The 72,089-nt window shown below is 42.9% G+C and overlaps 2 protein-coding genes across 4 annotated transcripts in view; both read right to left on the bottom strand.

The window, feature by feature from the left end:
* Positions 1–10,484, bottom strand: part of zc2hc1a (zinc finger, C2HC-type containing 1A) — a 14,563-nt gene extending 4,079 nt beyond the window's left edge. Inside the window, exons 1-6 of the mRNA XM_083778139.1 lie at positions 10,368–10,484; positions 6,988–7,064; positions 6,248–6,367; positions 2,849–2,960; positions 1,222–1,367; positions 656–761 (exon numbers count right to left, since the gene is read on the bottom strand). Of these exons, the coding sequence (XP_083634265.1) occupies positions 656–761; positions 1,222–1,367; positions 2,849–2,960; positions 6,248–6,367; positions 6,988–7,064; positions 10,368–10,389 (583 nt within the window). The 5' untranslated portion in view covers positions 10,390–10,484. The remainder of the gene's footprint in view (positions 1–655; positions 762–1,221; positions 1,368–2,848; positions 2,961–6,247; positions 6,368–6,987; positions 7,065–10,367) is intronic.
* Positions 10,485–15,482: 4,998 nt separating this feature from the next.
* On the bottom strand, positions 15,483–25,824 carry pkia (cAMP-dependent protein kinase inhibitor alpha). Of its 3 annotated transcripts, XM_083778142.1 has the most exons (4): positions 25,687–25,824; positions 19,659–19,857; positions 18,007–18,087; positions 15,483–17,443 (listed from the first exon to the last, which is right to left on the bottom strand). In XM_083778142.1, exons 2-3 carry the CDS (start codon positions 19,825–19,827, stop codon positions 18,014–18,016), a joined length of 243 nt encoding a protein of 80 aa, XP_083634268.1. In that variant the 5' UTR covers positions 19,828–19,857; positions 25,687–25,824; the 3' UTR covers positions 15,483–17,443; positions 18,007–18,013. The 3 variants fall into 3 exon arrangements, with proteins under 3 accessions (XP_083634268.1, XP_083634266.1, XP_083634267.1); XM_083778140.1 differs by lacking the exon at positions 18,007–18,087; XM_083778141.1 differs by lacking the exon at positions 18,007–18,087 and having other exon boundaries at positions 19,659–19,854; positions 25,687–25,818.
* Between the last annotated feature and the right edge of the window lie 46,265 nt (positions 25,825–72,089).

Raw genomic sequence — 72,089 nt, 5'->3', positions numbered from 1 at the left:
TTGCTTTGGACATGTGGAAAACGTAGTTAAACGAGTTAAGCGATCGTGACAAAATAGCCTACAGGTGGTTGCTGCTGCTGCACATGAGCGGTAAAGATACTAAAGGATTGGACAGTTATGCTACGCAACATGGAAGTAACACAGACTCGAAGCCGTAAATCACAGTCAGTGAAGGACTGTGAACGGACGCCTCAAGTTTTCACCGCCGTTTGATGTGTCGTCCACATCAACAAAAAACAGACGATCTACTACAAGCATAAGACGATCTACTACAAGCATGACGATAATTGTGTTACGCTTATGACTCAATGATAATTGTGTTGCGACTTTAAAAATAGACGCCTCATTGGCCGCTGCATTTCTTTGGAGCCATGTGTGTCGACGGGAGGGTGGAACAATTTACACTCTGGGGCGGAAGTGCGCAAAAAGGCACGCTACGTGAGTGGCACGCTGCCACTCAAGTGACTACTGGCCAATCACAGCGCATCTCTTTCCGGAACTTGTCAGACCCGAACATCCGCTCTTGTGACGCACGCGGGAGCTTCCGTGAAGCACCAACGCGGAAGCTTGCCCTCTCTTGAGAGCATTCGCCACCAGAGCCGGAAGAATGTCTATGGCTATAATAAGTATGGCAGAGAAAGAGCTGAAGTCTCACCGGTGGACTGTCCGGGGCCCGCCCTCTGAGGTAAACGAGAGGAGGACGAGAGGGACGTGGACACAGCAGGGGAGTTGACCTTCCTGACTGGACCAGGACCTTTGACCTGCAGAGAGAGAGAGAGAGAGAGAGAGAGATTGAGAGCGGAAGAGAGTGAGAAAGTGTTCATAAGTTGCCACAGTTTGATTTGAAAGGTAGGTGGCATCTCCTAGTAAGCCAAGGGATCAATATAAGGCCTGCTTTGCAAAGACCAAAGATATATCTTTATAATCATAATCAAGGCAAAAGTTGGACATAATTGTGATCAAATCAGGCCTAGTGTAAAGGAAAGGAAAGGTACTATGTTTACCCAGGGTAACTGGACTAAGCTCAAGAACTTGTTTACATCCAGGCCCTGCTCATAGAACATTTCATGGTAGGGGTTCAATGCCTTGTCCAAGGGCACTTCAGCGGTGTTCATTTTAACGTGCCGGTCCGGGGATACGAACTAGTGACCTTCCGATATCAAGACCGCTCCGCAAACCGTTCGGCCACCGCTGTGTGTGTGTGTTCATGTGTGCGTGTACCGGTGTGCGTGCAGGGGGAGGCTTCTTGGCGACGTCACCAGCCTTGCCCTTGGGCATGCGAGCAGACTGCTCCTTGCAGAACTTGATGTGTCTGTCGGCGGCGCTCTGGTTGAACCTCCTCTCGCAAAACTGACACTGAACATAATCTAAAACAGAGAAAGGTATAAGAATGTAATTGTGAAGAGTTTTCATGCAATTAGTTCATGGTTATTAGTGGATAAACTTTGAAGGACCGCTCTGTTGTTATGGGGAGAGAGCTGAAGGATGTCTGCGCCAGAATCTAAAGGCAGGTAATCCAACCAATTTTGATCATCTGTTTTGGGGCGAGCCCTTATAGGCATACATTTATACAATTATCTTTCAATTATCTTTCATATAGCATCTACAAACTTGCAACACATTGTAAGATCTATCTGGACAAAGATACAGAACCTTGCCATGGAAAAAGGGTGCGTTTCAATAGGAGTTTTGTGCCCTCAGCCATCGCAGCATTAAACAAAACTGCCCCGCCGATAGGATGGTTCTGTATACAACGTACATGTATGATGGGATGGTTCTGTATGAAGTGGGAACCTCATGTTTTTGTATCGTCTTGGTGTTATGTGCTATGTGTTGTTTTTGATGTGGGTGTTTGAACAGACTGCAAAGACAAATATCCTTCGGGACAATAAAGATTATTATTATTATTATTATTATTATTATGGCAACTTTTTTGCATGACACTGTTGACTGTTGCGTGGCTAAGAAAAATATAACGCTTAACTGGTTCAGACCGTACGACGTGTGGGCACGTCATGAGCAATCCAACCGACGGATCCAAAGGATGTGTAAACGCGTCCTAGCCATAGACTGTAAAAAATATGGACAAAGCGTTCCCCGGGTCTAACATGAACGTAAAATGAAGCCTGAAATCCCTTGCATTCTAATGCACTGTAAATCGCCATCTTTCTAGATCCGTTTTGGACCAGCTGGCCATTGGCTGGCTCCGTTTGGGTCCAGCTGGCCATTGGCTGCCCAGACAACGAGGCGGGACTTCCCCCCTTCTTCTCCGTTGGTTTTTATTTTGACTCGAGTGGGAGGAGAAGACTCTTGAGTGGGAGGGGAATCCCGATCATAGACGGTAACGGTAGCCACGCCCCTCAGAACATACGCGACTTTATGGTCATTATTTTAATTAATGGGACCATAATTTTCCAAAAAGAATATTATGACATTAGAAATGAGACTTTAAACTAGTGACTGGAAGAAGAAAGTATTCATGACCATGTTTATTAAGGTAATACAGTCTAGGTGAAGTTGGGCCAAAATACATGGGCCTCTATGGAGCTATGGGGCTTTTTGGGTTCAGTCCAGCGCCACAACAGGCCATTATATGAACTACCGATTTCAAATGAGGCTTCACGAAATATCTGGCTGACTGCCCCCCTGGTCCTAGCGCATCTTCAACGATATCGATATATAAAACGACAATATATTGTCGTTTTGAATGCAAATCGTCTCTTCTGGGGGTCCCTGTGATATAATACTCAGATGGGGGTCTGTGTACAAATATATATATCAATTCGGGGGTCATTAAAAAGATATACAATCTCTTTATCATCATGGGGGGGGGGGGGTTCTGTGTTACCTGGGTCGAGACTGGGGGGAGGCGCCGGGGCGCCATCCTTGGCTGCACGGATGGTGGCGATGAAATCTTCATGTTTCTTGCGCCAGTTGGATTGCTTCTTGGGGGGTTCTTGCTAATGGAAGGGAAAGGGGTTGGTGGGTGGGAGGGGGGAGATGGCGGAAAAAAACACAAGACACATGCTTATTTAAAAACAAAAACACACAGACAGCCACACACCTGGAAGGGGCAAACCCCCGAAATTTGTTCTACTGTAGATCTTCCTGAGCCAGGTACAGTATGACCAATTGTGTCATTCCACAAGTTTCAGTTAGACAAGACATGACGCATGGATTAACCCATTTAGGCCTGACGTCGAAAAAATAAATAAAATCCTGACAGTTTTCTGAAATACCTATGTTTCTATATCAGTGGTGCTCAACCTTTTTCATGTCAAGGACCCCCAGAATTATCTCTATTGGGCCACGGACCCCCATCTCAAAATATGTAGTTCCAGGGACCCCTAGAAGCCAATTTTAGTTTTAGTTAATTTTTAGTTAAAAATGTTCGCTCTGAAATATATATATTCAATGATGTGCGCCACTTTTCAAAAATAGCAGACCTACAAGCGGCACTATGAGCTATGAGCTTGTAGATCTGCTATCAATAGCTAAAGTAGAACATAATGCTTAAAACACCAAGGCCCTCATTTATCAATTGAGCGTAAAATCTGCCCCAAATTCGAGCGTCGGTTTTGTAGTACACTCTTGTCGCCACGGCATTTATAAAGTGATCGCAAACAGCTGATCCTTCCTTAATTTCATTCCTAGCAGTGATAAATGTGACAGCTGAAATCAATCTGGCACGCGGCCCTATGGAATCAAGCTCGCCCTCGTTTTTGCGACATGATTGTGATAAAGACATGTCCTCTTGAGCCACACATGTGTAATTGTTAATGCTGTCAAAGTTAACGCGTTATTAATGCATTAACGCAACACCTTATTAACGGCACTATTTTCTTTATCGCATTAACGCCAAAAAAAAGAAATCACAGCGATTGGCAGGCAGGATGTTGAGGAATACTGGTTCCTGCATTGCACTCCCTTCCCAGTCCCGTTGTTAGGATGTTTTAAGTGGAGTAACAGCCTTCCATTTACATTTCACAAAGGTTTTGCTCGTGTCGTACGTTCCAGTCCAAAAAAGCTTGAGAAACCTGTGCAATTCATCCATCCAGACCCAAAGCAAAACCCCCGCTGTTAATTTTGCATCGCATTGTAAACAGCTGTGCCTCGTTATAGCCACACACGTTTCTAACTTGCGGTCACACCGTCACAGTCGCGATACTTTTCAGTTGTGTGGTACTTTTATATTGATTTAACTGTAACAGAAAGATCTATCCACTAGTATCCAGACTATCGACAGTCCCATCTCCCAGTCACGGAGCAGGGACTGACAGTAAAAATCGCGTCGTAAAAATGCGCCACAAATCTTTGAATATATATTCTTTCAGAGCGAACGTTTTATTTTATTTCTACGCATCAGTAATTATAGAGCACCGAAGTCCTGACGTAACTCGCTCATCCCGACGATTCCCCTGGTTCGCGGAAGTAATTTCTCTATGGAGAATAACATGGGTGATCTTAATATCGTCTACTATAAGCGTTGTGGTCCAAAAATAAACAAGCTGTCTCGGCGTTATTGTTAGGGAGGTGTCTCTGTATCGTTTGCAACAGTCAGTCACTCATATACAAGTAAGACGCGCAAACGCGGGAAGCGAACGCAGCTCGTGTGTGTGTGGTTGTGTGTGTGTGTGTGTGTGTGTGTGTGTGTGTGTGTGTGCTACAGCTGCGCCCTGTGTGTGTGTGTGTGTGTGTGTGTGTGTGTGTGTGTGTGTGTGTGTGTGTGTGTGTGTGTGCTACAGCTGCGCCCTCTGGTGGCGGGCGGGTGGTGTAACAGCGTGACACACACACACACACACACACACACACACAGACATTCAGCCCTTGCTGTCATAGTAAGTGGCTCACTGCGTTCGCAATGATACAGTCTGCTTCTAGCAAAAATGTAACTAATTCAGCAGCAGTAACAATAGCGTTTTCTCTCAGTCAGTTGATTCTTCATATCCATATGAGTGAAACGGCCGGGGTGACAAAAAATAATCACTATTATGGGTCCATAAAACATTTTTTCAGCTCTTTTGAATGCATTAATTGCATACACTATTCGGCCGAAACCGAATAGGCATTTTTAGCCATTTTCTACCGAATACTTTCTGCTGTGACATGATCGTCCCCGATTTCCGATCGGATGGTCAGGGGCTGATGAGGTCATTTTGTGCCGTGTGAAAAGGCTAGTAAAGGCTAGTGACACGCTGCAGGCCGATGACTTGTGACAGAAGTAGTCCACTGTCATGTGAGTGTGTTTTGCAGCAGCAACGTGATCGCCCTGCTCAGTTCCTTCCCACTTTATAGGCTCCTATTTGGTTTCAGTCCGCAGTCTCCCACATTGTCACATTGGTCTGACAAATGCATGGTGAAGCTCCATCGTTTAACCCATTTAGACCTGAGGACGATTCTACAAATGCCTTCTGAATACTGACAGTTTTCTGAAACACCCATGTTTCTTCTTTTTTTTATAATTGTTATCCCACGCTTTTGTAACCCATTTTTCAACCCTGTGTCAATTATCAAATGTGATCCTGGGCTCTACACACACCCTCCGCCAACCTAGTCCCCATATATGGGGGACATGGGGAGAGCAACGGACTTGAACTCATGCTTCCTTCATGCCTGAGTGTCCAAGTTGCTCCTTTACACCCGACAGGGGGGAGTTTCCCTGGTTGGACGTAGCGCGTGGAAGGAACACGTTATTCGGAATAACGTGTTCCTTGACATGACACGCGCCTGATGGAGGTGCCTGATGGAGGGGAAAGGAACTGGTTGGAATAACTTATTCCAACCAGTTCCTATCCCCTCCATCAGGCGCCCCGGCTGGCCAGGGGGAGGCAGTTTAGTGACCAGCATTACTGCATGTTTTTTGTGAGGGTACCTAGGGGACACGGGAGAACATGCAAACTCCACACAGAAAGGCCCTTTTGCCCCATGTTTCTATATCAGTGGTTCTCAAACTATTTTATGTCAAGGACCCCCAAAAATATGTGTAATTGGGTGCTTAATCTGAAAATGTGTAGTTCCAGGGATGAACCTGAACAAAGTTATACATATGCCATCCATTCAAACCAAGATATGCAACGCACATCCTCCATTCTTGGTGCTGAGCCAAACTGTTAAAACAGACAACAACGTGGGGGGGGGGGGGGCAGGCCTGCTGTGTCGCTGAATAAAAATTTGGAGCATCATAAAGTGAGTTGCGAGCCCCTGCTTTTTTCCTATATATTCCATCCATGACATTTTTCAATCTGACCTTCTTTGCTTTGATGGGTTTGAGGGTGGAGATCTCTGTGCCCTCAGCTCTCTGTCGACTGGAGTCAAACACTTTCCTCTTCTTGGCTGCTGCCTTCTGACAGATGGGAATGTGCTTTTTCTGCAGGCCGGGGAAGAGGACAATGGCTTCATTAGTTTAACGACGTGCAACATTGATTTCACCACTCAACAGTAAACAAACCGACATACAGTGCAAGTCTATACATTCTCAAAGTTACAATTGAATGACCTTTAAGACCTTTTAATACCAAATTGGCCAAATATTACACAAGAAAGAGGCAAACATTGTGAAAATAGACAATCTACAAGTTTAGATATTTTCACAATATCCGTTTGTGGTGTCCTGAAAAGTTGTATTAGATTATGAGATACAGTATATGTCGTGTTCAAAGTTGACATTTAATAAAAGTTGACATTTTTGTGGCTTTCGCCTTTATTTTATAATTTTTAAGGAGGGACAGAGAGTAGGCTGACAGGAAATGGGGAGAGGGTGACATGCAGTAAAGGCCGTCGGGATCGGGAGTCGAACCCGCGGCACACTGTCAGACTGGATTAACAGCCAAGGCGGTAGGGATGGGTCAGATTAATCGATTAATCGTTAATATTGAATTATACAAATCGATTTTCATTTTGGACACATTTACACATCCCTACAAGGCGGCTGGACCGCTGAGCCACGGCCCAGGCCTAAAGTTGACATTTAGTTGCTCGTATAATTACCAGGACTTTGGGGAAGAAGTTCCTTCCGCAGATTTGACATGGAGCCAGTTCCTCGGTGGGAGGAGCAGCATCGCCATCTGTAATGAAGTTCCATGTTAAATGACTTAATATAGCGTCACAGTCAGTGTAATCACTGTGAACCAATATGCATCACGTATTTGAAAATAGAGGGCCTGCCCTACAAGCTCACAACGGCCCACCGTGCGTGCCGTGCACCGTGTTTTGGGCTTGTAACTCGGCTATCTTCAACACATTCTTCTATGGTGGGGGTCCATGGCACAAAATGTTTTCCGTTGTTGGGGGACCTTGAAATGAAAACCACTTCTCTTCTATAATGGACCAGAGTTCCAGCTGGAATAAATGGAAGGCATGTGAGCCTGACGGAAAGATCTGACATTTTTGGAAAATCTCATGGTGGATATCAGCTAGCCGCAATTTGCAACAATAATGCAGTATTTTAGCCATGACGTGAGCGCCCCCTCCTGAGATACTTCCGGGTCCCACTTTTTTGTCGCTTTTGTGTCCCCCACTCTCCATAGTTATACTGTGACGCTCCGTCAGACTAAATCTGAGACGAAAACAACCACGAAAGTCTAATTTTACCGCTTTCCTCGCAACAACAAAGCTGATGCTCTCCCAAATCTGGCTTTGACAGGCCGTCTGCCCCACACGGAATACTATCGCCATTTTATTTAATTGTGTCAACTAAATCCTCATTAATTGCAAACTAGATTCAACATACTCAAGCCTGCACACATTCTAAATATGCCCCCGAAATATTGTACTGAGCAAATGGACTGTTACCACCTTCAATAATAATGATAATAATAGTCTTTATTGTCTCCGCATCATATATTTTCTTTGTCATGGACACTTGTACAAAACATAAATAATTCTACTCGAGTTGGAAGCATTAAGACCTTTTAACCCTCAATGGCTTCCTTTCTGAAAAATAACATCATTGTAAAAAGATTCACACGTTTAGATATTCTATGGGAGCTGGTGCCACTTGGACCCGGACGTAACGTAGCACTACAAAATGACGTCAAACCTAAATACTGAATTGGATGAATCTAGACTAGAGTTGCAATACCCTCCATTGGAAGCCCATTGATCCGAGTTTGGAAGCACTCGTTTTCATGAACACATCGTGCTGCTGCCTCCTGCATTATGTGCAAATTCGAAACAGGTGGTATACGCACTTCGCTTCCAAACTCCAATACTTCACAATCACCTGCACAGAATTCCTTGACAGAAAGTAGCTCATCATATGGTGGATTTTTATGAAACAAACGCTTTGCAGATTTAAAGAGGATAATTCAAGCTTGCCCTGCAGCTGCAATGTTGGCGAGTTTAACATATTGTTTAATACAAGCAGATCAGATCTATTTGGATCAATGGGCTGTCAATGGATTCATCCCATTATGAAAAAATGGGAAATTGTGGCTAGAAGACAGAAAGACCTGGCATGAAAAAGCTCATCGCCCATGATATCAGGCAGCTACTGTACCACAAACACGAGAAGTAATGAACTAGTTAGCTACAGTTCAGTTCATTTGAGTGATTCACAAACATCCACAACAGCTGTGACAGCCAGGCGCTAACCATTAAAGTGGGCAACTCAATGTTAGATTGGCTAAATGTAAAAATCACCCTAAATAATAACTTTAAACTGTATGCTTTGGGAAATGGTCTGAGGTAAAGTATAAATGATTTGAACATGCTTGAATATTTGTTATATAAAAAGGCCTAATGTTTCAACAATTGCTACAAGAAATAATTGCAACAAAACCTGTACCAGTCATTATCGGCATCAAGAAGAGGGCCCCCTGGGTCAGCTCATTCTATCGTGCCGACCCATGGGGTCCCTGTTCGGAAGTTTGTTTTCTTATGCAAATGATAGAACGCAGACATAAATACCGCCGGAAACGTCATATCTGCAGCGTTTGAGTGATTCTGATCGTTTGGGTGATTCTGAGAGCTTTAGGATACAACAGAAACCGCTGAGAATTTTCCTATGCCGCAGAAGCCGTTAAGTATTTTTAATCTGTGTTTCACCGATTTGGTAGCTTTGATTCCTCTCTTCCTACAATGGGATGTCAATAAACAAGGAAGGAAGAGAGGAATCAAAGCTACCAAATCGTTCAAACACAGATTTAAAATACTTAACGGCTTCTGCGCCAAAGGAAAATTCGCAGCCGTTTCCGTTGTCTCGTATAGCTCTTATATGCTTATTTTGGACCATCGGACCCGCGTGAGGAAACCGCAACAAAGACGTTTCCTAAGTTATTTATGTTTGTGTATTTGTTTGTGTGTTTGTGTAACACTTTACTACCATTGGGTTCTGACTCGCAGGCCTAGGTTGAAGGGTACATTTTTTGGTCTGATAGCTGGCTAGCTGGCTAGTGAGAATAAAGTAAAAATTGAGATTGACATTTGAGAAAGAAGCATGCAGCACTATCTGATAGTGATGCAACTGTGTAAAATGTATGCTTTGGAAAATGGCATTAAATAATATACTTTTATTTTGCCCACATTGTGTAGGTAGGTACTATAGGTGCCCCCTATAGCCCTGGTCCAGTTCTTACAGCGAGCAGCGAGTCTCTCTCTGTAAGCACTGGGCCAGGGCTAGGTGCCCCCTAGTAGTCTGTCTTGACAGACTGATTTATCACCTCCAGCTGATAGATAGCAATGTAATGTTAGCCATTGTTAAGCTCCCATCCCATAGCAACACAATCACAAAGGCCCCATAGATTTATTTTGGAAAGCTTCCTATTATTATGCTGCTAATAAGTAATAATGGCATCTTGTCTAATGTCTGGGGTGATACATCATGTGCATGTTTACCATGGTAATCTATACAAGGAAGCTAACCTGATGGATATAGGCTACGTCAAGAAGATACAAAAAATAAAGACATTTACAATATAGCTAAAACAAAGTGATGTATTAAGAAGCTAGCATGATGCTAACAACAACACGGGCTAGCTGCTGCAATAAAGGGGGTGATGAGAGAGAGGAGCAGATCTGATGATCACACCCAGTCGAGCAGCATTATAAAGTTGCGCACCCGGCGGTGTCACGCTGCACCGAAAATGGCAGATCTACAAGCTCACAGCGCGCGGCGCGCAGTGAACGCGTTGTGAGCTTGTAGATAGAGCTATATTCGCTGGGGCGGCGCCGCCGCGACGCAACCAAGTCAAAACCCCGAGGCTTCTTCTTGTGACTTGTGACAGCACATAAAACAAAGAGAGGTCGCTGAAGAAAACCATATAGGAGCTGCATATAATGCTGCAGCGTGGAAAATGATTCAGCATTATTCTGATTATCTATTGAGAGGCGCAAGGTGTGTGTTATTGTTATTAAAATAAATGGCTTACCTTCTACAAACTGGTCCATCATCTTCCTCTCCGGGTCTATCTATTCTGCGCTTAGACTTAGAGTATGATTCTGTGTTGTAGAGGCAGGAGGATGGGTGCCACTGGCAACTGGAAGCCACGCCCAACCTACCAGTATCCGAGAACTTCATTGGCTGTGTGTGTGTGTGTGTGTGTGTGTGTGTGTGTGTGTGTGTGTGTGTGTGTGTGTGTGTGTGTGTGTGTGTGTGTGTGTGTGTGTGTGTGTGTGTGTGTGTGTGTGCGTGCGCGCGCGCGCGTGCGTGCACAATGGAGAGGGCCACTGCTATATTTCCGCACTCACTCCAGAGGGCCACATATTGCATATTACGCAGTAGGCTAATTTTTTTGCTATTTTTTAATTGGAAAACATTTTATTAAATGTCAAATGTATTTATAGCCTACTTATGTTAACTCAAATAATAATACAAAAAAGACAATACAATTTGAATACTATATAGGCCAGTGGTTCCCAAACTGTGGTTCGTGCACCCCTTGTGGTGCGCCTTCTAGGGGGTGCGCGACATGAAACGGCTAATGGTGGTGCTATGGTTTTATTTTAAATATGTTAACATATTTTGCCAATATATGGCAAGTATATGCAGAATATATAGCCTACGCTGTATATATTCCATATTCAGGCTCATATGTGGATATATAGGGAATATATGTCTCTATATAGTTTATGCAATTTATATTTCCATGTGGGGGGTGCATCAGCTATAGGTCTGGAGGTATACAGGGGTGCATGGCCAAAAAGGTTTGGGAACCGCTGCTATAGGCATTACGCTATACTAAATCAATAATATTTAAGCTGAAATCAATACTATATATAGGCCTATATCAATTTGGATATTAACCTGCAGGCCACAAGGTGTGGGCCGCATGTGGACCCCGCCGGGCCGCCAGTTTCCCATGTATGCTCAGTCTACTCTACTGTATGCTGGTCATTGGTTGCCTAACAACAACTATCCCTCTGGCTCTTAAACTAGCTCCACACCACTTGCCCTACACACTTCCACTCGGTTTGAGCATACTGTAGATATACAACTATTATCTATATGCTCAAACCGAGTGGCAGTGTTTATGGCGAGTGGTGAGGACTGAGGAGCTAGTTTCAGATAGGGCCCCAGACGCTATTGCTGATAAATGCATTGTTTGTTTTGAACAGCAGGGGGGGTGTAGGAGGCAACCACTATTTCTCCATGAAGTTCCAGAATACTGTTACACTATGCATACTTTAGGCGTGAGAAATATCTTTAACATTATTGTGATTATAATCTAAATCGTTTCAGTGCTATACCAGAAGCCTGAATAGGGGTCTGTGTCTGCTTTATTTGGGATATGTTTTATGTACAGTGAAACACTTCATTTTAAAAGCTGATATTGCAGGCTATATAGCCCAGACACTGGAAACCACTGTCTCTCCCCATGAGTGTTGTTAGTTCAAACAGACTGCATGGGCCAGAGAACACATACTTGGCCATACTGAACACACATGTGTGAACTTGAATAGAGTGATTCACAGCCAGACGCTTGTCGTCGGCTCACATAAAAGATGCGTTAGTTAGTTGGATGGATGCTTGGATGGCCATATGCCGTCACCACTCACCACAACAAGATCCCTGTTTGACAGACTGGACCCCCCCCACCTCTCTCTCTCTCTCTCTCTCTCTCTCTCTCTCTCTCTCTCCCTCTAGCTCACACAATGATGGCTCTGTCTGTGCTGCCTTATAGCTTTCATTATAATTTGGCTGATTGCCGGGGCTCTCATCTTCATAGGACCGTTACTGTACGTGGCTGGAATCAACAGCTGGTTAAATGTAGACTATTATATTATAACTTGAGCTAATTGTGCATTTCTGCAGAAATATTATACTGTCTGTAGCTGAGAGCTGGCTGTGTGTCCCAAACATCAGTTTAGAACTGCTACACTAGACCCCGAAATAATGGACCACGTTCACGTGTTTTGTCCAAACCTCTTTGCCCAAAAGAGCAGATCTACAAGCTCACAATTAACGCCTCGCAGCTCGTGGCATTGTGTGCTTGTAGATCTGCTATTGTTTTTGCAAAACGCATGACTTGAAATGCAATTTTTTTTATGAAAGCTATAACGTTTCTGCAGAAATGTCATACTGTAGCTATAGGAGCTGACTGTCCCAATTTTAGAACCGCTACTACACTAGACCCAAAATAAAGGACCTAAACTTCCTAAAATCTATTCTGAATGAACCACTTCAAAAAATTCAGGGAGCAGTTAAGGGTTAAAATGCCTTGCTCAAGGACACATGGGTAGACTGGGCGCCACCCCATGGATATAAGATTACGGCGATTACGTCTACAGGTGGGTGGCTTTGTGGTCTGAGCACGAAAACAGCATGGTGGTTTTTCACCACCTGTGCGCAACCTAACACACACACAAACACACACGCACATAATTGACTGTATATATGGTGATGTCGGGTGTGCCAGTACAGTACAGTACAGTACAGTACAGTACAGTACAGTACAGTACAGTACAGTACAGTACAGTACAGTACAGTACAGTACAGTACAGTACAGTACAGTACAGTACAGTACAGTACAGTACGGTAACTCTGTCATTTCTCAACCATTTCGGACGCGGGACAGCTCGCCAGAATCGAGACGGCACCCTGGGTGCGTTCATGTGGGTCTGGAACTTCCGAATGAATCTGAATGGAGGCTATCAATTCCACTTCAAACACACGTTTTAGAGAAATCTCTTATACGTGTTCTAATGTTGGTTTATTTTGTTTCCACAGAGACCTTTAGGCCGGGCCATAGGCCTATACCGTTACACATGTTATGCTGTATATGATGTCATTCAGGAAGAGGACTGACTCAGCCTCACAAGTGTAATCATGCTGATCCCCAGTATTTGATTCAAAGTAAAGATACTTTTTGGTATTTAGGACGATTTTAAAATGCTTGTTTTTCTGAAAAACCTCATGTTTCTATGTCAGTGGTGCTCAACCTATTTCATGTCAAGGAGCCCTAGAATTATATGTAATTTGCCGCTGACCCCATCTCAAAATATGGTGTTCCAGGGACCCCCCCAGAAGCAAAGATTTGAGTTAAAAACGTTCGCTCTGAAATAATATATGTTCAAAGATTTGTGCCACATTTTCACGATTTTTCCGCGCTATGAGCTTGTAGATCTGCTATATCTTTCCAGTCAACAGCTAAAGCATAACATAATGCTTTAAACACCAAAAGGGGTTGTGCACTCGAGTTAAAGTTCTGTAGTAAAAAACTAACAAAAAAAGTCAAAAGTATGCTTTTAGAACTACTACTAATTTTAGAAGTTATAACTAATAATAGGCAATTTTCCACAGGTTGAATTTAATTGCGCAATAAAGCTGACAAGCTGACAATCATCAACAAATTCAAATATGTTCATCAATAAAGAACTATACCAGATGGAAGGGCTTGTGAGGGAGTCATAGAAAAATGAAAACACATATGAAACAGTATATAAAACAGTGATTCTCAACCTGCGAGCCAGGCCCCACTGCTGGGCCGTGGAGTGGGCCCCCAAATAAGACGTTAATGATAATGTAACATTAATATAACAAAAATGTATAGGATGAAAATATCATGGTATGTTTTTCTTTAAAGGAAAATTAGTTTTTATTGTCGATTGACAACTAAAAGTGGGCCCTGATCCAGTGTGGGTCAGGGCAGGGGATTGCGGACCAGACAGTGGCCTTGTGGTTTTATTAGAGTGCTTGCCCTGAAACTGGGAGGTCAGGGTTCGATCCCCGGCCGGGTCATACCAAAGACTGTAGAAATAGGACTTGGCACTCCAGCATCAATGGGTTGGAATGGGGAGTCAAATCAAATCAAATGTCCTAACACAAACATAAAATGCCATTGACAATGAATTTACGTCATAATAATAATAATAATAATAATAATATCTCAAACTTATATAGCGCTTTTCTGAGTACCCAAAGACGCTTTACATGGGGGGGCTTTACAGAGGTAACAACACAAATTAAAACCACTTTATTAGAAAAAATCACACCCATGTGAACCGACTCACCGAGTGGTGCAACTCCTCTCTCTCTCCCCCCCCCCCCCCCCCCCCCTCTCTCTCTCTCTCTCTCTCTCTCTCTCTCTCATATTAGCAAGCAACAGCAGCACTGTCTCTCTCTCTCTGTTTATGGCGCCCCTACTGGCCCCTACTGGTACTCATACTGGTGCTCACACATAGGTGAACGTCACATACATGAACGTCACGGACATTGCTGGTTGTAGGAGTGGTTGCACCACTCAAAAAGAAATAAACACTAAAAGCTAGAATACATTAAAAGACAGTGAAAAGGGTTAGCTAGGGAAGGCAATGTTGAAGAGGTGGGTCTTGAGGGTGGTTTTGAAAGTTTGGAGGGTGGGGGCATCTCTGAGTGCCACAGGGTTGGGGCAGCAAAGGCAAAAGCTCTGTCACCCCATGTCCGGAGTTTGGTCTTGGGGACGTTGAGGTTTGCATCACCAGAGCCGAGCACGTAAACAGCGCTTGGTTGGTTTTCACAACCAAATGTCACTGTTGCGCAGCCTAACACACACACACACACACGCACACACACACACACACACGCACACACACACACATATTAACTGTATATATGATGATTTGGGGTGTTACAGTACAGTACAGTACAGTACAGTACAGTACAGTACAGTACAGTACAGTACAGTACAGTAGAGGGACCCCCACACGGTAAGGGCCGATGCCCCCCCCCCCGTCCTAAAGTCGGATCTTCGGTGCTACTGAAAATGTATGACTAAATGCCATTTATGCTTCTGTTTAAAAATAAAAATAATTTGAAAAGAAAGTGCATGGGCCCCTGATCCAGAATAGGTTGAGAACAACTGGTATAAAACACAGCACTATCAAGGACATTCTAATCTAGGCCATTTACAGTGCATGACAGCTGCTCATCAAATCACAAACAATGGGGAAACTAGTACTAGTTCTTGTCCATTAAATACAACAGACAATTGGACATCTTGCCATTCTTCCAGCCTTGTCTTCAAATGATTTGTATTCCCCCCAGTTTTAAGAAGAAGAAAAAATAAAAAATAAAACAGATTTCAATATTTAATACACTAGAGCAGGGGTTCCCAAAGATTTTCAGCTCAAGACCCAACAGAGAAATGTGGTGTCTCCCCGGGACATCAAAGTTATACAAAAATACATTATGGATTTTCATAACATGCACATTTGGCAGTGGGCAGCATTTTCTACTTACAAATAGGCTATACGCTGTGTTTCTGTAAATGTATTTCCTGATAAATATTCCAATTCAAGCCTACCATGTAGGCCTATGCTTTGCTTTTAAATGTATATGCTCTTTTTCGACTGTGCAATTGCACTAGAAATCAAAATTTCCCCATAATATGAACAGGGTCCTGGTATAAAACAAGTTTGTGAACACATGTTATGCACATGGGTCGGTATCTACTATTATGCATTCATTAGAGCAGCGGTTCCCAAACATTTTTGGCCATGTTACCTCCTGACATAAGCTGACGCACCCCAAGGAGTGCACACACCACAGCTTGGGAACCACTGTATTAGTGGGGTCTGGGGACCCCCAGGAGTCCTCCAGAGGGTAGTGAGGACTAGGAGCCAAATGGACCTTTACAGATATGTAACTCTGAGATTTACATTTGTACACTTTTTGTACACATTTGTGGAGTTATGGGGGGTCCTTTTGTCCCAATGCGTACCATGTTTGGGGTCCTTGAAATTTTAAAAAAAAGTGTGAGAACCACTGGTTTAGAACAAGGCAGTGTGTTGATGTTATAGTGGTGTTGTTTCAGTAGATTATTCTCTCTGAGGGATGTAGTGAAGGGTTTACTTTCAGGAGAATTCAGAAGTGGAATAAAAACATTACTAGGTGTAATTTCACACAAGCCATATACATCACATCCAATTCAATACATAATTATGAATATACATCTCTGTGTATTTCAATGCAAGCACTATTGACATCTTTCTGTCTGAGCAATGAAATGCAGACTGTTTGCTCAACGGCCATATATTGTAAACTATACATTAGTTTACCAAAATATTGGTATAAGAGCATGCATCATACTCATAGTACGCACACTTTTACGTTTAGAAATGTCAACATCTATCCTGACGAATACAATTACTGCTTCAGCTATTTATTTATCGTTATGTGTCATACCAAGTACTATTTTGGGCTAAAATGGTCAAGAAAATGCCCTTTATTGAACCCTGGGATTATCACAAAAACAAGAATCAGACAGCACAGACAAAGTATCTCTTTTGGCAACAAGGTGTGTCACAAAACTATTGTGGAGACTGGAGAATTGGCTCTTGTGGAGTTCATCCACTGAGACCTTGGTGTTAAACTGTCAACCATCAATCGACAAAGGGTAAGCACAACTGTCAGTGACTAAATGCAGCTTACTCCAACTGACCATGAGCTTTGTTTGGCTTCGGTAGGTCAAAGAGAAGAAAGAAAGCTCATAAGATCTTACAACGCGCTCACATCGCATCGTGATGCGACATGTTGTGAGCTTGTAAATCTGCTATATTCAAAAGGTCTTTTCAAAAGATGTTTGAAAAGTTCACTGGTTCTGTGGAAGCCCTTGAGCTCGCTCCACAAAACCTTGAAAAGCCTCCGTCCCATCTTTCCATTCCTCCGCGGACCAGTGACAGGTGGAAAGGCGGCTTGATGCCATGTCGCCGCTCTCGCCTATATAGCAAGCTTTCACACTCAATCTCATGTCAATAGCCGTGAAGGAAAGGTGCCAAGGAGGAGGAGGCTTTTTAAGGGAATTGGAACACGCCCGAGTAGCATGAGCATGATGAGGCCATGACGATGCCGGGTCACACTCGGCCGACGGAAATAGAGGATTGTGTTCATTCATGCCGTTGGCAGAGACGCTTAGTTAGATGAGATGGGAGTAACGTCATCCAGGATCCAGTTAGTGGTCCTCAGCTTGACTCTCCTGTTCTTTGGCTGAAGAATCCTGGATCTTCTCCGATCCTTCTCCCTCATTGCCTGATAGAGAGGGACGAATGGATAGAATGATGGATACAGGGTTATCTATTTCTAAAGTGACAATTTAGGGACTTTTAAAGGTATATTCAGTGATTTCACTCAAAAAAACCTTAGGTTTCGTTTTTGGCTGTGGGACCCAGCCTTTCGTCCAATCAGGATGGAGAGTCAAAAACGAAACCTAAGGTTTTTTGACCCCCAGGGGTTAACTGGGGACAGGGAGGAACTCCTTATATGGCCAGCACACTCTATAGTAGGGAGGATTATCACAACAAAACAAAAGAATAAGTGATATTTGAATTAAGTGAAATCACTGAATATACCTTTAATTATATTTTTAACTCCTTGAATGAATTAATAATAGTATTTTTGTATTTTGGCCCAAATCCTCCACGCACGCACACGCAGTCTTTAGTGGTTTTATGGCTCCGAATGGAATAAAGTACGATGTTGGGAGCTTTCATTCATTCTTTTCATTCATTCGAGCCTCCCGCTAACCATATCAATGGTTTCTATCGCTAGAACACGGCACGCTAGAACCTGGCACGAAAATGCACGATTCTTACTTCCGGGTCATGCGGCCAGGAAACGGATCTTCTTCTCTGGATTTTTCATGTAGTCTACTGGCACTGGCCACTGATCGCCCCCTATGGTAACGGGTATTCAAGGAGTTAATAAATTTTTCATTGTGCATCAGTAAGTCAGTCAGTCAGTCATAGGTTGTTCTAGTGGACCAGGGTCAGTGTAGTCAATCTACACTGGATCTATAGTCAATCTTTTGGATCGTCATACTTGTACACCAGATAGGCTCCTATACCCTATGGCCACATATGGCTCTGGAAGGCGAATCTTCACTGCGTGACACTGTCGTATACTATAGAGCGTTGCAGTCCCGCCCCTGAAAAGAATCTTTCATTCATTTTTCCCATAGACGTTTCAGAAAGTATTTATTTAAAGACCTGTAAGCCTCAGACAAAGCCAACTCGGATGGTGAAAACTCATGATAATAAACACAATTTCTTTGGGGCCGAACAAATAATTAGAACGAAGAAAAAAAGGGCAGGGTACAGCACCTTTTTTTGTTGTTTTTCTTCTAATTATTTGCTCGGCCCAAATAATTGTGTTTATTGTCATGATTTGACACCATCCGAGTTGGCTTTGGCTATGGGGAAAAAATAATAGGAAATACTCTTCCGGGCCACTCGTTGTCATGAAAGGGGTGGGACTGCGACGCTCTACTACGCCATAGGCCTGTCTCACAGCCATTCCCCGCCCCCTTTCCACGCCCCTTTTCCAGACCTAGTGGTGTTGACGTGACGTCACTCCATAGACATTACATGTTAAAAGACCTACATTCAGAAGCCATAAACAACGCTTTTTCTGAAGGTAAACTTTATTCTATTTGGTTTAGCGGTCTTAACATCTTGTTTTCTTCATAATAATATTGTTCTTTTACATTTTAACATTTGGAAACGGCCTTAAATGGTGCAGAGAAAGCAGGTAGGGATGTAGCTCTGGTCCATAGCCTTACTCATGGACCAGAGCTACATCGGCGGGGAATGGCTGTGAGACAGGCCTATTGCCGGAGATTGATTGAAACCTTTATTTCAGGGGAATCCAATTGAGACCAGGGTCTCTTTTTCAATGTCGCCATGTATACAAATAAGAACATTTACAGCAATGATTGTACATACATGACATGGACACACAGTACAACAAATATAATACACAAGCACATACACACAGAAACAAAACCTTATAACCAAATATTTAAAAAAGCAGGTGCATATGCCTTCCTCTAGTGTGAGGTCAGTTAAGAGTCTTTTAAAAGTAGTAAATGAAACAAGGACATTCAACTTCAATTTGTTTTGACAATTATTCCATACATGTGGAGCATACACCCTGAAGGCAGTATCTCCCAATTTAGTAGTAGTTTTTGGTACCTTCAATAAAAGCATATCTTGTGATCTGGTACCATAAGCTGATGTATTGAGATCTAGCAATTTTGTTATATCCACACTTTTCCTGGGCTGTGTGTGCTCCAGTTCCTGTTGATTTCATTGGATATCATTGGTCATCTGACCATTGGATCAAATCGACAGGAACTGGAGCACACACAGCCCAGGAAAAGTGTGGATACAGAGGTAGTTTACCTATTAGTGCTTTATACGTGATTGCGTCAATGCGTTTTGTCACCCTCCTCCTCCTCCTTTCTCACCTGACTTGTTGATGTTGAGCTGAGCCAGGCCCTGTGCCAGGTCGCCAGCGGGCCCCAGCTGTTCTCCGCCGGGGGGGTCCGCGGCGGCGGGCATGTCGTGGACGGCGTTCCTGCGACCGGTCCGCCGCGAGCCGATGAAGCCCTCATAGGTCGCCTCCACATCCGTCATCGCTGACCCACGTCACCATAGCAGGGCCTGCTGGGACACACAGCATTGCACACGCACACATGCACGCGTGTACGCACGCATGCACGCACACACACACACACATTATGCCGATAAAAAAAAAGCTAAATAATGACACTTATATCAGCCACAGCGATATATGGGTCAGCCTGTGCTACGAATCCCTCTCTCCTTTCATTTTTACAAAGTAATCACAGATTTTTTTTGTTGTTGTTAATCTCAGTCTAGGGTACCAGCTTATAGCTACACATTGGTACAGGGAGGATGACGGAAAATAAATCACACATAGGTGAACACATGGGTGAACACATAGGTGAACACATAGGTGTACACATAGGTGAACACATAGGTGAACACATAGGTGTACACATAGGTGAACACAGGTGAACACATAGGTGTACACATAGGTGAACACATAGGTGAACACAGGTGAACACATAGGTGTACACATAGGTGAACACATAGGTGAACACATAGGTGAACACATAGGTGAACACATATGTACACATAGGTGAACACATAGGTGAACACATAGGTGAACACATAGGTGAACACATATGTACACATAGGTGAACACATAGGTGAACACATACTGTAGGTGAACACATAGGTGAACACATAGGTGTACACATATAGGTGAACACATAGGTGAACACATAGGTGTACACATAGGTGAACACATAGGTGTACACATAGGTGAACACATAGGTGAACACATAGGTGAACACATAGGTTTATACACATAGGTGAACACATAGGTGAACACATAGGTGTACACATAGGTGAACACATAGGTGAACACATAGGTGTACACATAGGTGAACACATAGGTGAACACATAGGTGTACACATAGGTGAACACATAGGTGAACACATAGGTGAACACATAGGTGAACACATAGGTGTACACAGACATTGCTGTTCCTTGGAGTGGTTGCACCACTCAAAAAAACACATACTAGTCTGTAGCAATACATTGCATCACGTTTCCGGAACTGATTTTTATCACACTGTCAAAGTTGATAATGTGGACTTCACTTCACGTCTGCTATATACAATTACAATACGACTAAAAGTGCCATGCCCACCACCACCGGTGTGAGTTTGAAGATACGCCGTGGTGTCCATCCATCTAGCATCTATATACCAACACGATTGGCCCATGTTCTGGGGAGGGAAGCCCGCCCAGTGGGGAGGGAGTACGACAGACGAAAAACAGTCTAAGTCCAAATTTCATTCTGGCCGCCTCGTTGTCCTGACCCCTTATCTATCATTTATACATAATTAAATAGTGTGGACTTAGACATTCATTGTCACTGCTGGTACTCCTACGGAGCTGGAGGTGGCACCGTGGCACCTGTCAGCAGGGAGTGTTGGGCGGGAGGAGTAGGACGAAGGCCTTACGTTCTCCACACTGATACAGTCGCTAGTATAGGACAGTGGTTCTCAAAGTGGGCTCCGGGCCCTTGAGGGAGTTCCAGGGGGTCCCCAGCTAGATAGTTTGGAACCAAATGGGCCCGTATTGGATCCATTTGTACACTCTCAGAGTTAAATTAACATTGAGTTTACTATATAAATTGCGGTCTCAGAGATAGAACTGACTAATGGGACTAATATGCATGTCAAACGGGGTCCTTGAAAATAAACGGCTTGAGAATCACTGCTAGAGCCATACGTATACAGTAGAAATCTTCTCTTATGGGGTCATGAAAATGTTTGGGAACCACTGCGATACAACGGCAGTGACAACACACAGATGTGTGTTCGAAGGAATCAATCAGCATAACGGCTAAATGACTCTGATAGTGTACAAATGGGTCCATTTGGTTCCACTTCATTTGTACACTCTATATATTTTTGAGTGGTGCAACCACTCCAAGGAACAGCAATGTCCGTGTCAAACCGTGTGTTCATGTGTTCATGTTTGTTTGTTTGTCTGTGTGTGACTATGAGCACCAGTACCAATGAGTACCAAAAGTGGCGCTGTTGTGCCAGAAACAGAGAGAGAGAGAAAGAGAGAGAGAGAGAGAGATAGTGCTGCACTGTTGCCTGCTAATGAGAGAGAGAGGGGGGGGGGGGGGGGGGATTTGCACCACTCAGTTCACACGGGTGTGATTTTTTTATATAGAGTGTAAAACTGTGTACACTCTATGCAGTAAAGGCCGTCGGGACAGGGAGTTGAACCCGCGGCACACTGCCAGACTGGATTACCAGCCAATGTGCCTGGACGCCCAGGCCCACTTTATTTGTAGCCTACACTCTTTAGAGTTCCAGGCCTGTAAGCGTCAATTTGGAACTCCCGGCCTCAAGTACCCCAGAGGGTCCTTCCTTGTACCTCACTTTTAGAACCACTACAATAATATGCATGCAATAGCAATACACATTTTAATAAACTCCCAGAGTTCAAAGATTGTGTACACTGTCACTCTCTATAGTTCCAGGCTTTTAAAGGGTCCATTTGAAACTCCCCAGACGCTCGCTTTGAGAACCTCTACAATAATGTGTAATACTGTACAGTATAGGCTATGATTGAAATGCCAGTGTGTTAAGGAATCGGACCGTTAAGAGGGAATCGTTAAAATCCTAAATAAAGTGATCCCAACCCTGGTTGTGTGCTTGTAAGCTATTCTCGGCGTGCGTCAGTGTCACACGTATACAGCATACGAATGAATAATGCTTACGGCTGCCCTTGAACAGTTACAGGGATTCAGTCTCCCTGCATGCTCACCGTTTGAAAATGTTTGTCCAGAGGCCAGCACATTATGACTATATATATAACTTGGGAACTTATATTCCCAAAACTGCGCCAGAACAAATCAGACCACAGTGTATAGCCTGGCCTGCCCTGTACTGTAGCTTGTGACAGTGTTGATTTTGTCGACTATGACGAAAAATGTCCGTCGACTACCTTTTTTCACTGACAAAAACTAAATGAAAACTAAATGAAAACTAAGCTATGATGACTAAAACTACAACTAAATATATTGACAATTTCGTCAACAAATAAAAACAAAATACAATGTTAGAAAGTAGACAAGAGATCCAGTAAGCCTATAGACGAATCCAGGAGCAGGTCTCATGGTCGTAGCTTACGTATTTCCTGTAGGCGGACTCGACGTAGCTGCGGGGTAAACCTACATTGAACGGTAGAGTGACTGATGTTAGTCTGCTCAAACATTACTCCTTTACCTGCTTTTTACTAACACTAACATTACATTACAGTATGTTGCCACTACTGTTGGAGCAGCCATAAACTACACAGGTTCATCCCGATATTCTGGGCATCTGTTAGTGTTAGTAAAAAGCAGGTAAAAGAGTATGTTTGAGGCAGATTAACATCAGTCACTCTGCCGTTCACTATAGTAGAAGAGGTGCCCCTGCAGCTACGTCGAGTCCACCTACAGGAAATATGTAAGCTGCGACCATGAGACCCGCTCCTGGATTCGTCTATAAGTAAAAGACACAAGTCATTTCATTGGTTGCGTGCTGAAAAACAATCTTGTAGATCGGCTATTTTCAGAAAGTTACGCAAAGCAGCCATTACGACGGCATCAAGGCCAGACAAAATTAATTTTAGTCGACTAAATCAACTGTCAACTGTCAAATGTCTGTCATATATAGGGCTCTGTTTAATACTCTAAAGAAGTGGCATCCGCAGTCCGCAAACTATAGCTAGCTAGTGCTCCAATATAAAGTGAAATCAGGTATCCAACATTTCGGCCATATACAATAATTAACCAGCCTGGCTGCAATGCATCCTGGTGAAACTTTTACTTGTAGAATAGTATTTGACCAGGAATATCTATATAGGTTACTTTGACCTGTGTAGCCTATATACTGGGGTTGTCCACCACTGCAAAAACACAAGGAAGTGTGTGTGTGTGTGTGTGTGTGTGTGTGTGTGTGTGTGTGTGTGTGTGTGTGTGTGTGTGTGTGTGTGTGTGTGTGTGTGTGTGTGTGTGTGTGTGTGTGTGTGTGTGTGTGTGTGTGCGTGCGTGCGTGCGTGCGTGCGTGTTCACACCATGCAATCCTGTTATGCACACAGGTCAATGTACACATGCATAATGTGTGTGCCTCAGCGCATATATAGGCTACTACATAATTATATGTCGCCCATGTGCAGTGTCATCGGCGACTCGCTGAATCTGGTCCTCCTGGCTTTACTGCCAAGTGCACAGTTGGCCTGTCCTTAAAATAGCATATAAACAAATGCATAATAGAACAAGCCAATGTGCTATGCCCTCATTTTCACTGGTGGGTGGGTGGAAGTAATATTTGAACAAATCCCCGAAAACAAATCTAATTAAAAACTGAGAAATTCTCAAAAATATAGTAGACAGTATAGCAGCTATTTTCACTAATATAGGCTGTAGTTCATCCATAATATATCTCTGATTCTCTGCTGTCGGGAGGAAACCTCATAACTCCAAAATGTTAATTTTGCAATAAATTAAAAATATATTATTTTCAGGAAATTAAGAAAACCTTATATTTTTAAAACAAAGCAATACTGCCTCATCAAAGTTGGTGTTGTAACTTTAGATATTGTCAATTACTTCCATGAGAGGGCCGGGGGAGAGGTGGTGGAGTTGTTTTAGCAGACAGTTTGAGGGTCCAAAGTCCAAAGCACTTTTTACTACTTTCCATTGGTAGGCCTACAATATTTTCGAAACAACACACATTGGTGTTCAATAGCACTGATTTATGGCAAAAAAATCTAAAACCTCAAAAATGGTTAGGCTATGAGGTTTCCTCCCTAGCAACGAAATATGTTTTAAGTATATGGAGCTTTCCTAGAAATGTAGTGGAGTCGAAAGCCTATATAGGCTACAATAATTGTCTTACATGCATTGCAATTGACACACGCAGACAGACAGACAGACAGACACGCGGAGACGTGGCGCATTTATCTCTCTCACGCACGCACGCACGCACACGCACGGCGCGCGCATACACACACAAACACACACGAGGCTTTATAGACCAATCTCTGGATTTGAGATTGATTTTTGTGACTCCTCAAATGGTCAAATCTGATTAAGGCACAACAATATAATATTTCTAATTTCTTTCATAATATGGTGGATTGATGATCCACTTGAACAATTAGCCCAATATACTTTCTCCCCATGCATGCGGCTTCAAGTTAATTTCTTAAACCAAATTGACTTGATATTCAACTGGCTCGCAAAAGAAAAATAATAATATGATAGGCTGAGGAGGAGGCTGATTCGCACGGGAGAGCAGTGATTTTAAATGTCAGCAGCCGGCCAGTTTGGCCACTGTATTCGTCTATAGCCTACGCATTTTGTTATTTTAATTTTAAACCGGTGTAGTGCCATATGAGGCTGTAACGTTAAGGGTCGATGCATCGTCTATCTACGATGTCCAACAGGCTGACTGTAAAAGCAAGCATCGGACAGACAGACACTGGCCTGAAGGCTGAAAGACAATTAACCTCGCAGAAGATAGAACACGATTCCAGTCATAAATGCACACAGCTATATAGCCTATAAGCATACGGCTACAACCATGTCTTCCATATTAGCAGCCTGCCTGTGTTGACAAAGACCATGCACTCGAAGCTCCGCGCCTGTAAGGCAGACGTAAATGTAGGCTATAGGCTATAAAGGTCTCCCACCGGGCGCGATTTCGGATTTTTAAGCGGCGTTTCTCCATCGGTTTTCCGAAAAACGCGGCCGGTGTGCATTCGAGAGAAGGGAGCTATATTATAGTCTAGGTCAGATGCAATATATTATATTATCTCTATCATATCAACAAAATGAAAATGTCTCTCCCTTCTCTATTTTCCAAGAATGCATGATGATGCCTCTCTCCTACCTGTTGGGGACTGTGATGGCTTCCTCCAGGTATTTGCGAGGTCACATCACATCATCATCAATCATCAAAGGGATTTCGGTTATGTGCCGTTTTCTTGTCGGAGGCAAGGCAAGGCAAAATGACCATGCACGGGAGACGGGACGCAGCCACCGCAATGAGTGCAATTTTCCTAGCCATATATGTGCGTAGGCTACTGCACCATCTGCGTATTCCCAGGGGGTTTATCAAGGCTGAGGTCATGCTTAACTTTTTTTTTTTTGCTTCATAAGCTTTGCTTCAGCTTCTCCACCAAGCAAAATCCCCACTGTATCTATAGACTATACTACAGTCTTACAAATATGGTCATTGGTGGGATTTCAGACGAAAGTTAGGCTTCCATCCGCTCCCGACCGGATCATAAACCCGAAATGGAATGCTGCCCATGAGGCTATAGTCGATCCTGACGAATACCAAACGACTCGCCCATTTACCAACTCGCCCCCGCGAAGTTAATTTAGGACCTTCCTTCTAGCAGTTCATTTCATTTTTATTAAACACATTTCTTCCATGTAGCCCATGTTTTGTAATGGCATCATCATGCTAATATGCCCGGATATGAATACCGGACATCTCACCCCGGTGAGTTGTCTTCACTTTCTGAGACAGCGGGGTGAGTTGTCTGAACTTTCCGGGGTGAGTTCTCTGAGACAACTCACCCTGGAAAGTGAAGACATCTCACCCTGAAAGTCCAGACAACTCACCCCGGTCTTCACTTTCTGAGACAGTGGGGTGAGTTGTCTGAACTTTTCGCTGAGATTATTTATTTATTTAACAGTAAAATCCGGTGAAACACTGTTGTAAGGAGAAGAGCGTCTCTCTCTCTCACTCGCGGTTCCCAAAGTGGGCTAGGGGTACGCGACGCATAGCCAGGGGGTACCCAAAATAATTCCCAGATTAGTGTTTTTTATTTCTCATAAATTCACGCCTTTTTTCCATTACTGGATACATTTTTTATTTAGTTCTTTATATGATGATTTCCTGTGTTCATTTCATAGAAGTGTATATCTTTACGTCTAAATTGTAACCGAAAGACCCTAATGTAACAAGTCTTATAGTGATTTTTGGTCTGCTTTCTTTTTAAATGTACCCTAGTGTGAAATAACATGATCAATCAATCACAGTGGGGTGAGTGGGGTGAGTTGTCCGGACAACTCACCAAAAAGGGTAAAACGGGTGAGTTGTCTTGTTACCGTGGAGTAACTTCAGCGCCACACGGTAACTCTGTCATTTCTCAACCGTTTCGGACACGGGGCAGCATGCCGGAACCGGTCCGGTTGAAAAAAACCCCCCCTTTTGTTCTCCTCATGTTGTGAATTTAGTTGTATCATTTCTGGGTATAAATATGGATCACATTGTCGTCCATGTTCTTTGTTATATTTGTTGTGTTGTTTTACTATAAAGTGGATGATATCTATGTGAACATTAAGTTCATGGTTTACACACACACAGGACACATGCCGTTACACGCACACACACACACACACACACACACACACACACACACACACACACACACACACACACACACACACACACACACACACACACAGAGTATATGTACAGTAGGCCTACTGTATGACTCACTATACCTCAACATTTTACGTCTGAGAGCCCAAAGCAATTCCATTTTCATCCATAGGGGGCGCCGCAAATGCGGAATTTTTAAACGTTTGTTGTAAACATGTTTTTTGGGGGATAAATCCCATCCTAATTACTTACACATGATCACAGCTGGGGTGACTTGACATTGTAATTGGCTAGCTAAATCAGTGGGAGGGGCCTACGGACTTCACGCCCCCAAATGAGACAGTGGCCCAACTTCTGGTCCGTTTCAACTTTTGTTTTACAGTCTATGGTTTCAACGGTGTAGGCCTACTGCAGCTGCCAATGCAATCCCTATCCCCGTTTCCAGACCTAAGCGAAAACAGTTTTGCGCTGCCGACAGAAGAAGCTGTCCGAAGCTTCTTTTCCGAGTTTTTAGACAGCTGGTGGACGGAAGTGGAGCTTCTTTTCCATCCACCAGCTGTCTAAAAACCCGGAAAAAGAAGCTGCGGACAGCCGAGGACGTCCGCGGCTCTTTAGATAGTGTGGCAGTACCCTATGAGAGGAATCATAAAATACCCTAATTTCACTAGTCCATTACTGAGGCTGACGTTAAGACCTGATTTTCATGTTTTAGGGTGCAAAAAAAGTGGTAGGCCTACATTAAATGTGAAATAGGCCTACATCCTCTATTGAGAAAACAACAATATATGTTGACAAAGACACTTCATACTTGGAAATATATTTTTATTCAAATCAATATAGTCTTCAGTTCATTTTGGATTAAAAGTAGGCTAACTACAGTAGAATAAAATACATTACATTACATTTGACTGTACATTTGACTCTTGTGTTATATTCTTGTGAAATATTCAGTAAAGTACTGTATTCTGGTGAAATATTCATATATAAAAAAGCTCAAAGGGTACATATTCAGTCAGACAACTCCCCCCGAAAGTGAAGACAACTAACCTATACATGTATACAGTATTTGAACGGGACTAGTTATTTTTTGAGCAGTGCCATTAATCGCGTATCAATTGGTCAATGGTTTCTTTGACTATGCATCCACCTCTTGGTACCACAGCACCTCAAAGGCCCTTAAAACAAGGCTCCAGACCTCCCAAAACAAACTGGTCAGGCTCGTACTTGGCCTCACCCCCCGAACCCACCTCACCCCTGCCCACTTTGACAGGCTGGGATGGCTTAGGGTCGACGACAGAGTACAGCATCTTGCAATGGGTCTGGTCCACAAGATTCGATACACCACCAAGATACCCATGTACCTAAATACTTCCTTAATGTAAACGAAGTCCACACCCACAACACCAGAGGGAGTGCAACAAACCATGTACAACCCAGATTCGGCACAAACAAGGGACTAAATTATTTTCGCTCCTATGCCACCAAAATGTGGAACGCCCTACCAACAGTCATTAAGACATGTGAATCCCTTGACTCCTTCAAAACCGCTCTCAAAGGGCACCTACGGATGGCTGCAATTCGAAACTGGCCTCTGTAAAATCTGAATCCCCCCCCCCCCACGCCATTTCCCCTCACTGTATATGTATCTTTTCCCTTTTTGCTTCCTATATGATGAATTCCTGTTCTGTTCTTTAGCTACATAGAAGTGTCTATTTGTATGTCTCTAAATGTTTTGATGAATTGAACAATGTGGACCCTGTTGTAAACAAGTGTAATGCTTAATTGGGTCGTCCACTCACAGTTAACAGTCTTTGTATTGAGTTTGTGCTTAAAATGTACTGTAAATTCTACAAACTGTTAATAAATATTTCAATCAATCAATCAAGAGGGATTTGATATATAGAAGAGATTTCAGGTCCAAGATTTGGGTCAGAAGGTGGCGGTAAAGAACTGGTTGCTATATGGTTGCCATCTGCCGTAAAGCAGAAGCTGCTGCTATTGCGCATGCGTGAACCACGTTGTTTCCCCTGCGTGTTATTTTTGGCTCCGTCTTATGAGCTAATTTAGAACTTCCTGTCTGAGAGCTAGCAAATTTAAGACATCCGGTTGCCTTCAGAATAAAATAAGGTTATTTAATTTGTTAATTAAATAATTATTACATTACATTATTAGTATTATTATTACATTACAGTTATTGTAAAGACACACATTATGTTTCTGTGTAAAAATAAGTAATTAAATAACATAAAAAAGTTATCTAAATGGATAAATGCTATTCACTGGAGTGCATGGACTTTATAAAGTGGACACTGGACAAAAGACGGCTCCGCGAGGCAACTATCTGGACATACCCACACGTTCAGGGAGATGTCCTCTACCACACCCTACTCTCCGCTAAGCGGGAGACGTGTAAAATCACAGCAGCAGACCTTCTACTGGGGTCAACGGTCAAAAAAGTGCCGTTTCCAGACCCAGAGTGGACACTGGACAAAAGAGGCCTCCGCGAGGCAACTATCTGGACATACCCACATGTTCAGGGAGATGTCCTCTACCAGACCCCACTCTCCGCTAAGCGGGAGAGGTGTAAAATTCACAGCAGCAGACCTTCTACTGGGGTCAACGGTCAAAAAAGTACCGTTTCCAGACCAACACGAGTTCACTCAAAAACCCTATATGACTTTGATTGTAAAAACTAAACACGTTTATGTGTTTAAAAAGTGTTACTGGCGATTAAACATGTTCTTCTGTTTATAATCTAAACACTGTGACACGTTTAAAAAGTGTTACAAATAAGTGTGTATAACTTAAACGCTTAGTGTGTACATTTTAATACAGCAATACGATGTACTTATTTGACCAAAGAGTGTCTATAATTTGAGTGACCCAAGTACGAGTTACACTTGTGAGGATGAGTCACTACACCTCTGAATTACATAATTAATAAGTAGGCCTACAATTATGGCCCCTATGGCCTCCAGCCTGCCCTAAACGAAAGGTCTCTGTGGAAACCATTGATGAATTACATTTATATAGCGCTTTTCCAAGTGCTCAAAGTGCTTTACAATGGTTCATACATTGGGAGGTGAACATGGCGAGAGCTTCTCTAAATATTACTTTAAAGTGGCATTAATGTAGGTTATTTTTCTAATAACTTTGGCCCCCATTCAGTTATGTCTGACAATAACAGGCAGATCCATCATATCCTATACATATCCTTTCAACACAAGTTACATTTTAGGTAAAAAATTGTATTTGTAATGATAGCGATTCTGTGTCAATAAAACAACAGTCATTCTGTTTTGAAAACCTTAAGGTAGCCTATACATTTCAGCACACAAGGTGGTAAACAGCACCTGTAGCACCACAACACAAATAAATAGTACATTGATTATAATAAAACAAAACAAAACATTCAGGATAATTGTTCACCTTTTGCTGGAAATAATTTGAAATGGTTTTTAAGTTTGGTCTGCTATTTGTTTTTAATAGTGAAAATGTGGCACACATCATTGAAAATTATATGTATTTTTTCAGAGCGAATGTTTTTAACTCAAATCGTTGCTTCTGGGGGATCCCTAGAACAACATATTTTCAGATGGGGGTCGGCGGTGGCTGGCTATGGAATGTCAGGAGACTGAGAACAGGGGGGAGGAATTAAAAGTAGAGGAGACGTGACTGAAAGAGGACTAAACAGGTTGAAGAGCTCCACTCAGTGGAGAGAGAATGTTCAGCAACCATAGGTAGCCTACATGGTGAGGAGGGTACTACAGTAGCTTGCAGAGGTTGCCCTCTGGTGGACAAAGGAATGAGTGGTCACCAGTGTTGTTGACAGATTAGTTTTAGTAGTCCTTTGAATCATTTTCATTTAGTTTTAGTCACCTGACATTTTAGTCTCCTGAAATGTTCTGGTTAGTCCAGTTTTAGTCGACTAAATGTCATAAGATTTTAGTCGACTAAATCTACAGTTGATTTAATCGACTAAAATGTGTTTTGACAGGCCTTGATATCGTTGTAATGGCATGTTTTACACTTTAGTTGCATGCTGAAAATAGCAGATCGCGAGCACGGTCCCGTGAATTTGTTGCACGCGTGCTCGTTACATGCACACGTTCACAACTCACGAGACCTGGATTCAGTTTAGCTTTTTTTTACGCTTGCGTTGTTGCGCCCCTCTTTAACAGACCTGGATGAGACCTGTGTTGATCCCCCCCCCCCAAAAAAAAACAAACAAACAAAAACTATTCCAAGTGTCTGATATCAATATCATAGATGGTCAGGTCTTTCATAAACTGCAGATGTTTGTGGGTCACATAGTGAAAAACAAGAATGACAACTTCATATCACACCAGCATGCGTGCCAAGCTAAAACCTCTTGAAAGTATTGGCATGACTCTTGCAAAACAAAAATGTGCTTTAATTAGATACCGTAAGTAACATGATCAGCATGGACATTTTGGTAACAAATTCACAGGGTGTCTGCTGTCCATATCAAGCTTAAAAAAAAAAAAGAAAAAAAACGCTGGCACGATTTTAGTATGCGCATGCATAAAGTAAGTGCAAAATAGAGTGGCAATGTGAATTTAACTTGATCTGCCTGTTTGGAAACGTTGGATGTATGGAATGTCTGTCAAGGCCAGAAAGTAGGAGTTTGTTACACAGTAGGCATTCCCGCAGAACTTCCAGGTATGATGATGTCATGCGCATACCCTATATTTGGAAAACAACTTAAGTGTTTTTAGAACATTATGAATGCAGGGTTATGCAGGGTTCACTAGTACAGACCACGCATTCAATCGAACATCGTTTAACATGGTTTAGCATTTATTTAGAAAAGAGGTGGAACATGAGAAGGAATGATGCATAGGAATGAGATGCATTGAATGAATGATGCATTGGAATGATGCATTGGATGGCCTTGACCGTTCGTGTGGGATGTGTCCCGTGTGGGCCATGTACCAGGAGCCGGATGAATGAGTGAAAGGAGTGGGTGGGGAGGGGGAGTGAGGATGAGGGGATGAGTTGGAGCTACAGAGGGGATCTTGAGGGAGTGAAGGGATGAGGGATGATAGTGAAGGCTAGGCCCCTGGGGGAAGTGGAGGATGATAGGGCGTGGCCCTGTGGGGGGAGGGGGGTCGAAGGTCTGGTGCCGGGGGGGGGGGGGGGGGGGGGGGGGTATTGGACCCTGAGTATTTGGCATGGGGTCCGAAGGGAGGCGTCCGTCTTGGCTGAGATCTGAGACGGCCCGAATAGAGAGGCGTCCGTCTTGGCTGACGTCTGAGACGGCCCGAATAGAGAGGTGTCCGTCTTGGCTGACGTCTGAGACGGCCCGAATAGAGAGGCGTCCGTCATGGCTGACGTCTGACACGGTGCACTCCGTCATTTCAGGACCCCCATCTGGAACCTGAAAGTAAGGATGTGGTGTGATTAAATTGATTAAAGTGTGGAACAGAACAAGTTGTCTCAATGCACTCTTGTGGAGACCAGACGTTGTCCTATCCTGTGTAGGCAATTGCAACGGAGCGCAAGCAATTTCTTAACTTGGTGACAAAAACTTCCCCTTGGTGGTGGAAGAAAAGTCAGAAAGTGGTGACAAAAACTTCCCCTTGGCGGCGGAAGAAAAGTCAGAAAGTGGTGGCAAAAACTTCCTCTTGGCGGCGGAAGAAAAGTCGGACTGACCAGACTCTAGGTCTGGAAAAGGGAGGGAGTTTCATTTATTGTCCACGTGTGGAAATTCGTCTTCGGTCTCAAACAGTAAAAAACAAACGGTTACAACAACAGCAACAACACTTAACACAATTATTTTCTCATGGCAAAAAGTGCAGGACAACAGTGGCAGATACATTGGAAAACAAACTAATCTAGCGAGACATGGTATCATTTAGTGCCTTAATGGCATTTGGTATGAAAGAATTTTTAAAAATGTTACGGTTAGCTCTTGGTACTTTGTACCGTCTACCAGAGGGAAGTAGTTGGAACTCGCTGCAGAGTGGATGAGAGGGGTCGTTTGCTATCTTGATAGCTTTTTTACGAAGTACCTCCTTGTAGATACAGCCTAATTGTTGCTGTCTCTTCCCAATTATTTTTGAGGCTAGATTTACTATTCGCTGCAGCTTGCTTCTTCCTTTGACATTTAGATTGCCAAACCACATTGCCATGTTAAAAGTCAAGATTCCCTCTATCAGGTTTTTATAGACTGTTTCCATGATATGCTTGCTCACTCTAAAGGAGTTTAGCTTGCGTAGTAGGTGGAGGCGTTGGTTACAAGTTTTGAAAATCTGGTCAGTATTTTCACTGAAATTGAGTTTGCTGTCAATATATGTGCCTAAGTATTTAAAAGTGTCTACTACCTCCACTATTTGTCCACCAATTGTAATGGACTGCACAGGTTCCTTTTCATGAATGACAAGTTATTTTGTTTTTGTCACATTGATCCCTAAGGAGCTTTTATCGCACCAGTTCTGAAGAGATAACACATGTGCTCTGTATGCTTCCTCCCCCACTGTGTCCCCCTTCTTCAGTAAGGCAACCAGGGCCATATCATCCGCATATTTGAACAAATGAAACATATCCTGGTCTAACTGGAATTCATTTGTATATAAGGAGAAAAGTAAGGGGGATAAAATAGTCCCCTGTGGAGCACCGGTGTTAAGCACAGTGATGTCGGACAGAGTATCATTAACACGGACCTGTTGAGGACGGTCAGAGAGGAAGTCTCTGACAAGATGGACAATACCTCCATTTACCCCTATGTCAATGAGTCTCTGCAGAAGGGTGTGTATCTGCATGCTGTTGAAAGCAGAGGTAAAATCAATAAAAAGGACCCTGGCAAAGTGGGAGGGGACTTGGAGATGCTTTGACAGGGGGTTAAGCAGGCTGATAGTTGCATCATCAGTTCCTCTCTGACTTTTATAAGCAAATTGGAGATGATCTAAGCTGTTAGAAACCATCGCTGTGATTTGTCTGCTTATAACTCTTTCAAAACATTTTCCCAAAATGGAAGTAAGAGCAATGGGCCTGAAGTCTTTTAGTTCAGTGGCTCCAGGCTTCTTGGGGAGAGGCACAATACATGACATTTTCCATAAATTGGGCATTGTTAGAGAGTCAAGCAAATACTGGAATAGCATCAACAGAATACCTTTAAGTTCATGAACATTTTCTTTCAACACTCTGCCTCTAAGGCCATCTGGCCCAGGGGCCGAGTTGGGCTTAATACAGGAAAGGCTAGCTACAATTTCATTTTCACTGAGTGTGATGGGGACATACTCTGGAATGGACATACACACACTATCACGCTCAGCACTGAAGTCATTCTTATCAAAACTGCTGAAAAAGATATTTAGATCATTAGCAAAAGATGGAGAGGGGTGCAACAGGGGGGTACGCTTTTGCTTAGTTTCCCTGCCCATCATCACATTTAAACCTTCCCATGCTTTCTTGGCATTCCCTGAAAAGTATTGATACTCAACTTTATCTTTGTAATCTATTTTTGCTTGTCTCAGTTTAGATCTTAATTCACATCTTTTTTCTCTGACTAACTCAACATCACCATTTTTAAAAGCATGTTTTTTCTCACGAATGCAACCCTTCAGATCACTAGACATCCATAAATTGTCATTAGGGAATATTTTGACAGATTTAGTTCGCATGATTTTACTTTCATTAAACAACAGATAGGATGTAAACGTGTCAATCAGTTCGTGAGGGGTGTCACATGAGTTAAGAAATAGCCAGTCAGTCGTTTCCAACTCGCATCTCATTTCCTCCTTACAGTCCTCTGTCCAGGTCACTATTTCCTTGGTCACTGTTTTTTCCCCGTCTCAGTTTAGCCCTGTAGCGTGGGAGTAGGTGTATGACATTATGGTCAGACTTCCCCAGGGCAGGCCTGCAGGTGGATTTGTAGGCGTCTGGTATGTTGCCATAACACTTGTCCAGGGTGCGTGCCAGGCGGGTCGGACAGTCCACGTACTGGTGTAGAGTGGGCAGGTGATCGGACAGTTCACAAGAGTTAAAGTCCCCTAGCAGCAGAACGGGTTGGTTAACTGCGCGGGACAGAGCGTTGTTGTAGCACTCTGCTATACTGGCCGCAGCCCCCACAAAATCCGGCCCAGGTACATAGGCCAGTATAATTGTAATCTGGCCAAACTCTCTTGGGAGGTAGAATGGACGAAATGAGACCACCAGGATTTCATAGTCATGTGTGCATACGCGTTCCCGGACCGTATACTGGGTAGCCCAACGTGTGTCAAAATAGACACACAAGCCACCACCAATGGATTTACGTGACGTATTTGTGTCTCTGTCAGCCCGTATTATTGTGTAACCTGGCAGATTTGGATCGGACATCTCCTCCTTCAACCAACTCTCTGTAAAGCAGATGAGGTTGCTCTGTCTGAATTCGTTGTCGTATTTAGCTTTAACGACCAGTTCATTCATTTTGTTACTCAAAGAGCGTACATTTGAAAAAGTTATTACCGGCAGAGGATGTCTGCTGCCGCGCCTCCTTAATCTGGCTCTCACTCCTCTTGATCCTCGTTTCTTATCTTTATTCCATTTCCGCGTCCCGGTATTTTTAAGTTGTGGATACTTGTCCAGTGAATCCAAAACAGCGTCTCCTGGTTTGTCTGGGTGCCTGAGCGATAACAGCTGATCGCGAGTATAGGCGAGGACGCCGACTTTTCCGTGTAAACTCCATACTTCACTGATTAAACAACTGAGAAGGCACACAGCCAGGCACAGTATCATGCCGACGTTAAACTTCATTTTGCCACAAAGATAATTGGGGTGCGATTGCTTAAAACGACATAAAATACATAAAATAACAGCAGACGAGACAGACAGATGAGACACTGGGTCAGCAGCAGAACCGCGCCCCGCGCCCCGCGAGGGAGGAATACGAAGAACAAAGCACGAAATGGCAGGTGGACGTGCAGGTATAAATACGTGGAGAAGGGGAGGGGTTTGGGTGGAATGCTATCAGTTACCATGGTAGATAGTCGATGGGGGGGTAATGGATTGGTTACCATGGTGATGTTAGTTAACGATTTATCATAGAAGGCGCGGTCTTCCTCCTGAACATGTGTTGTACCAACTTCAATAGACTTACCCATTGTTCTGGCCTTTTTAACAGCTTTAGTGACATCCCGTAATTTTTCTGCACATAGGCCTGTAAAATAAAATCTAAAAATCAAATGCTTAACCCGACAACCTACTTCCATCTTTTGTTTATTACACTGCAATATGTTGTCTAAAAGGTCTGTACTTGAGACTATAGCATTGAACTACAGTACATTGAACTTAAGTGTTAATTTAAATACTTCTTCACCTGTTATGTGTCGGCCAAATTCTACCGGTATGAGGAGATATGAACTGGGACAAAAGCTGCAAGGAAAAGAGCACAGCACTGCAAATTAATTTGATCAATGCAACTTCAATATAAAGCAAGATAGTGCCACCAGAATTTGAATTGTATAATTTGAAACTTAGTGAAGATCCAGAAGTTGAAATAGAGAACTATTCAATCATCAGAAACGACAGAAACAGACATCGTGGTGGTCTGTGCATGTATATTCACAAAGACACTGAATTCATTATACTGACTTGCAGCATGATGAAATAGAAACTGTGTCGGTTGAACTAATTTTCAAAAATGCTAAATCAGTATTAGTTGGTACCGTCTACAGACCGCCTGACCAGCATGGGTTCTATGATAGCTGGGGAGGAACATGTAGAGAAAATCCTGATTGGTGATATGAATACAGTTTAAGTCATTCAGTAGTTTCTGTGATCTGCATAGTGTCAGTCAGCTAATTACCCAACCCAGTGGCGTGTGATTCGTCTCAAACTGTCATTGATCTCATTCTGTCCTCGGACAAATCCAGAATCTCCAAGAAAGATGTTGTATGCGGGTTTAGCGATAATTTTATGATTTTTTGTACCCGCAAAAAACAAAAACTTAAAGGACAACTTTAGTTTTTTTCAACCAAGGTTCATGTTTTAGTTTCTTATTAGAGAAAGTAAAAGATGAGTGTTCATATATATATAGTTTTTGCTGCTTTCTTTCGTTTTAGGGATTTTAGCTCTTTTTAACAGGGGGGCATTCGAGCATGTGGCTAAATATGTACTTTTTATTATTTACTATAGTCCTAATAAACCCCAGGAAATTACATCTGGCGACCGAAGATCACAGGATCTACTGAATGGGAAGGTAGCCTACTGGGGGAAGGCTTATACTTTGTGTAGGCTCAATATGTCAGTTTGTCACATTCGATAGATCCTGTGATCTTTTGTGGCGAGATGTAATTTCTTGGGGTCTATAGCACTATATTAAGTATTCAAAAAATAAATCGCCATAACATTTTATAAACAAATACATATTTAGCCCCATGCTCGAATGCCCCCGCCCCCCTGTCAAAAACTGCTAAAATCCCTAAAACGAAAGAAAGCAGCAAATGAAAGAAAATTAACACTCACCTTTGTTTCTCTAATAACCTAAAACATGAACCTTGGTTGAAAAAAACTAAAGTTGTCCTTTAAGTCTGGCTGTCACAAAACAGTCATATCTAGGGACCTCAAAACCTACTCTATAGACTAGTGCTTGTGTGCCCCCTCTGCCCCCTCCCCGCCACCCCAATTTCTGCTCTGCCATAACAAACTAATGATAACACACTTTACATTTTCACAAACCTCAAAGTGATAAACACTTGAGGTTGACAACACAAACTACATGAGACCATAAAGAGTCATTTTTTTAAACAAGGTGAAATCCGGGCTTTTCTTTTTAAGACCCAATATTATTTAATAAAATGTATAATAAAGGTTCCAATTAAGTACTTACAGGTCTTTGTTGTTCTCGTGGAAGTGAATGGCTTGTTTGTTGGGGTTCAGGGAGATGTCAAGGTGAGACGTGTAAATATTTCCTATCATTTGCTGACCTGCCTCGAAATCTGCGAACGCTACAACAGCACCCAGTGGCCGTAGACCTGAGGGGGTCACATTCATTGTATTTAACAGACAGCAGATATGATACAGGAGACATCAGAAGACAATAGACTGTATAGACATCAGACAGTGGCCCTGAGAAGACGGTAGACATTAGACAGTGGACAGTGAACATATATTAAAAAAGACACTTACTATGTCCAGCTCAGCAGCGGGCAGAGTATGAGTCATGGATTCACATTCTTCTGATAGCGCCGCTCTGCAGCTCAGAGCCAGTGCAACCAGTGCCATCAGTTTGTACAGAGCACACATCCTGGTATTGTCACTTGCTGATTGTATTCTGGATCAGTGGAAATGAGACTTGAGCCTGGTTTGATGTGTGCACCTGCTGGTCTTTATAAAGACCTCCTGCCTTCCCTACATGGCCTGATCTTTAGACCTCAAAGTCCAAATGGTGCATGTAATCAGACAATCTGCTACCCCTGAATGGCGTGTGCATGGGCATTTGTCCAAGAGTGCATTTTGTAAACACCTTATGTGCGTGTGGTGTAGTGTAGTGTAGTGTAGTGTAGTGTAGTGTAGTGTAGTGTAGTGTAGTGTAGTGTAGTGTAGTGTGGTGTGGTGTGTGTGTGCGTGCGTGATCATTTCTGAATTCCAAAGAAGCATCCTTCATCCTTCTGCGTTTCACCTAAGCCCTAAGCCCCCCTAAGGACTCTGATACATACACAAATCCAAAAGAACCACTCGAAGGTTTAAAAAAACACAGTTCATGTGGGTACAGTTCATGTACACTCCCTTGACTTACGGTCATAAACAGGAATGTAGTGACAAATGCAACACAAACACATATTATACACTGATCTATGTAACTTACACCACTCTGAATATATCACCTCAGACTCTATGGATCAAAATTACAACGAACAACTTCATGCCACATAGGAGGCTCTGGCAATGCATCCCGAAATAATCAGTGTATGCGAGTGCAACATGGTTTCTCCTAGCCTGGCGCGGCTCACTGACGCTCCTCGCTATGAGTCTGGCCACGCCAGGCTAGGTTTCTCCCACCATGGAGCTGAAGGTTGGAATTCCCTAAATGGTTTATACATGCTGGGAGTTCCCCTGCAGGTTTTTGTATTGGTGCTTGTGTGAGTGTAAAAGAGTGTGTAATGGAAAATAAACTACTTGATTTATTATATGTACAGTAGAGGGGACTACTGATATACTCAAAAATATTAATGCAAGCATGCAAGGGATGTTACTGTAATTGTGCTTGGGACTGGAGCAGTATTGGTCCAAATGGTCCAGCCAAATATTGCAAAAAACATCACAGGATTATGTAAACACCAACACTGCTGTGTCACAGTGACATGACTGGGGCAAATTTGCGTTCATGACTCAGGTAAATCGAACGCATGACTAAGGTAAACCGAGTTCATGCCTCAGGCAAATAAAGCTCATGACTATAGGTAAACATGACTCAGGCAAATCGAGCACATGACTAAGGTAAACCAAGTTCATGACTAAGGTAAACAGAGTTCATGACTCAGGAAAATTGAGTGCATGTGTGACAGGGTGGTATGAATTAACTAAGCCAGACTACGCCACGAGGGGAGTTTCACCCCAAGAGATATTTACTATAAGATATAAACACCCATGAGCACTTAATGACTCCTCAGCACAGGTTCGTTTTACATGTAATGAGGCAGGCAGAAACGTGGTTGCAAAAGGTACGAAAAGGATTTAATTAGAACTTCATTCATTAAAACATTTCACTGGCCATAATAAATGCATTCACTGGGGGATAAAATATACCGTCATTATAATAAGAGGGAGGAATAATATACAATATATATGCCCACAGGCCAATACGTCACTGTGGAACAGTAAACATGTATCACTTCTCATTAACCACAGGTGTTTTAAGGGGAATCAGTAGGATGGGCAGCATGGATCAAATAAATACTAGTCAGAAACAACCCATAAGGAACTAGAAAAAGTGCCCTTCCGGGCACAGGTCTCCACCAGGTTATCCACAGATCCGTGCAGTTAGAGGTAAAAACACTTTTCGGCCAGTTATAGCGCCACCTTGAGGCTGAGTTGAAATTGTTCATGTGGCATTTCGTCCTCGGCCTAGTGGGAATGTGGGTGCACAATTTCACGGAAATCACGCGATGTGTTCATGATTTGCAGCATTTTGTTTGAAACTGAGCACTCCTGTGAACTTTGGAAGCCAATCTTAACCAATCAGGATGGAGTCTGATAAATCTGAAAGACCCTTTTCGTTGAATGGCTCTAGAGAGACTGTGTACCAATTTGCGTGATGTTTGGACAAAATCTGTATGTGTACTGTGCAAAAACTTGTTTTGCACAAAGTGGCCTCCTGGTGGCGCTATAACAGGCTGTTCTGGAAAGTTTGGGGCAGAGGTTCATCGTTGGCATCCAGGGAGTGTGTGTGCAAAATATGGCATCGACCGGGTTAACGGTGGCCGAGATTAGCTGTTCACGGACACACGGACACACACACGGACACACGGACACACACACGGACGGACACGCGGACGGACGGAGTGCAAAACATACTCTCCCCACATGCCTTCGGCCTGGTGGAGACAATAAAACCAGTTGCTCTCCAGTTGAGTGGAGGGGTGTGGACAGATCACTTGGATGATTTCCGTGTGTAAACTCCCAGCAAAGCAGCAGGTGTGGTGCTGGCCCTAAAAGCACAAACGGCCATGTTAAACTAATACTTAAAAACTACAATTCACTGAGGCAAGAACAGCGAGAGCACAAGAGAACCTACCGCATTAAGGAGGGACAAGTGCACCGTTGTAGTGCCTCACGTAGCAGAAGCCAGGTAGGGAAGTTACTGGAAGAACAACAAGAGCCCATGTTTATACTCCCGTGGCGTCAAAGACACCAAATGAATATGCTGCAGAGGAGGAGGGCCAACGCATACCTGGGTGGCGTGGTGAAGCGTCACCGCAAGCCGACCTCCCGAAGGAGTGAGTGAGTCAATTGTAGCCCCGAGGCTAAAGAAACAAGAAGCTCACGGTCAAGTTCACGCTCAATAAACAAGTGCAGGTGATCGTTTAAACAGCAATATGGAGAGACGTAGGCCTACCTGCACCAAGGTGCTCACTAACATGCCGTCGCCCGACGGGACAGTTTTGTTTAGCCGTCGAGTCTGTGGCCATACCACGCTCCCGGAGCGTGGTATGGCAACCACAAACAGCAGACTGAGAGACAACACAGCTCACGCAAAGCAGAAGATAACGCTACCAATCAGCCCACTAATAAGTGGGCGGAGGATGGCTGTGACTCTGATCCATCCACCAACAAGGATGGGAGATGGGCCGTGTCATTGCACGTCCATCCTGCCACACATGCTTGACATTTTGTACAGTGTGCGTGGATAGGTGCTCAAGCCCCCATAGCTCCCCCCTCTGCACGTGCCTGACGGGAAGAACATGCAAACTCCACACAGAAAGGCACTCTCTGTGTGGAAATGATTGCATGAAATGATTGCATTTCTGGTAAATTCTATAAGACTAGCAGTTAATTTAGCCTCTTCAGTTAGCCATACTAAACTGTGGTGCATCCTAGCAGAATTGGTTTCAGCACTCTTGCAGCTCTATTTTGTGCTAGCTGGAGTTTTTTTTGTATATCGCTTTTAGGCGCAGCAGAGGACCACACAACCATACAATACTCAAACTGTGAAAGCACTAATGCCTGTGTTTCCTCCTTTCTAATTACTAATTCTAATCTAATTACTAATTCTAATTATAATCCCTATGTTACACCATTGTGTAACATAGGGAGAGCATCTGTGTGTAACCGCAATAAACCCTGCCCCATTTTTACAACAACAGTATCAATATGATCCGACCAAGTCAAGCGCTCATCAATTGTGACACCAAGTAATTTTATTTCATTAACTTGCTGTATTGGGGTCCCCGCCATAGTTAAACTCAGTCGGGAGTCTCCAGCCAGCATATGTTTAGTGCCCAAGAAAGACAATGCACTTTGTCTTGGAAACATTCAAGATCAATTTGTTTTATTTTACCCAATTTGACACTAATTGTAATTCCTTCGATAAAACTTCATTCAGTATATTACACGTTGTTTGGAGGATTATTAAAATATTTAGGGTATGAATAGTATACCTCTACCTCTACCTAGTATAAAAAGGTAGGTGGCTAGCGCACATCCAGTTCCTGTCTGGTGCTGGACTAAGGTATGAATAGTATACCTCTAATTAGTAGTACCAAGGTATAGTTATATATAGGGAATAAAACAGGTAATCATAAGGGGGAAAAGGATTATGTAAATCATATAATGTGCGACTAAATATTAACAGGCCTCACTAAAGCTAAAATCATGGAATTGGTAAATATTTATTAGAGGGTATAAAGTACACAGAGGCATCTTTCTCCCGACGCGTGCACGTGCGTGCATGCACACACTCTCTCTCAGGTCCCCAAAGCAGGTCAGCTCGACTCGACTGTGCAAACAATGAGATGGCAGGATGGTTACGTACACACACATACTGGTACTCAGGGTACAGGGTTCACACACCACACACACACACACACACACACACACACACACACACACACACACACACACACACACACACACTAGTTGATCTAAGTAAGAGTACATACTGACTGGCTTATTTAATAAAAGGTAGGTGGCTAGCGCACATCCAGTTCTTGTCTGGTGCTGGACTAAGGTGAGTACAATGAAGAGAGGAGAGTCTTGATTTATTTTGGTCTTGTGAAGTATACTTCTCGATATTTGTCTTTTATCTGGGTTCGTTCACTTTAAAGTAAATTAAATTAAATTAATCTTGATGGCTTTACTGGCCTATGTCCAGAGAACCATTGATCTTGAATGTTAGCCTTCATGTGTCTCTTACCTGTTCCTTTTGATATTGTTCTGACTGACTAATACTATTTTGGAGCAGATTGCCCAAACTGTAAACTACTTTTGGTACCAAAAGCTTTTTAAATCTTAAATCTTAAAAACAAACTAAAAAATTTAAAATCTCAAATATATAAAATATTTAAAAAATACTAAAACAGTCTGTAACAAGCAAAAATACCAGCAAGTTTTATTGAAACTGTTGTCTTATTGTAATCCTACTTGCTGTGGTGGTCATTCATATATTGTTATAATTTTTGTCATGTCACTTATTGGTGTTAGTGAATCACCTGCCCATGCAGTCGTCATCAGTCACGTGATGTGACGACTAGATTTAAAAGGGAGTTGTCACTATACTGCCGATTATCACCTGATGAAGGCCGTTCACGGCCGAAACGTTGTGTATTAATTATGGTGTTTTGAATAAAAAGCAAACACCTTGGAGCAAATCTGTGTGCGGACTCTCCTCCCTTCATTATTTAATAAAATACACACACATACTGTAACGATTATCTCATAATGACTGGAACCAGCGACGTTGAGTCTGTGGGGGCCACGGGGCCATGGTCCCCATGAAGAATCCTAGGGCCCCTTTCGGCCCCCATGAAGATTTTCGTGGACATTTTACATTTACATTACATATTTTCTGGGAATTCCGAACATTTTGGACCTCTCCGCCGGCAATCTGAGAATCCCATCGTCAAATATTCGGGAAAACAGCGCCTCCCCTGTTGTTCCTCAGGCAACAGTCTGTCTTGAGAGACACCGGCCGTCCAAGAGGTGTTAAAAAGTGCTAATCGGGTTTCTTTTGTAGTTGTTCTTGAGGCGTGACATAAAGGGCGCGTTCGGAAATACCACACCGGAGCACACTCGCCTATTAGTTTGCATTGCACAGTGGGCTCAGTGCGCTATTTCCGAACGCGCCCAATAACACTGATCAAGAATTCACCAAAGAGACCTAACCACAGACTAGTGAGACTACACACTGACTCGAGAAAAGACCCATATCGTCCAAAATAGGCTGATCAGTCGCTGTCTGTGTATAGGCTAATTCATTGGTAAAAGTATGCTAAAGAACTCATTTTTAGACCATTTGGGAAATAAATAAATAAATAAATCCGCGGCGGCGGCCTCGCTTCGCTCGGCCGCGACAGTCCCCCCCAACGCAATTCTGTAGCCTACCCAAATGTAAAACGCACCCGCCGCCTATGATCTCTCTCTCTCTCTCCCTCCGTATCTCTCTATATCTCCCTCTCTCTCTCTCCCTCTCTCTCCCTCTCTCTCTCTCTCTCTCTCTCTCTCTCATATAATAATAATAATATAGTCCTGAAAGTCCTCACCTTGGCTTGGACATTGGCCTATAGAAGCTGCTTTAAAAGTACCAGCGAAAACAACTTATTTTTTTCCGCGCTGTGGCGGGGGGGGGGTGCGGGGAGGCGGGGCTGCGGGGGGGGGGGGGGGGGGGGGGGACGGGCCCCCTTGAGGATTGATCAAACTCTTCGGCCCTGACTGGAACATTTAATTGAACACATCACATCCAGGGAGCAGAGTCCGGAAGAAAGGACCAACGCGACACTTCAAAGAGGGAGGAGCACCCCTGAAGAAATGAACTATTATGATTGGCTATATTCACAAAGTGGAACTATTAAATATTTCTGTCGGCCCATGGAATCGTTACTCTCTCAGGCCGTAGAAGGGAGTCCAGAGGTCTACTGGTGGTCTAATCGGTAAACTTCTGTCGGTATCATTGATTGTATATCCATATTTGATTATGATTGTAATAGGCTCAATTTATATTGTTGTAGACATAGGACCAAAAATAATTGTAACATAGTATAGGCATTAAAACGAATTGACATAATATTGTAAATATCTTGTGTATTACTTCCTGGGATTCGTTCATGGTTAAAGAAGGAATCATAACGAACACGTTTTTGACACATGCTCTTCTGTCTATACCTCCTTGGAGGTCAAGGGTGAGAGACCTGAGGTTAAAATCTTCTCCAGTTGTTGCAGCGCTAAACATGGTCGAATCATCTGCATACATGACCATAGTTTCTTTATCTAAAACACACACACACACACACACACACACACACACACACACACACACACAATCACACACCTGCATGATTGATGGAACATTGAGGCAGTGGCTATACTGTATATAATTTTTATTATTAACATTATTTTCAGGTGTATTTTAAGGTGTACATGACAACAGTGTGTTTGTATGATGAGGACATGTAATAATAGAATGGGACTCGAGCCCACGACCACTCCAGTACGGTATGTCACTGCAACTCCTCATGCGTCTGCTATAGTGATGCTAATCACCCCCCACGGGTTACAGCTCGGTCCGCGCCTTCGCTTTCATATTGAAAACCTCTGCATGAAGGGAGAGAGGAGACAGGAGAGTCAGTCAGCGATACAGCAGTCGTTCTAAACCTTTTCTGAATCTCCAAAATGTCCGCAGACCATTTTAACTGATTCTACAAATGCCTTCTAAACCCACTCAACAAAGTGACACACTGAGAGCTTGTAGATCTGATATTTTTTAATATCCAATGGGGGAAAAAAATCTAAAATGACACAGATGCTTTTCCGGTTTTAATGGGTTAATGATCAATCAAATCGTATTCAAGGGCTTGGGTAAATAGTACTAATGTAGTTAGTTCCTTTATTTAACATATTCTTTCAAGGTTAGAAAGGAGAATACACCATGGCATTGGTCGAACATTATCACAAAACACATAGTTGTTTGCCAATTATTTGGGGGCCCACTTGCAATATGCTCATCTGAGGTACAGTGTGTATGCAGAACTGTGCACGGACACGTCATCTCCGTTGGGAGGAAACCTTGTATGTCCAAAGCTGTTACTTTACAGGAAATGCTGAAAAAAATTGTTCAATATTTTTGAGGGGCGCTAAGCCCCTCCTAGGCTCCTATATCCAGCTTTTGGTGTCTGAAGAAGAAGAAGAAGAAGAAGAATACATACCAGACGTCCCGTCGTACATGTAGTGACGATCGGGCAAGAACTTCAGACATTCAGCTTGTTTCTTAATGTAGTCCTTAGAAGTGGCCAGCTTAGCAGCCTCGTGATGTTTGCCTTCCCTTCCTATACACAAAGACACATACATTAGACACACTGCATAAACATATATGTATACTAGGACACATACTATGATAGACAACTATACTGGACATGCAGTCGGTGCATGGTAGTCAAAGTACAATGTGAGTGTTGCCTGCTAGGTCTTAGTACCACACTGTGTGTGTGTGTGTGTGTGTGTGTGTGTGTGTGTGTGTGTGTGTGTGTGTGTGTGTGTGTGTGTGTGTGTGTGTGTGTGTGTGTGTGTGTGAGGGTGCGTGTACGTGTGTGTGCGCATGCGTGTGAGTGCGTGTGCATCTGCGTGCATGTGCATGTGCGTGCGTGTGAGTGTGTGTGTGTGTGTGTGTGTGTGTGTGTGTATGCACGCCCACATGTGTTAGTGTGCAACTTACTGTAGAAGAAGAGGACTCGTGACTCATGTCCAGAGAAGACTCCTACGTAGTTTCTGACCAGGCAGTTGGGGCAGGTCTTGTAGAAGACCACATCGGCTGAGGCATTGTGCTTGGACTTAATGCCATTGCGTTTCCTCTCTGGAACGAACACACACACACAGCATGACACCTGAGTTTACCTCCAGGGAGGAAATCTCATCTCTTGTATCTTTATCTTATATCATCTCTGTCGTATGTACAAAATATTATGTACAACATTGTAGGTTGTAGATCTGCAATAAGAGGTTTCTGCACAACAGCAGCATTATAGTGTGGAACTTACCAAATTCTCCAACATGCAGAGTGAGAGCTCTGCCCTTTGGGTCAACCACAGTGGCATCACTAGAGCGACCCGAACATATGCCATGCCTGCAGGACAACACGCATTCACGTACATTTCATTTATAGTATAACACACATTTCCACAAACCTCAACGTGGTACAGGGTCAATAACATCTTTCAAAGGCAACCAAACTACATACTGGGGATAAAGGGTCAATTTAAACTAATGAATTCAACACATTAAGTACTTACAAGTCTTTATTGTTCTCGTGGAAGTGAATGGCTTGCTTGTCGGGGTTCAGAGAGATGTCAAGGTGAGACGTGGAGATTTTGCCAATCATTTGCTGACCTGCCTCGAAATCTGCGAATGCTGCAACCAGCACCCACTGGCCGTAGACCTGAGGGGGTCACATTCATTACATATATAGTATTTAACAGACAGTAGATATGATACAGTAGACATCAGAAGACACAGTATACATCAGACAGTGGACAGTAAACAATAGAAGACAGTGAACACAAGGCAGAGAACATTAGAAGACAGTAGAGACAGACAGTGGACATTAAATGATAGTAGAGGGTATAAGTATACAGTACATAGCCGGAAGACATGAGACCAACCTTGTCCACCTCAGCAGCGGGCAGAGTATGAGTCATGGGCTCACATTCCTCCGCTTTCTTTGTGCAAAACTCTGCATGAGGGGAGAGAGGAGGCAGCACAGCTGTCAGTCAGCTAAACGGCAGTGGTTCTGAATCTTTTCTGGATCTCCAAAGTGGAGCAACTCTGCATCTGACCTCAAACCCATATGGAGCTGACCTGTTCTGACATTCCATTCTATATGTTGATCCTTCCCCTTCCTTCGATGTCTCCCTTTTGACTGATACCAGTTCATTAAAACTCTAGACAGGCACGCCCCAAAGCTGCTTCCGGCAGCTGGCGAAAACTCAACAGGCCCGGAAATTATGGCCCGGCCCCAGGGCTGGACTGGGACAAAAATTTGGCACTGTGATTTTCGTGTGAATTTGGCCCAAACCGGCCCACCACAACCAGCCCCCTAAATGTTGATCTGACCCCCCATGCCAAAGTGCCAGCGCTCGCCCAGTAGTCTGCCGTCACCCAGGCGGATGCATGCACGCCCTTTAGGGCGAGGTCGCTTCTTGCCCTCAGGGCGTCTTACTGATTATCATTATCATAATTATCATTATAATTATAATTTAAACATCATGTTATCATTAACACCTTAGAGTTTTGCCAATTATTTGCGGCCCCACTTGCAATATCCACTAGCCTATTGGGTGGAAACCTTGTCCAAAACTGTTACTTTTCAGAAAATAGAAGATGCAGTGTTTCAATGGATCCAAAGTAGTTATTATACAGTCAACATCTCTCGTTAATACTATTCTATTGTTTCAATATTTAAAAACCCACAGACAGACGTAACCACCTGGCGTTACATATTATGGACATGTCATTATAGGCTAAAATCCTCAATGTTTTCCCCTTTTTTCATTTAGCAATGACATAAAAGAATAGGAGATTAATTGATGAAATATTTCTGCCCAGCAGCAACACCATGCTGTCACCCTGCATAACTTCCTATTGAATTGTTGTTCCTGTGAAAGAAAGCATCAGAATACATAATTATGTAATAATAATAATAATAATAATGGTACATACCAGACTTCATGTCGTACATGTAGTGAGGATTGAGCAAGAACTTCAGACATGCAGCTTGTTTCTTAATGTATTCCTGAGAAGAGGCCAGCTTATGCATCTCCAGATGTTTACCTTCCCTTCCTAATATACACAGATACATTAGACACACTCCATAAACATACTGTATACAGTATATACTGTAATTAGTAGATACTGTAATAGACAACTACATTCAGTCAATGCCTGAAAGTCATGACAAAGTACAATTTGAGAGTTGCCTGCTAGCTCGTAACACGGTGCGTGCATACATGTAGGACGACTATGTGTCTGACTTACTGTAGAAGAAGAGGCCTCGTGACTCCTGTCCAGAGAAGACTCCTTTGTAGATTCTGACCAGGCAGTCGGGGCAGGTCTTGTAGAAGACCACATCGGCTGAGACACTGATCTTGGACTTAATTCCATGGCTTTCCCTCTCTGGAACGCACGCACGCACACACGCATGCACGCACGCACGCACGCACGCACGCACACACACACACACACACATCACTATTATACACAAGCAAAGGGCCAGCGACTCAGCATTTCATTTTGTTTACTTTATTCTTATTTATGTTGGTTGGTTCTTCATTCATTGAATCTTGCTTGTATCTGTACCTCTCCTATGTTTCTCACTGCTGTGACAGCTGGTGCATTAAATGAATCAATATGGCAATACATTGATTGAACATCCGGACGATAGGTGAATCGATAGAGAGGCTGCTGTATCGATACGGCAATAAACGTCCACCACTAGTGACAGCATGACACCTGAGTTTACCTCCAGGGAGGAAATCTCATCTCTTGTATCTTTATCTTATATCATCTCTGTCGTATGTACAAAATCTTATGTACAACATTGTAGGTTGTAGATCTGCAATAAGAGGTTTCTGCACAACAGCAACATTATAGTGTGAAACTTACCAAATTCTTCAACATGCAGAGTGAGAGCTCTGCCCTTTGGGTCAACCACAGTGGCATCACTAGAGCGACCTGAACATACGCCATGTCTGCAGGACAACACGCATTCACGTACATTTAATTTATAGTATAACACACTTAACATTTCCGCAAACCTCAACGTGGTAGCCTACAGGGTTAAAAACATCTTGCAAAGGCAACCAAGTGTCAATTTAAACTAATTAATTCAACAAATGAAGTACTTACAGGTCTCTAATGTTCTCGTGGAAGTGAATGGCTTGGTTGTCGGGGTTCAGAGAGATGTCAAGGTGAGACGTGGAGATTTTGCCAATCATTTGCTGACCTGCCTCGAAATCTGCGAACGCTGCAACCAGCACCCACTGGCCGTAGATCTGAGGGGGTCACATTCATTACATTGTATTTAACAGACAGTATATTTGATACAGTAGACATCAGAAGACACAGTATATATCAGACAGTGGACAGTAAACAATATACATTAGAAGATAGTGGACACAAGGCAGAGAACATTAGAAGACAGTAGAGACAGACAGTGGACATAGTAGAGGGTATAAGTATACATCACATAGCCGGAAGACATGAGACTAACCTTGTCCACCTCAGCAGCGGGCAGAGTATGAGTCATGGGCTCACATTCCTCTGCTTTCTTTGTGCAAATCTCTGCATGAGGGGAGAGAGGAGGCAGCACAGCTGTCAGTCAGCTAAACGGCAGTGGTTCTGAATCTTTTCTGGATCTCCAAAGTGGAGCAACTCTGCATCTGACCTCAAACCCATATGGAGCTGACCTGTTCTGACATTCCATTTCATGTTGATCCTTCCCCACCTACTCTTCGATGTCTCCCTTTTGACTGATGCCAGTTCATTCAAACTCTAGACGAGCACGCCCCAAAGCCGCTCCCGGCTAGAGTTCTCAACAGGCCCGAAAATTAAGGCCCGGCCCCAGGGCTGGACTGGGTCAAAAATTCGGCACAGTGATTTTCGCGTGAATTTGGCCCAGACCGGCCCACCACAACCAGTTCCCTAAAAGTTGATCTGACCCTCCATGCCAAAGCGTCAGTGCTCGCCCAGTAGTCTGCCGTCACCCAGGCGGATGCATGCATGCCCTTTAGGGCGAGGACGCTTCTTGCCCTCAGGGCGTCTTACTGATTATTATTATCATTATAATTATTTAAACATCATGTTATCATTCACACCTTAGAGTTTTGCCAATTATTTGCGGCCCCACTTGCAATATCCAATAGCCTATTGGGTGGAAACCTTGTCCAAAACTTGCCCAAAACTTTTCAGAAAATAGAAGATGCTGTGTTCCAATGGATCCCAAAGTAGTTATTATACAGTTAACATCTCTTGTTAATACTATTCTATTGTTTCAATATTTTAAAACCCACAGACAGACGTAACAACCTGGCGTTACATATTTTGGACATGTCATTACAGGCCTAAATCCTCAATGTTTTCCCCTTTTTTCATTTAGCAATGAAATTTAAAAAAGGGGATTAATTGATTAAATATTTCTGCCCAGCAGCAACACCATGCTGTCACCATGCATACATTCCTATTGAATTGTTGTTCCTGTGAAAGAAAGCATCAGAATAAATAATTATGTAATAATAATAATAATATTAATGTTGGTACATACCAGACTTCATGTTGTACATGTAGTGAGGATTGAGCAAGAACTTCAGACATCCAGCTTGTTTCTTAATGTGTTCCTGAGAAGTGGCCAGCTTATGCATCTCCAGATGTTTACCCTCCCTTCCTAATATACACAGATATACATTAGACACACTCCATAAACATACTATATATGTACTGTAATTACAGACATACTGTAATAGACAGTTCTACATTCAGTCAATGCCTGAAAGTCATGACAAAGTACAATGTGAGAGTTGCCTGCTAGCTCGTAACACAGTGCGTGCAAACATGTGTGAGTGTGTGCATGTGTCTGACTTACTGTAGAAGAAGAGGCCTCGTGACTCATGTCCAGAGAAGACTCCTTTGTAGATTCTGACCAGGCAGTCGGGGCAGGTCTTGTAGAAGACTGCATCGGCTGAGACACTGATCTTGGACTTAATGCCATGACTTTCCCTCTCTGGAAAGAACGCACACACACACACACACACACACACACACACACACACACACACACACACACACACACACACACACACACACACACACCACCACCACCATTATACACAAGCAAAGGGTCAGCGACTCAGTATTTCGTTTTATGTTGACTTTATTCTTATTTATGTTGGTTGGTTCTTCATTCATTGAATCTTGCTTGTATCTGTACCTCTCCTATGTTTCTCACTGCTGTGACAGCTGGTGCATTAAATTAATCAATATGGCAATATATCGATTCAACATCCGGACGATAGGTGAATCGATAGAGAGGCTGCTGTATCGATACGGCAATAAACGTCCACCACTAGTGACAGCATGACACCTGAGTTTACCTCCAGGGAGGAAATCTCATCTCTTGTATCTTTATCTTATATCGTCTCTGTCGTATGTACAAAATCTTATGTACAACATTGTAGGTTGTAGTTCTGCAATAAGAGGTTTCTGCACAACAGCAACATTATAGTGTGAAACTTACCAAATTCTCCAACATGCAGAGTGAGAGCTCTGCCCTTTGGGTCAACCACAGTGGCATCACTAGAGCGACCCGAACATACGCCATGCCTGCAGGACAACACGCATTCACGTACATTTCATTTATAGTATAACACACTTAACATTTCCGCAAACCTCAACGTGGTACAGGGTTAAAAACATCTTGCAAAGGCAACCAAGTGTCAATTTAAACTAATTAATTCAACAAATGAAGTACTCACAGGTCTCTAATGTTCTCGTGGAAGTGAATGGCTTGGTTGTCGGGGTTCAGAGATATGGCAAGGTGAGACGTGGAGATTTTGCCAATCATTTGCTGACCTTCCTCGAAATCTGCAAATGCTGCAACCAGCACCCACTGGCCGTAGATCTGAGGGGGTCACATTCATTACATATATAGTATTTAACAGACAGTAGATATGATACAGTAGACATCAGAAGACACAGTATACATCAGACAGTGGACAGTAAACAATAGAAGACAGTGAACACAAGGCAGAGAACATTAGAAGACAGTAGAGACAGACAGTGGACATTAGATGATAGTAGAGGGTATAAGTATACAGTACATAGCCGGAAGACATGAGACTAACCTTGTCCACCTCAGCAGCGGGCAGAGTATGAGTCATGGGCTCACATTCCTCTGCTTTCTTTGTGCAAAACTCTGCATGAGGGGAGAGAGGAGGCAGCACAGCTGTCAGTCAGCTAAACGGCAGTGGTTCTGAATCTTTTCTGGATCTCCAAAGTGGAGCAACTCTGCATCTGACCTCAAACCCATATGGAGCTGACCTGTTCTCACATTCCATTCCATATGTTGTCCTACCCCACCCGTCCTTCCTCTTCGATGTCTCCCTTTTGACTGGTACCAGTCCATTCAAACTAGACAGGCCTGCCCCAAAGCCACGCTCGGCAGCCGCCGAAAACTAGAGTTCTCAACAGGCCCGAAAATTAAGGCCGCTACCCTACCTGGGGTCGGAACCAGGTAGTGGCCTACCTGGGCCCGGACCAAGTACATCAAACCCTGTACAGACTCTATGTACATAAAACACTGTACATACTGTACATCAAACCCTGTACAGTCAAAACACTGCCCCCGCTGCCATACTTAGATCTCCATATATGGAGCTGATCTGTTCTGACATATTCCATATGTTGGTCTGACCTCATCAAAACCTGTACACTCAAGACACGCTCCATATATGGCCAATTCATTCCATATGTTGATCTGACCCCCCATGCCAAAGCTCCAGCGTTCGCCCAGTAGTCTGCCGTCACCCAGGCGGATGCATGCATGCCCTTTAGGGCGAGGTCCCTTCTTGCCCTCAGGGCGTCTTACTGATTATTATTATTATTATTAGAGTTTTGCCAATTATTTGCGGCCCCACTTGCAATATCCTATAGCCTATTGGGTGGAAACCTTGCGCAAAACTGTTACTTTTCAGAAAATAGAAGATGCTGTGTTCCAATGGATCCAAAGTAGTTATTATACAGTTAACATCTCTTGTTAATACTATTCTATAAAGCGTCGCAGTCCCAACCCCTCGAAAGACCCGGAAAATAATTCCCTGTTAATTTTCCTCATAGACTTTTCAAAAAGTATCTATTTAAAGACGTTTACGCCGCGGACAAAGCAAACTCTTGTCATGACAAATCATGACAATAAACACAATGTTTTGGGCCAAACAAAGAATTAGAAAGAAGAAAAAAACGGGAGGTTACATCACTTTTTGTTGTTTTTCTTCTTTGTAATTATTTGTTTGGTCCAAAATATTGTTTGTTGTCATGATTTGTCACGACTTGAGTTGGCTTCGTACGACGCTTAAAACGTCTTTAAATAAATACTTTTTGAAATGTCTATGGGGAAAAGGCGTTGGGAATTTCCTGGGCCTGGTTGACTGATACCAGTCCATTCAAACTAGACAGGCCTGCCCCAAAGCCACGCTCGGCAGCCGCCGAAAACTAGAGTTCTCAACAGGCCCGGAAATTAAGGCCGCTACCCTACCTGGGGTCGGAACCAGGTAGTGGCCTACCTGGGCCCGGACCAAGTACATCAAACCCTGTACAGACTCTATGTACATAAAACACTGTACATACTGTACATCAAACCCTGTACAGTCAAAACACTGCCCCCGCTGCCATACTTAGATCTCCATATATGGAGCTGATCTGTTCTGACATATTCCATATGTTGGTCTGACCTCATCAAAACCTGTACACTCAAGACACGCTCCATATATGGCCAATTCATTCCATATGTTGATCTGACCCCCCATGCCAAAGCTCCAGCGTTCGCCCAGTAGTCTGCCGTCACCCAGGCGGATGCATGCATGCCCTTTAGGGCGAGGTCCCTTCTTGCCCTCAGGGCGTCTTACTGATTGTTATTATTATTATTATTATTAGAGTTTTGCCAATTATTTGCGGCCCCACTAGCAATATCCAATAGCCTATTGGGTGGAAACCTTGCGCAAAACTGTTACTTTTCAGAAAATAGAAGATGCTGTGTTCCAATGGATCCAAAGTAGTTATTATACAGTTAACATCTCTTGTTAATACTATTCTATAGAGCGTCGCAGTCCCAACCCCTCGAAAGACCCGGAAAATAATTCCCTGTTAATTTTCCTCATAGACTTTTCAAAAAGTATCTATTTAAAGACGTTTACGCTGCGGACAAAGCAAACTCTTGTCATGACAAATCATGACAATAAACACAATGTTTTGGGCCAAACAAAGAATTAGAAAGAAGAAAAGAACGGGAGGTTACATCACTTTTTGTTGTTTTTCTTCTTTGTAATTATTTGTTTGGTCCAAAATATTGTTTGTTGTCATGATTTGTCACGACTTGAGTTGGCTTCGTACGACGCTTAAAACGTCTTTAAATAAATACTTTTTGAAATGTCTATGGGGAAAAGGCGTTGGGAATTTCCTGGGCCTGGTTGACTGATACCAGTCCATTCAAACTAGACAGGCCTGCCCCAAAGCCACGCTCGGCAGCCGCCGAAAACTAGAGTTCTCAACAGGCCCGAAAATTAAGGCCGCTACCCTACTTGGGGTCGGAACCAGGTAGTGGCCTACCTGGGCCCGGACCAAGTACATCAAACCCTATACAGACTCTATGTACATAAAACACTGTACATACTGTACATCAAACCCTGTACAGTCAAAACACTGCCCCCGCTGCCATACTTAGATCTCCATATATGGAGCTGATCTGTTCTGACATATTCCATATGTTGGTCTGACCTCATCAAAACCTGTACACTCAAGACACGCTCCATATATGGCCAATTCATTCCATATGTTGATCTGACCCCCCATGCCAAAGCTCCAGCGTTCGCCCAGTAGTCTGCCGTCACCCAGGCGGATGCATGCATGCCCTTTAGGGCGAGGTCCCTTCTTGCCCTCAGGGCGTCTTACTGATTATTATTATTATTATTATTAGAGTTTTGCCAATTATTTGCGGCCCCACTAGCAATATCCAATAGCCTATTGGGTGGAAACCTTGCGCAAAACTGTTACTTTTCAGAAAATAGAAGATGCTGTGTTCCAATGGATCCAAAGTAGTTATTATACAGTTAACATCTCTTGTTAATACTATTCTATAGAGCGTCGCAGTCCCAACCCCTCGAAAGACCCGGAAAATAATTCCCTGTTAATTTTCCTCATAGACTTTTCAAAAAGTATCTATTTAAAGACGTTTACGCCGCGGACAAAGCAAACTCTTGTCATGACAAATCATGACAATAAACACAATGTTTTGGGCCAAACAAAGAATTAGAAAGAAGAAAAAAACGGGAGGTTACATCACTTTTTGTTGTTTTTCTTCTTTGTAATTATTTGTTTGGTCCAAAATATTGTTTGTTGTCATGATTTGTCACGACTTGAGTTGGCTTCGTACGACGCTTAAAACGTCTTTAAATAAATACTTTTTGAAATGTCTATGGGGAAAAGGCGTTGGGAATTTCCTGGGCCTGGTTGACTGATACCAGTCCATTCAAACTAGACAGGCCTGCCCCAAAGCCACGCTCGGCAGCCGCCGAAAACTAGAGTTCTCAACAGGCCCGAAAATTAAGGCCGCTACCCTACCTGGGGTCGGAACCAGGTAGTGGCCTACCTGGGCCCGGACCAAGTACATCAAACCCTGTACAGACTCTATGTACATAAAACACTATACATACTGTACATCAAACCCTGTACAGTCAAAACACTGCCCCCGCTGCCATACTTAGATCTCCATATATGGAGCTGATCTGTTCTGACATATTCCATATGTTGGTCTGACCTCATCAAAACCTGTACACTCAAGACACGCTCCATATATGGCCAATTCATTCCATATGTTGATCTGACCCCCCATGCCAAAGCTCCAGCGTTTGCCCAGTAGTCTGCCGTCACCCAGGCGGATGCATGCATGCCCTTTAGGGCGAGGTCCCTTCTTGCCCTCAGGGCGTCTTACTGATTATTATTATTATTATTATTAGAGTTTTGCCAATTATTTGCGGCCCCACTTGCAATATCCAATAGCCTATTGGGTGGAAACCTTGCGCAAAACTGTTACTTTTCAGAAAATAGAAGATGCTGTGTTCCAATGGATCCAAAGTAGTTATTATACAGTTAACATCTCTTGTTAATACTATTCTATAGAGCGTCGCAGTCCCAACCCCTCGAAAGACCCGGAAAATAATTCCCTGTTAATTTTCCTCATAGACTTTTCAAAAAGTATCTATTTAAAGACGTTTACGCCGCGGACAAAGCAAACTCTTGTCATGACAAATCATGACAATAAACACAATGTTTTGGGCCAAACAAAGAATTAGAAAGAAGAAAAAAACGGGAGGTTACATCACTTTTTGTTGTTTTTCTTCTTTGTAATTATTTGTTTGGTCCAAAATATTGTTTGTTGTCATGATTTGTCACGACTTGAGTTGGCTTCGTACGACGCTTAAAACGTCTTTAAATAAATACTTTTTGAAATGTCTATGGGGAAAAGGCGTTGGGAATTTCCTGGGCCTGGTTGACTGATACCAGTCCATTCAAACTAGACAGGCCTGCCCCAAAGCCACGCTCGGCAGCCGCCGAAAACTAGAGTTCTCAACAGGCCCGAAAATTAAGGCCGCTACCCTACCTGGGGTCGGAACCAGGTAGTGGCCTACCTGGGCCCGGACCAAGTACATCAAACCCTGTGCAGACTCTATGTACATAAAACACTGTACATACTGTACATCAAACCCTGTACAGTCAAAACACTGCCCCCGCTGCCATACTTAGATCTCCATATATGGAGCTGATCTGTTCTGACATATTCCATATGTTGGTCTGACCTCATCAAAACCTGTACACTCAAGACACGCTCCATATATGGCCAATTCATTCCATATGTTGATCTGACCCCCCATGCCAAAGCTCCAGCGTTCGCCCAGTAGTCTGCCGTCACCCAGGCGGATGCATGCATGCCCTTTAGGGCGAGGTCCCTTCTTGCCCTCAGGGCGTCTTACTGATTATTATTATTATTATTATTAGAGTTTTGCCAATTATTTGCGGCCCCACTTGCAATATCCAATAGCCTATTGGGTGGAAACCTTGCGCAAAACTGTTACTTTTCAGAAAATAAAAGATGCTGTGTTCCAATGGATCCAAAGTAGTTATTATACAGTTAACATCTCTTGTTAATACTATTCTATAGAGCGTCGCAGTCCCAACCCCTCGAAAGACCCGGAAAATAATTCCCTGTTAATTTTCCTCATCGACTTTTCAAAAAGTATCTATTTAAAGACGTTTACGCCGCGGACAAAGCAAACTCTTGTCATGACAAATCATGACAATAAACACAATGTTTTGGGCCAAACAAAGAATTAGAAAGAAGAAAAAAACGGGAGGTTACATCACTTTTTGTTGTTTTTCTTCTTTGTAATTATTTGTTTGGTCCAAAATATTGTTTGTTGTCATGATTTGTCACGACTTGAGTTGGCTTCGTACGACACTTAAAACGTCTTTAAATAAATACTTTTTGAAATGTCTATGGGGAAAAGGCGTTGGGAATTTCCTGGGCCTGGTTGACTGATACCAGTCCATTCAAACTAGACAGGCCTGCCCCAAAGCCACGCTCGGCAGCCGCCGAAAACTAGAGTTCTCAACAGGCCCGAAAATTAAGGCCGCTACCCTACCTGGGGTCGGAACCAGGTAGTGGCCTACCTGGGCCCGGACCAAGTACATCAAACCCTGTACAGACTCTATGTACATAAAACACTGTACATACTGTACATCAAACCCTGTACAGTCAAAACACTGCCCCCGCTGCCATACTTAGATCTCCATATATGGAGCTGATCTGTTCTGACATATTCCATATGTTGGTCTGACCTCATCAAAACCTGTACACTCAAGACACGCTCCATATATGGCCAATTCATTCCATATGTTGATCTGACCCCCCATGCCAAAGCTCCAGCGTTTGCCCAGTAGTCTGCCGTCACCCAGGCGGATGCATGCATGCCCTTTAGGGCGAGGTCCCTTCTTGCCCTCAGGGCGTCTTACTGATTATTATTATTATTATTATTAGAGTTTTGCCAATTATTTGCGGCCCCACTTGCAATATCCAATAGCCTATTGGGTGGAAACCTTGCGCAAAACTGTTACTTTTCAGAAAATAGAAGATGCTGTGTTCCAATGGATCCAAAGTAGTTATTATACAGTTAACATCTCTTGTTAATACTATTCTATAAAGCGTCGCAGTCCCAACCCCTCGAAAGACCCGGAAAATAATTCCCTGTTAATTTTCCTCATAGACTTTTCAAAAAGTATCTATTTAAAGACGTTTACGCCGCGGACAAAGCAAACTCTTGTCATGACAAATCATGACAATAAACACAATGTTTTGGGCCAAACAAAGAATTAGAAAGAAGAAAAAAACGGGAGGTTACATCACTTTTTGTTGTTTTTCTTCTTTGTAATTATTTGTTTGGTCCAAAATATTGTTTGTTGTCATGATTTGTCACGACTTGAGTTGGCTTCGTACGACGCTTAAAACGTCTTTAAATAAATACTTTTTGAAATGTCTATGGGGAAAAGGCGTTGGGAATTTCCTGGGCCTGGTTGACTGATACCAGTCCATTCAAACTAGACAGGCCTGCCCCAAAGCCACGCTCGGCAGCCGCCGAAAACTAGAGTTCTCAACAGGCCCGAAAATTAAGGCCGCTACCCTACCTGGGGTCGGAACCAGGTAGTGGCCTACCTGGGCCCGGACCAAGTACATCAAACCCTGTGCAGACTCTATGTACATAAAACACTGTACATACTGTACATCAAACCCTGTACAGTCAAAACACTGCCCCCTCTGCCATACTTAGATCTCCATATATGGAGCTGATCTGTTCTGACATATTCCATATGTTGGTCTGACCTCATCAAAACCTGTACACTCAAGACACGCTCCATATATGGCCAATTCATTCCATATGTTGATCTGACCCCCCATGCCAAAGCTCCAGCGTTCGCCCAGTAGTCTGCCGTCACCCAGGCGGATGCATGCATGCCCTTTAGGGCGAGGTCCCTTCTTGCCCTCAGGGCGTCTTACTGATTATTATTATTATTATTATTATTATTAGAGTTTTGCCAATTATTTGCGGCCCCACTTGCAATATCCAATAGCCTATTGGGTGGAAACCTTGCGCAAAACTGTTACTTTTCAGAAAATAGAAGATGCTGTGTTCCAATGGATCCAAAGTAGTTATTATACAGTTAACATCTCTTGTTAATACTATTCTATAGAGCGTCGCAGTCCCAACCCCTCGAAAGACCCGGAAAATAATTCCCTGTTAATTTTCCTCATAGACTTTTCAAAAAGTATCTATTTAAAGACGTTTACGCCGCGGACAAAGCAAACTCTTGTCATGACAAATCATGACAATAAACACAATGTTTTGGGCCAAACAAAGAATTAGAAAGAAGAAAAAAACGGGAGGTTACATCACTTTTTGTTGTTTTTCTTCTTTGTAATTATTTGTTTGGTCCAAAATATTGTTTGTTGTCATGATTTGTCACGACTTGAGTTGGCTTCGTACGACGCTTAAAACGTCTTTAAATAAATACTTTTTGAAATGTCTATGGGGAAAAGGCGTTGGGAATTTCCTGGGCCTGGTTGATTGATACCAGTCCATTCAAACTAGACAGGCCTGCCCCAAAGCCACGCTCGGCAGCCGCCGAAAACTAGAGTTCTCAACAGGCCCGAAAATTAAGGCCGCTACCCTACCTGGGGTCGGAACCAGGTAGTGGCCTACCTGGGCCCGGACCAAGTACATCAAACCCTGTGCAGACTCTATGTACATAAAACACTGTACATACTGTACATCAAACCCTGTACAGTCAAAACACTGCCCCCTCTGCCATACTTAGATCTCCATATATGGAGCTGATCTGTTCTGACATATTCCATATGTTGGTCTGACCTCATCAAAACCTGTACACTCAAGACACGCTCCATATATGGCCAATTCATTCCATATGTTGATCTGACCCCCCATGCCAAAGCTCCAGCGTTCGCCCAGTAGTCTGCCGTCACCCAGGCGGATGCATGCATGCCCTTTAGGGCGAGGTCCCTTCTTGCCCTCAGGGCGTCTTACTGATTATTATTATTATTATTATTATTATTAGAGTTTTGCCAATTATTTGCGGCCCCACTTGCAATATCCAATAGCCTATTGGGTGGAAACCTTGCGCAAAACTGTTACTTTTCAGAAAATAGAAGATGCTGTGTTCCAATGGATCCAAAGTAGTTATTATACAGTTAACATCTCTTGTTAATACTATTCTATAGAGCGTCGCAGTCCCAACCCCTCGAAAGACCCGGAAAATAATTCCCTGTTAATTTTCCTCATAGACTTTTCAAAAAGTATCTATTTAAAGACGTTTACGCCGCGGACAAAGCAAACTCTTGTCATGACAAATCATGACAATAAACACAATGTTTTGGGCCAAACAAAGAATTAGAAAGAAGAAAAAAACGGGAGGTTACATCACTTTTTGTTGTTTTTCTTCTTTGTAATTATTTGTTTGGTCCAAAATATTGTTTGTTGTCATGATTTGTCACGACTTGAGTTGGCTTCGTACGACGCTTAAAACGTCTTTAAATAAATACTTTTTGAAATGTCTATGGGGAAAAGGCGTTGGGAATTTCCTGGGCCTGGTGTCGTCATGAAAGGGGGCGGGACTGCGATGGTCTATTGGTTCAATATTTTAAAACCCACAGAGAGACGTAACCACCTTGCATTACATATTTTGGACATGACATTACAGGCTAAAATCCTTAATGTTTTCCCTTTTTTTTCATTTAGCAATGAAATAAAAAATAGGAGATTAATTGATGAAATATTTCTGCCCAGCAGCAACACCATGCTGTCACCCTGCATGAATTCCTTATTTATTGAATTGTTGTTCCTGTGAAAGAAAGCATCAGAATACATAATTATGTAATAATAATAATAATAATAATAATAATGGTACATACCAGACTTCATGTCGTACATGTAGTGAGGATCAAGCAAGAACTTCAGACATTCAGCTTGTTTCTTAATGTGTTCCTGAGAAGTGGCCAGCTTATGAATCTCCAGATGATTACCCTCCCTTCCTAATATACACAGATACAACATTAGACACACTCCATAAACATACTGTATATGTACTGTAATTGCAGATACTGTAATAGATAACTACATTCAGTCAATGCATGGAAGTCATGACAAAGTACAATGTGAGAGTTGCCTGCTAGCTCGTAACACAGTGCGTGCAAACATGTGTGAGTGTGTGCATGTGTCTGACTTACTGTAGAAGAAGAGGCCTCGTGACTCATGTCCAGAGAAGACTCCTTTGTAGATTCTGACCAGGCAGTCGGGGCAGGTCTTGTAGAAGACTACATCGGCTGAGACACTGATCTTGGACTTAATGCCATGGCTTTCCCTCTCTGGAACGCACGCACACGCACGCACGCACGCACGCACGCACGCACGCACGCACGCACGCACGCACGCACGCACGCACGCACGCACGCACGCACGCACACACACACACACACACACACACACACACACACACACACACACACACACACACACACACACACCACCACCATTATACACAAGCAAAGGGCCAGCGACTCAGCATTTCATTTTGTTTACTTTATTCTTATTTATGTTGGTTGGTTCTTCATTCATTGAATCTTGCTTGTATCTGTACCTCTCCTATGTTTCTCACTGCTGTGACAGCTGGTGCATTCAATTAATCAATATGGCAATATATTGATTGAACATCCGGACGATAGGTGAATCGACAGAGAGGCTGCTGTATCGATACGGCAATAAATGTCCACCACTAGTGACAGCATTGTTTGTTTGTTTGTTTGTTTGTCATGTTTATTTCGAATATGCCAATAAACAGAACAATTCCTTGCATTTCACAATGAAAAATAATTTAAATAAAATAGTTAACAAAAAAAAATAGCAAGAAGAAATAAAAGGAAAATAATAAGGAGTGAGAAGAAGTATAAACTTATAAACTCCCACCACTCTTTAAATGAAACGACTTGCTGTATTCTGTGCCAGTTAAGCTGCTCTTCAAGAGTAATACTAGTATACATATAAACATATAAACATATGAACACCCATATTCTTACACACATACATCCATATTATACATATCCAAAGATTGTCTATTTTAATATATATACAATTTAATACCAATATAACAAAAGGCAGTAAGTACACCTGAGTTTACCTCCAGGGAGGAAATCTCATCTCTTGTATCTTTATCTTATATCGTCTCTGTCGTATGTACAAAATCTTATGTACAACATTGTAGGTTGTAGTTCTGCAATAACAGGTTTCTGCACAACAGCAACATTATAGTGTGAAACTTACCAAATTCTCCAACATGCAGAGTGAGAGCTCTGCCCTTTGGGTCAACCACAGTGGCATCACTAGAGCGACCCGAACATACGCCATGCCTGCAGGACAACACGCATTCACGTACATTTCATTTATAGTATAACACACTTAACATTTCCGCAAACCTCAACGTAGTACAGGGTTAAAAAAATCTTGCAAAGGCAACCACGTGTCAATTTAAACTAATTAATTCCACAAATGAAGTACTTACAGGTCTCTAATGTTCTCGTGGAAGTGAATGGCTTGGTTGTCGGGATTCAGAGATATGTCAAGGTGAGATGTGGAGATATTGCCAATCATTTGCTGACCTGCCTCGAAATCTGCGAACGCTGCAACCAGCACCCACTGGCCGTAGATCTGAGGGGGTCACATTCATTACATGTATAGTATTTAACAGACAGTAGATATGATACAGTAGACATCAGAAGACACAGTATACATCAGACAGTGGACAGTAAACAATATATGAATTAGAAGATAGTGGACACAAGGCAGAGAACAGTAGAAGACAGTAAAGACAGACAGTAGACATAGTAGAGGGTATAAGTATACATCACATAGCCGGAAGACATGAGACTAACCTTGTCCACCTCAGCAGCGGGCAGAGTATGAGTCATGGGCTCACATTCCTCCGCTTTCTTTGTGCAAAACTCTGTATGAGGGGAGAGAGGAGGCAGCACAGCTGTCAGTCAGCTAAACGGCAGTGGTTCTGAATCTTTTCTGGATCTCCAAAGTGGAGCAACTCGGCATCTGACCTCAAACCCATATGGAGCTGACCTGTTCTCACATTCCATACTTCACCTTCCCCACCCGTCCTTCCTCTTTTATGTCTCCCTTTTGACTGATACCAGTCCATTCAAACTAGACGGGCCTGCCCCAAAGCCACGCCCGGCAGCCGCCGAAAACTAGAGTTCTCAACAGGCCAGACAGACGTAACCACCTGGCATTACATATATTGGACAAAATCCTTAATGTTTTCCCCTTTTTTTCATTTAGCAATGAAATACAAAATAGGAGATTAATTGATGAAATATTTCTGCCCAGCAGCAACACCATGCTGTCACCCTGCATGAATTCCTTATTTATTGAATTGTTGTTCCTGTGAAAGAAAGCATCAGAATAAATAATTATGTAATCATAATAATAATAATAATAATGGTACATACCAGACTTCATGTCGTACATGTAGTGAGGATTGAGCAAGAACTTCAGACATCCAGCTTGTTTCTTAATGTATTTCTGAGAAGAGGCCAGCTTATGCATCTCCAGATGTTTACCTTCCCTTCCTAATATACACAGATACATTAGACACACTCCATAAACATACTATATATATATACTGTAATAGTGTAATTACAGACATACTGTAATAGACAATTACATTCAGTCAATGCATGGAAGTCATGACAAAGTACAATGTGAGAGTTTCCTGCTAGCTCGTAACACAGTGCATGCATACATGTGTGAGTGTGTGCATGCGTCTGACTTACTGTAGAAGAAGAGGACTCGTGACTCATGTCCAGAGAAGACTCCTTTGTAGATTCTGACCAGGCAGTCGGGGCAGGTCTTGTAGAAGACCACATCGGCTGAGACACTGTGCTTGGTCTTAATGCCATGGTTTTCCCTCTCTGGAACGAACACACGCACGCGCACGCACACACACACACACACACACACACACACACACACACACACACACACACACACACACACACACACACACACACACACACACACACACACACACACACACACACACACACACACACACACACAAACACACACACACACACACACACACACACACACACATACACCATTATACACAAGCAAAGGGCCAGCGACTCAGTATTTCGTTTTATGTTGACTTTATTCTTATTTATGTTGGTTGGTTCTTCATTCATTGACTCTTGCTTGTATCTGTACCTCTCCTATGTTTCTCACTGCTGTGACAGCTGGTGCATTCAATTAATCAATATATCGATTGAACATCCGGACGATAGGTGAATCGATAGAGAGGCTGCTGTATCGATACAGCAATAAACGCACTAGTGACAGCATGACACCTGAGTTTACCTCCAGGGAGGAAATCTCATCTCTTGTATCTTTATCTTATATCGTCTCTGTAGTATGTACAAAATCACATGTACAAAATTGTAGGTTGTAGATCTGCAATAAGAGGTTTCTGCAGATCAACAGCAACATTATAGTGTGAAACTTACCAAATTCTCCAACATGCAGAGTGAGAGCTCTGCCCTTTGGGTCAACCACAGTGGCATCACTAGAGCGACCCGAACATACGCCATGCCTGCAGGACAACACGCATTCACGTACATTTCATTTACAGTATAACACACTTAACATTTCCGCAAACCTCAACGTGGTACAGGGTTAAAAACATCTTGCAAAGGCAACCAAGTGTCAATTTTAACTAATTAATTCAACAAATGAAGTACTTACAGGTCTCTATTGTTCTCGTGGAAGTGAATGGCTTCGTTGTCGGGGTTCAGAGATATGTCAAGGTGAGACGTGGAGATTTTGCCAATCATTTGCTGACCTGCCTCGAAATCTGCGAATGCTGCAACCAGCACCCACTGGCCGTAGACCTGAGGGGGTCACATTCATTACATTGTATTTAACAGACAGTAGATATGATACAGTAGACATCAGAAGACACAGTATACATCAGACAGTGGACAGTAAAAATAGAAGACAGTGGACACAAGGCAGAGAACATTAGAAGATAGTAGAGACAGACAGTGGACATTAGAAGATAGTAGAGGGTATAAGTATACACATAGCCGGAAGACATGAGACTAACCTTGTCCACCTCAGCAGCGGGCAGAGTATGAGTCATGGGCTCACATTCCTTCGCTTTCTTTGTGCAAAACTCTGCATGAGGGGAGAGAGGAGGCAGGACAGCTGTCAGTCAGCTAAACGGCAGTGGTTCTGAATCTTTTCTGGATCTCCAAAGTGGAGCAACTCTGCATCTGACCTCAAACCCATATGGAGCTGACCTGTTCTGACATTCCATTCCATATGTTGATCCTTCCCCACCTTCCTCTTCGATGTCTCCCTTTTGACTGATACCAGTTCAATCAAACTCTAGACGGGCACGCCCCAAAGCCACTTCCGGTAGCTGGTGAAAAGTTCTCAAAAGGCCCGAAAAGTAAGGCCCGGACCCAGGGCTGGACTGGGACAAAAATTCGGCACGGTCATTTTTGCGTGAATTTGGCCCAGACCGGCCCACCATGACCAGTCCCCTAAATAATTATAATTATAATTATAATTATTATTTAAACTTCATCTTATCATTAACACCTTAGAGCTTTGCCAATTATTTGCGGCCCCACTTGCAATATCCAATAGCCTATTGGGTGGAAACCTTGTCCAAAACTGTTACTTTTCAGAAAATAGAAGATGCAGTGTTTCAATGGATCCCAAGTAGTTATTATACAGTTAACATCTCTTGTTAATACTATTCTATTGTTTCAATATTTAAAAACCCACAGACAGACGTAACCACCTGGCGTTACATATTATGGACATGTCATTATAGGCTAAAATCCTCAATGTTTTCCCCTTTTTTCATTTAGCAATGAAATAAAAAATAGGAGATTAATTGATGAAATATTTCTGCCCAGCAGCAAAACCATGCTGTCACCCTGCATAACTTCCTATTGAATTGTTGTTCCTGTGAAAGAAAGCATCAGAATAAATAATTATGTAATTATAATAATAAAATTAATGTTGGTACATACCAGACTTCATGTCGTACATGTAGTGAGGATCGAGCAAGAACTTCAGACATTCAGCTTGTTTCTTAATGTATTTCTGAGAAGTGGCCAGCTTATGCATCTCCAGATGTTTACCTTCCCTTCCTAATATACACAGATACAGACACACTCCATAAACATACTGTATATACTGTAATTACAGATACTATGTAATAGACAGTTCTACATTCAGTCAATGCCTGAAAGTCATGACAAAGTACAATGTGAGAGTTGCCTGCTAGCTCGTAACACAGTGCGTGCAAACATGTGTGAGTGTGTGCATGTGTCTGACTTACTGTAGAAGAAGAGGCCTCGTGACTCATGTCCAGAGAAGACTCCTTTGTAGATTCTGACCAGGCAGTCGGGGCAGGTCTTGTAGAAGACTGCATCGGCTGAGACACTGTGCTTGGACTTAATGCCATGGCTTTCCCTCTCTGGAACGCACGCACACACGCACACGCACACACACACACACACACACACACACACACACACACACACACACACACACACACACACACACACACACACACACACACACACACACACACACACACACACACACACACACACCACCATTATACACAAGCAAAGGGTCAGCGACTCAGCATTTCCTTTTGTTTACTTTATTCTTATTTATGTTGGTTGGTTGGTTCTTCATTCATTGAATCTTGCTTGTATCTGTACCTCTCCTATGTTTCTCACTGCTGTGACAGCTGGTGCATTCAATCAATCAATATGGCAATATATTGATTGAACATCCGGACGATAGGTGAATCGATAGAGAGGCTGCTGTATCGATACGGCAATAAACGTCCACCACTAGTGACAGCATGACACCTGAGTTTACCTCCAGGGAGGAAATCTCATCTCTTGTATCTTTATCTTATATCGTCTCTGTCGTATGTACAAAATCATATGTACAAAATTGTAGGTTGTAGTTCTGCAATAAGAGGTTTCTGCACAACAGCAACATTATAGTGTGAAACTTACCAAATTCTCCAACATGCAGAGTGAGAGCTCTGCCCTTTGGGTCAACCACAGTGGCATCACTAGAGCGACCCGAACATACGCCATGCCTGCAGGACAACACGCATTCACGTATATACATTTCATTTATAGTATAACACACTTAACATTTCCGCAAACCTCAACGTGGTACAGGGTTAAAAACATCTTGCAAAGGCAACCAAGTGTCATTTTGAACTAATTAATTCAACAAATGAAGTACTCACAGGTCTCTAATGTTCTCGTGGAAGTGAATTGCTTGCTTGTCGGGGTTCAGAGATATGTCAAGGTGAGATGTGGAGATATTGCCAATCATTTTCTGACCTGCCTCGAAATCTGCGAATGCTGCAACCAGCACCCACTGGCCGTAGACCTGAGGGGGTCACATTCATTGTATTTAACAGACAGTCGATATGATACAGTAGACATCAGAAGACACAGTACATATCAGACAGTGGACAGTAAACAATATATATTAATTAGAAGATAGTGGACACAAGGCAGAGAACACTAGAAGACAGTAGAGACAGACAGTGGACATTAGAAGATAGTAGAGGGTATAAGTATACACATAGCCGGAAGACATGAGACTAACCTTGTCCACCTCAGCAGCGGGCAGAGTATGAGTCATGGGCTCACATTCCTTTGCTTTCTTTGTGCAAAACTCTGCATGAGGGGAGAGAGGAGGCAGCACAGCTGTCAGTCAGCTAAATGGCAGTGGTTCTGAATTTTTTCTGGATCTCCAAAGTGGAGCAACTCTGCATCTGACCTCAAACCCATATGGAGGTGACCTGTTCTCACATTCCATTCCATATGTTGTCCTTCCCCACCTTCCTCTTCGATGTCTCCCTTTTGACTGATACCAGTTCATTCAAACTCTAGACGGGCCCGCCCCAAAGCCGCTCCCGGCAGCTGGCGAAAACTAGAGTTCTCAACAGGCCCGAAAACTAATGCCTGGCCCCAGGGCTGGACTGGGACAAAAAATTCGGCAAGGGTCATTTTCGCGTGAATTTGGCCCAGACCGGCCCACCACGACCAGTCCCCTAAAAGTTGATCTGACCCTCCATGCCAAAGCGCCAGCGCTCGCCCAGTAGTCTGCCGTCACCCAGGCGGATGCATGCACGCCCATTAGGGCGAGGTCGCTTCTTGCCCTCAGGGTGTCTTACTGATTATAATTATAATTATAATTGTAATTATAATTTAAACATGTTATCATTAACAGCTTAGAGTTTTGCCAATTATTTGTGGCCCCACTTGCAATATCCAATAGCCTATTGGGTGGAAACCTTTAATTGTCCAAAACTGTTACTTTTCATGAAATAGAAGATGCTGTGTTCCAATGGATCCAAAGTAGTTATTATACAGTTAACATCTCTTGTTAATACTATTCTATTGTTTAAATATTTAAAACCCAGACAGACGTAACCAACTGGCGTTACATATTTTGTAATGTCATTACAGGCTAAAATCCTCAATGTTTTCCCCTTTTTTCATTTCGCAATGAAATAAAAAATAGGAGATTAATTGATGAAATATTTCTGCCCAGCAGCAACACCATGTTGTCACCATGCATAAATTCCTATTTAATTGTTGTTCCTGTGAAAGAAAGCATCAGAATAAATAATTATGTAATAATAATAATAATAATGGTACATACCAGACTTCATGTCGTACATGTAGTGAGGATCAAGCAAGAACTTCAGACATCCAGCTTGTTTCTTAATGTATTCCTGAGAAGAGGCCAGCTTATGCATCTCCAGATGTTTACCTTCCCTTCCTAATATACACAGATACAGACACACTCGATAAACATACTGTATATACTGTAATTACAGATAATGTAATAGACAACTACATTCAGTCAATGCATGAAAGTCATGACAAATTTGAGAGTTGCCTACTAGCTCTTAACACGGTGCATGTATAGTATACATGCAGGCCTGACTTACTGTAGAAGAAGAGGACTCGTGACTCCTGTCCAGAGAAGACTCCTTTGTAGATTCTGACTAGGCAGTCGGGGTAGGTCTTGTAGAAGACCACATCGGCTGAGACACTGTGCTTGGACTTAATGCCATCCTGTTCCCTTTCTGGAACAACACACACACATTTAACATCTTTATTTGCATTCACATTTGACAAGGAATCTCTTGAACACAAACAATAGTGGATGCGCAAGCTTTAAAGAAACTCTACAACAAGTGTTCAGGATACAAATCATGGGTACAGAAAGCATCGCCTTCTCCATATATGGCAACTGCCAATTATTGCAGACACTGAACAGAATTCTGCCGATGATCCAAGTAGGGCGTTAATTTAAGAAACACAAAAGGTATTATGGAGATAGGAGGTTTCTGCCAAACAGAAATGTTAGTGTGGAACTCACCGAATTCTCCAACATGCAGAGTGAGAGCTGCGCCCCATGGGTCAATTACCATAGTGGCATCACTAGAGCGACTCGAACATACGCCATGCCTGCAGGACAACATATATGTCATATAAACGCACGCACGCACACACACAGTTATTGATGATATTCACACGGCTGCCATCTTGCCAGCAAGGCGATACCTAGGTGACACTTCCCATAGAGAGCCCATTCATCCAAACAGAAAAGTCCTCTATAATTATATTAAACAACATCAAAATCACCAACATTGCAGCTGTAGGGAAAGCTTGAATTATCCTCTTTCAATCTGTAAAGTTCTTGTTTAATAAAAATCCATCGTAGACATTTTATGAGCTACTTCCTGTCGGACCCCCGCAGATAATAATAATGCATATGGTAATTAATTGATTTAATCAATTTGGGCTTGTTTTCTTTTACAAATTTTCTTTTAGTTTTAACACAGAAATATCACTTACAACATATGTGGATAAGTAATGATAATAAAACATTTTATTTATAACGCATATACATTTCCACAAACCTCAAAGTGCTACAGGGTTTACAAACATTGATTGCAAAGGCAACCAAACAACTACAGTTCAGTCAGACAACTCACGAATAGATTAAACAATATTTATTTGCAGAATGAGTAACAAGTGTGCATGATATTTGACTTGGCGTTCGGCTCTGCTGGATTTCTCCCTGCTCGGCATGATTAAGCAACATCATAAAACATAAGAGCAGGGAGATAGATATACAATAACCCCCCCATGGGGAGCATAGATAGCAGAGCCCACTGGTGGTGCTGGGGTGGTGGTGGGAGAAAACATCACATACAACCGGGAACCATGAGCAGAGGAAGGCAGGAAGAGCATGGAGTCTAGTGAGCTTAAGTAGCCTGCCCAATTGGTCAGCTGACTGCCGCATCGGCGGATGATGTGTGAGACTTGCACACACTTATACGCCCACATAGTAATGCAGCATGTTAACCCCTTGAGTATAGAATGAGCCTTTGAGCATGGCAAGAACCCCCCTTGAGGTTGACTGACTGAACTGACTCCGCGAGCTGCGTTTGATTACTTGGGACCATACTGGGGATAAAGGGTCAATTTAAAAACGAGGTATAATCGGGGCTTCTCTTTTTGTTAAGACCCAAGATTAATTCATGAAATTAATAATACAGGTTCCAAGTACTTACAGGTCTTTGTTGTTCTCGTGGAAGTGAATGGCTTGGTTGTCGGGGTTCAGGGAGATGTCAAGGTGAGACGTGGAGATTTTGCCAATCATTTCCAGACCTGCCTTGAAATCTGCAAACGCTGCCACCAGCACCCACTGGCCGTAGACCTGAGGGGGTCACATGCATTACATTGTATTTAACAGACAATATGATACAGTAGACATCAGAAGACAGTGCACATCATATCGGTGTATAGACATCAGACAGTGGCCCTGCGAATATAGACATTAGACAGTAGAGACATTACACAGTGGACATAGAAGATAGTAGATGTTATAGACAATACATACAGTATAGGTTACATAGCCTGCAGTAGAGGAAGTTCATGAGACTTACCGTGTCCACCTCAGCAGCGGGCAGAGTATGAGTCATGGGTTCACATTCTTCTGATGTGAGCGCCGCTCTGCAGCTCAGAGCCAGTGCAACCAGTGCCATCAGTTTGTACAGAGCACACATCGTGGAAGAGTCACTTGCTGATTGTATTCTGGATCAGTGGAAGTGAGACTCGAGCCTGGTTTGATGTGTGCACCTGCTGGTCTTTATAAAGGCCTCCTGCCTTCCCTACATGGCCGTATCTTTAGACCTCAAAGTCCATTCCAAAGCTTCAC

Source organism: Protomyctophum parallelum (assembly GCF_964188405.1).
Source record: "Protomyctophum parallelum genome assembly, chromosome: 12".
In the NCBI taxonomy this organism is placed as follows: domain Eukaryota; kingdom Metazoa; phylum Chordata; class Actinopteri; order Myctophiformes; family Myctophidae; genus Protomyctophum; species Protomyctophum parallelum.
The sequence above is the reverse complement of the archived record's forward strand: the minus strand, read 5'-3'. Positions and strand labels throughout refer to the sequence as shown.

What these genes read in the sequence shown, in the direction of transcription:
- pkia (XM_083778140.1), bottom strand. Translation starts at nt 19,827, where the DNA reads ATGACGGATGTGGAGGCGACCTATGAGGGCTTCATCGGCTCGCGGCGG. An exon ending in GCTCAACATCAACAAGTCAG is followed by an intron (nt 17,444 to 19,658) that starts GTGAGAAAGGAG and finishes CCTCTCTATCAG; the next exon opens with GCAATGAGGGAGAAGGATCG.